At 49.3% G+C, this 70,984-nt stretch overlaps 1 protein-coding gene and 1 non-coding gene across 3 annotated transcripts; one reads left to right on the top strand and one right to left on the bottom strand.

Annotated features, from left to right (window-relative positions):
- Positions 1–3,340: 3,340 nt before the first annotated feature.
- On the bottom strand, positions 3,341–53,321 carry CD6 (CD6 molecule). 2 transcript variants are annotated; one of them, XM_063728417.1, is made up of 13 exons: positions 53,087–53,321; positions 17,017–17,085; positions 15,758–16,108; positions 14,820–15,131; positions 13,791–14,093; positions 12,533–12,598; positions 10,104–10,244; positions 9,657–9,752; positions 7,858–7,980; positions 6,166–6,237; positions 5,703–5,957; positions 5,323–5,427; positions 3,341–4,458 (listed from the first exon to the last, which is right to left on the bottom strand). In XM_063728417.1, exons 1-13 carry the CDS (start codon positions 53,133–53,135, stop codon positions 4,394–4,396), a joined length of 2,007 nt encoding a protein of 668 aa, XP_063584487.1. In that variant the 5' UTR covers positions 53,136–53,321; the 3' UTR covers positions 3,341–4,393. The 2 variants fall into 2 exon arrangements, with proteins under 2 accessions (XP_063584487.1, XP_063584488.1); XM_063728418.1 differs by having other exon boundaries at positions 5,323–5,424; positions 53,087–53,283.
- On the top strand, positions 38,878–38,984 carry LOC112135582 (U6 spliceosomal RNA). Its single transcript, XR_002916847.1, has one exon. It is a non-coding gene; the product is annotated as a U6 spliceosomal RNA (small nuclear RNA).
- Positions 53,322–70,984: the final 17,663 nt, after the last annotated feature.

The raw sequence follows: 70,984 nt of genomic DNA on the forward strand, positions 1-70,984 counted from the left end.
GTTGCCCTATTTACAAATTAGGGAGAATAATACCTTCTCAGAGTGCCCGTATGAGGATTGTATGAAACAACAATACCTGGCACATAGTAAATGCTACGCACGTCATCATCACCATGGTGATGAACGGCAGTTACTGGTCTCTCTCTGCTCCAGGTCCTGTAAACTCCCCAATGGCAAGGGCCAGGTTCCATTCCTTTCTGTGCCTCCCAGAGCTCAGCACAGAGCTGGCTCTATAAGGGTGCCTGGTAGTGAGGATTCTACATTCCCGAACCCCGTATCCCAGAATGCAGCCAGTGCCTGTGCTGTTGGTGGGCAGACAGGCCGGTGTCTCCAGATTCTAGGCTGGGGCTCTGGTAATGCCCAGCCGTGTGGATGTGGTGGCACAGGGACACTGGAAGAGCCATGATTAACACTCAGACTCTGAAGCAAGGCTGTATTTAAGTCCCAGCACTGTCATTATTTAGCTGTGTGACCTTGGCATTTTACTTAACTTCTCTGGGCCTCAATTTTCTCACCCATGAAATGGGGTTGATGTGAGACTTGACTGTCCCCAGCCTCATCTCCTCTCAAGCTGGACCTCCCTTGACCTCGCGAGCCATGAAGTTTCTTGCTGTGTCTTCGATCGTGTCATTCCCTCGGCCTGGAGTGCTCTTCCCTCTCCACATCCATGGTTCACTCCTATTCATCCGCTACAACCCAGATCAGGCATCAGCTTCCCAGGAATTCCCTGTGTGTCACTCTCTGCCTGAGCTTGCAGAGCTGTCGGTCCGATTGCTGGGTGCTTCCGTTCTGGGACACAGCCCTTCCCCCAATGTCAATGTTTCTGGAACCACTGGGTTTCGCTGCCAAGTGCATTGAGCCTCTTTGTGTTTCCTGTCCCAGATCCTTGAGGCGTATTATAACGAGGTCTCCCAGGAGTGGAGGGGAAGCCACCTGCTTATGTTTGTGACTTCCCTGCCAGGCTGGTGCTCCTTCAGGTCAGAGCCTGGCTGTCATTCATCTCAGCTTTCCCAGTCCCAGCACAGGCCTGGCCCATGTCGGCTCAATAAGGCGCAGGTCCCAGGTCTGAGTCCCTGGGAGGCACAGAGACAGGGGCCGGCTGGGATCAGCCCTCCTACTGTGTGTGACGCTGTTTCTCCAGACTGCACAGGGCTGGGGCAGAGCTTCCCAATTTCTCTGAGACTGTGGGGGACCCTGGATGGGAGTGCTGGGATGAGAGAGGCAGCTCCGGGGAGGTTGGAGAAATGGGGGTGACGCAGAAGGCATTGCCATCTCCCTGTGTGAGCTGGGGCAGGCACGGGGTGGGGAAGGATTGAATTGTGACTGTTACTAACTCTCAGTGACCTTGGACAGGTCCTTTCCCACCCTAGGTCTCAGTGTCCTTACCGGTAAAATGAGAGTGGGACAAGACGTTCTCCATGTTCCCCCAACCCTTGCCCCGCCCCACCCCCGGCACTAACACACTGAAGACCCCAGGCACTGCTGAGTGTCTCCTCGCTTCCCCTTTCTCCTTTTAAGGAGCGCTCTCACCTGCAGTGATTAATCTACCAGTGACGGGGGCATTTACTGCCAACCCTCTAACCCTCACCGCCACCTGTGAGTTACCCACTACTGCCCACACATTCTACAGACCAACTTACGGCAAACAAAGCCTCAGAGATGTTGAGTGGTTTGCCTGAGGCCACACAGCCAGGAGCGGTGGAGTGGGGAGTTGAACACAGGCTTTCACAAGCCCCCTGCCGCTGAGTCTGCCCCACCTACCCCAGAAGTGGCTCCTCCCCTAGGAATCCCCTGCCACCCTGGAGAGGGTTCAGAGGGCCCGAGGAGGGGGCCCAACACTGCCAACCACATCCTGTGACGGTTGCCCTGGGGAGCGCGGCTTTCTCTCCACCTCTGGGACAGGTGAATGGAAAGCGGGCCCCGCCCGCCCCACAGCCCCACCTCCTTCATGATCCGCCCCTCCCAGGAGGGCTCGGAGAAAACCTGAGCCCCAACCCTCACCCTGCAGGCAGAGCTGGGCACTGGCCATGGCAGCAGGGCTAAAGTCACAGCCCTGAATGGGCAGAGGACTGGAGGCAATGCCGATTCCTCTGTGCGGATCTGCTCCAATCCCCTCCAGCTCCACCAGCCTCATCCCCACCTCCTTCTGGGGTGGTGCAATCCTTTTCCAGGCAACTCTAAGCATAAAAATCCCTGGAATTATCCTACCTTTGAAGCGTTTGGGGGCTCAGGCAGGAACTCATTCAGTGCAGTAACCCCTGCTGCTGAGCCCAGGGCTGCTGTGGAGCAGCCCAGGAAGGCGGTGAGGTTGAGTTCTCATAGACCCTGCCTCTCAGTCTGTCAGGTTCTGTTTTCCTATCCCCGGTGTTAAAAAAATGTTTTTGAGATAGAGTCTCACTCTCACCCAGGCTGGAGTGCAGTGATGTGATCATTCATGGCTCACTGCAGCCTCAAATTCCTGAGCTCAAGCGACCTCCCTGCTTCAGCCTCCCAAGTAGCTGGGACTACAGGTGTGCACCACCATACCTGGATGATTTTCAATTTTTTTTGGTAGAGACGGGATCTCACTATGTTGCCCAGGCTGGTTTCGAACTTCTGGGCTAAAGTGATCCTCCTGCCTTGGCCTCCCAAAATGCTGAGATTACAGGCATGAGCCACCATGCCCGGCCTCCCCAGTGTTTTTTATGGTGCTGAGCCACAGTGGGTTTTCCAGTTCCCTAGCATTTCCTCCTAAACAGATAGAGTTGCCCCCACCATTGCCCCAACCTGACTTCTCCCTGACACACACACACACACACACACACACACACACACACACTCTGAACATGGAGCAGTTGCTGTTGGTGCTTTTCCTGGACCATTCCCATGGAAGATGGCTTCTTATAGCATGTGCCTCTGACCCTCTGCCTGTGGCTTCTCTGGATACAGTGTGTGCCCAGCTCACTCATAGGCAGCTCCGTAGTGCTGGGGCTGGGGGTTAATGCTCCTCAACCAATGACAGGCAGAGAGGGCGCGTCAATATCCCAGCTCCCTGCCCCCTTGGTGGGACAATTCTGAGGTGTGTCTCCCAGAGGTCCCCAGCACCATTCAGCCCTGGCTCCCCATAATAGCAACCTGTTCGTGAACATTGTCTTCCTTCCTTCCCCCTCTTTCTTCCTCATTTTCTTACTGCTGCTCCCTGGGATTACTTCCCAAATAAAGGATTTGAGCTCAACTCTTTGTCTCATTTGTGTCCAACATATGCCACACACACACACACACATACGTGCCACACACACGTGCACACACACATGCAGCCTGGGTTCTATGAGGTTTAAGAAATTGTCATTCCATGCCCTGGTTTCATTCAGCAATTCAGTTTAATCTCAGGATACTCAGAGCAGGACAACAAAGCCTGGTCTGAGACCGTGGGCCTCTCTCTGGGGGCTGCATGGAGACGTTTGCAGCCTTGGGTGCAACACTGCATATTCACGCATCCCTCCCGGGAGCACCCTCATCAATTCAAGGAGACAAATGGGGACTCGGGGCCTAGTGCAGCTTCTGAGCCCCTTCCTGGAAAATATCTCTATGCTCCTGCCCCCATGGAGACTGGGCCCCTATCTCTGGGGTCTGTGGTGGGGCTGGGCTGGGGCCCTCTTTGTAAACCATAGGAAGCTCAGAATAAAGACCCATTGTCCAGGGACAGTCACTGCACAACTGGTCTGTGCCCCTGGCGGACTTGAAGTGTCTCTGGGGCAGTACTGGCCTTGGGCCCCAGTTCCTTGGTTGGGGGTACACAGTCAACCTGTCATTATCAGCTAGTTGTGCCCAGGAAGGCTATATTCCCTGCCCAAGTGCAGTTACCACCCGGAGCAAAGCCTGGGACAGCTGGTGTGCTACCCCATCCCCCCAGCGCCCACCGATCAGTGACAACAGCCCAGCAGCCCCTAGCACGTGGGTCCTCCTGCAGCAGCACTGGCATGGGGGCCCAGTTCTGCCCCTCTCAGGACCTCTGGGCCCTCAAGTGTCAGAAACTCAGGGAATCAAAGCGCCGGACACTTGAGGTTTGGAAGGAGCCTCCAGAGTCATCCAGTCCAGCTCCCCAACTCCCCTCCACCAGCTGCCGAGAGGTAGCCCAGACTCTGCTTGTTCATCCCCAAGACAGAGGGCTCACACCTCTTGGAGGCAGCATCCTCCCTGGGGCTGCTATCTGGGGCCGGGGGAGGGCTGTGGCAGCAGGTTTGGCTTGATGGATGGAGACTGAGGGGTACAAGGTGTAACGTTTCCTTCCATCTCTCCAAGGGAGGCCTCTCAGCTCCATGGGGAGGTGAGCTGGGAGGGTGGGGAAGGGGAAAGGGAGTAGGTAGAGCAGGAGGCCAGAGGGTCGGAGCCAGGAGCCTTGGCTGGCCCCGGCCTAGGCTGCGCCGATGTCATCGTAGTCATCGTTGTCGGTGGAGTCAGGCTGAGGGCTGGGGGACCCTGTGGGCAGAGAGGCCCAGATTAGTGGGAGACCCAGTCATTGCCCCTGCTGCCCCACGGGAAGGAGGTGAGTGGGTCTGGCTCCATGTCACTATCCCCGTGGGATGCTGCATGAAGCCATCTGATCATCTTGCTTCCGGCCATGTCCCTGGCTAGAACATCAGCACTGAGGGAATAGCCTCGTCTGTCTGGTTCAGGGCTATGGTCTCCACAATGGCACACTGCATGACACGGTGGACGATTGAATGCTGGGAGCCCCTCTGCTACCACAGTCTCCCCCAAGGGGCCAACCAGCTGCTTCTGCTTGAATGCCTCCACTAACAGGGAGCTCACTTCTTATCAAAGCAACCTGTTTGACTATTTCTCCATCCCGTCCACATCCATTTTCCCCACCTCTTCATATTCTTGTTGTGCTTGTGTTTGTTTTCTTGTAGAAAGAGGGTCTCACTCTGACCCTGCAGGGGCATGATCCACAGTGATACGATCATAGCTCACTGCAGCCTGGATCTCCTGGGCTCACACGATCCTCCCACCTCAGCCTCCTGAGGAGCTGGGACTTTAGGCACATGCTACTACGCTCGGCTAATATTTAGTTTTTGGTTTTGTAGAGACTGGTCTTGCTATGTTCCCAGGGCTAGTCTTAAATTCCTAGCCTCAAGCAATCCTCCTGCCTTGTGCTGGGATTACAGGCTTGAGCTACCATGCCTGGCCTTGCTTTGTTTTTGAAAAAGTTACTTTCCCTCTCTTCTTTTACCTTTCCTTTCTCCTTTTCCCCTTGAGCTAATGCATCCAATAGTTCCCCACTCATTTACTCCCCAGTCCCTCTCTGTCCCCCTCCCAAATCCCTTCCCCAGATATTGGCACCTGGACAGCCAAACTGCTCCTCCGAAGGGGGCTGGGGTGGTGGCTGGAAGTTCTGGTACCACTCCCCGGATGAGGTGCTGGAGCTGTCATCAGCCGAGGGCCCTGCTGGAAACCCCCAGAACCAGTCACCCTCTGCCAGCACACAGCCACTTCTCAAGTTGCCAGAGCTGGGGGGCCCACGTGACTCACGAGAGCCAAGTCCCTAGCTTAACAAATGACAAAGTGAAGGCCCAGAGATGGGAGATGTGTCCAAGGGCACACAGCGAATGGCTGCGGAACTGGATAGAATCCTGACCTCAGCCTGGCTGAGGGCTCCCAGCTTTATGCCTCCTCCAGCCAGGCTGGCTATGGGATGGGGGTTCGGGAGAGGCACAGCTTACCTGCAAAGGCTGGCTGGGTGCCGGCCAGCTCCAAGTTTGGGGGCTGCTCCAGGAAGGAACTCCTCTCTGAAGAAAACACCTGAGGGTTCCACGGAGGCGGCTTGCTTTTGGGACTATTGCAGTAATCCTCCCCCGAAGAGGTGCTCGACTCACTGTTGCTCCTCGGGTGATACTGAGGGCCCAGGGATGGCGGGTCTGTAATGCAGTGTCCAGGGTTGGCAGCTGGAATGTGGGAGGCATGCAACTCTTCAAGTCCTAAGGCATGAAAGGGAGAATGGTGACGAAAGAAGCAGTGCAGCAAGAGAGCTTTAAGTCAGACTTCAGAAAGCACTCACTGCCTATAGGATTTGGGAAAGTCTGGAAAGACTCATTGAGGGAGGTTCCTGCTGGAAGGTCTCAAGGTGAGCTGAGCTACTCTCTGGAGGTGGGACTGCCATTCACACCCCTCCCCATCCTGACTCACCTTCCTCCAAGGGTGGCATCTGGAACCTGCTTTGCTGGACCTCCTCATCTGTGACCCGATGCCGCTGGGAATCTGCAAGCAGAGGCGGTGGTGGGGAGGGGTGAAGGCTCAACCTCATCATTTAGGAGCCTGGAGAAGGGGCTGGATTTCCTGGGGCCTGGGGAGGCTGAACAGGGTGGGAGGACAACTCCAGAGGCAGAGAGGGCTTAGCATTTCCCATCAAATTCCAGGTTCATATCCCAATCCAGCAGACCCTTTGCCTCAATCTAGCCTGGGGTCAGAAACTCTAGTGCCCTACAACCCCCCAGCCACCAGCCCCAGCTGTCCCTCCTGCTACTTAGAGAGGTATCAAGAGTCTGGTTCTGTCCTTGTGACCTGGCAGCTCTGGGCAGGAGAAGGACAGATGTTTGCTCCTTCAAGAAGCCTTCCTAGAGTGAAACCCAGATGGTCTGGAATCACTGCATCACAGGCTCTGTGGCACCTTCACGTTTCAGAATCAGATTTATAGTCTCGAGGATATGAGTGTCTGGGATCTCCGAGTCAGCTCTTTTGAACCTGGTACCACTGACTTTTAATTTCAATGTTATAGCACTGTGGACTCTTAGTCTTGCATCTTATATGCCTGGGCTCAGAATCTCAGGTTCAACAGAGACTTCATCCCTGTGGCTCCCAAACACTGGTCCACAGGCCAGAAGAAGTGGAATCATCCGTGTCCCACCCCCAGAAGCCCTGGGTTAGCAGGCTGGGTAGGGACAGCTGTCTGTTCCCCAATATCCATTCTGGCTTTTATCTGGACACAGCTGCCCAGGACAGAGCCTTCATTTCCCTGCCTCTCTTGCAGCTAGTGGGTTTTCGTTCTGGGTGCTGGGTTGTGAGCGGGAATCTGTGGCCATCTCCAGCATCCCATCATTCCCTTGCCCTTGCCTGGAACGTGGACATGGAGATGAGCCATTCTGGATCATGTAGGTGAAGGCAACATCTTAGGGACTGCGCAGTAGCAAGAAAGAAGGGGCCTGGGCCCCTGCCAGCCTCTCAGGACACTGTCATTTGGAGCTTTCTGTCACACACAGCCAAACTCTCATCCTGACTGATAACATTAGGTGTGGGGAGGGGCTCAGGAATTTTTGACAAGCTCCCAAGTGATTCCACAATAAGGTGTGGGACGCTCTGGTCTATTCCAACCTCCCAGCATTGCCCGGGAACTGCTTTTAGCATTATCTTTCCTCTTCCTATCCCCAGAAGGCAAAGAAAAGAGCTGGCTATGAGGCACAAGCTGGCATGAGCATGGAGGTAAGGAAGTGGGTGGAGCTGATGGGGTCAGACAGGGCGGGATGGGACACCAAGGGATATGGCATGCAAGAACCCCCGCCAACTGTGTCTCTCATCCGCACTCCCCAAGCTCTCACACAGAGAAGCCATCTTTAGATGAATGTCAAAGGCCTGGTCTTAAGACCCTATATGGCCAGAGACAGAGGTCAGAGTGGAGATGTCCTGAGACATCGAGATGACCCCAGGGTCACAAAGCACTGTGCAAATGTCAATGTAGGACCATTTACAGTCAATCCAGTGGGTAACCAGGGGGATTCTATCCACATCATGCAGGGGTTACTAGGCGGGACTACTGACGGTCCCCTCGGGGCCCCCTCCCAGATTCAGGCAGGTGGGCCCTTGGGAGCCCAGCCAGGCACTCACTGTAGAAGGTGGTCAGGGCCACAGGAGGCTGGGCGCTGAAGTCATAGTGCTCATAATCTGAGTCGGAGCCAGAGTCTGAGTCCTCAGGGGGCGGGGCCTGGACCTGGGTGGGCAGCATGAAAACTGGGGAGAGAACAGAGTCAAGGGCATTGCAAAGTGGTGGGCGGAAAGGCGTAGGGAGAGATGGTAGAGTATGAACGGCAGAGGTGAGAGGCAGAGTGGCAGGGGAGCACCAAGTAGCCCTTTTTTTTTCTTTCTTTTCTGGGACAGGGTCTCACTCTGTTGTCCAGGCTGGAGTACAGTGGTGCCATCACAGCTCACTGCAGCATTGACCTCCTGGGCTCAGGTGATCCTCCCACCTCAGCCTCCCAAGTAGCTGGGACCACAGGCATGCACCATCACGCCCAGCTAATTTTTGAATTTTTTGTAGAGACAGGTTTTCACCATGTTGCCCAGGCTAGTCTCAAACTCCTGGGCTCAAGCGATCCATCCCCCTCGGCCTCCCAAAGTGCCGGGACTACAGGCATCCACCAGTGCCCCCGGCCTGGGTAGCCCATCTTGTACAAGCCACCCAGTCTGAAGTTTCTAGGCTGCCTTCGTTAATTTCCAATATGGAGAACTAAACATTTATTTAGCAAATGCTTAACACAGTACTTACTATATGTGAGGCACTATTCTAACTCTTACAAGTATTACCTCATGATAACTCTGTGAAGTGGGTACATTATTATCCCCATTTTGCCTTGGAGGGAACTGAGGCACAGACAGGTTCTTACCTGGCCCAGAGCCGGCAGTCTGGCTCTAAACCTCTAGACTGTGCTATTCAGTGAGCAACTGCCCTGTGCTAAGCCTTGTGCTAGATGCTGTATTCACATTCTCTTCTCATATACATGGATTCTCTGTGCAAAGGATATTTATAATATTTGGCTGAGTTTTGTATGGGTTTTTATGTCATTGAACTCTTTCCGATAAAGGTGATTGAATATATTCACAATGCAAGGTGATTAAGCTCGAATTCCTCTGCAAGAGGTATAAATCCATATATCATAAAGGATGAATGACTGACCCCCTTTTTTTTTTTTTGAGACAGTCTTGCTCTGTCGCCCAGGCTGGAGTGCAGTGGTGTGATCTCGGCTCACTGCAACCTCTGCCTCCTGGGTTCAAGCGATTCTCCTGCTTCAGCTTCCCAAGTAGCTGGGATTACAGGTGCATGCCACCACACCCGGCTAATTTTTGCATTTTTTGTAGAGATGGGGTTTCACCATGTTGGCCAGGCTGGTCTCCAACTCCTGACCTCAAGCGATCTGCCCACCTCCGGCTCCCAAAGTGCTGAGATTACAGGCGTGAGCCACTGTACCCAGCCCCAATTTTTTTTGTTGTTTAGAAAATATGAACTATGAAATAAAACCACATTCTAGGAGAATCTTGATGGGGCTTCACAAGGCCAATTGGGCAAGACATTGACAAGGATGATGATATCACAAGCCTACTAGCCAACTAGCAGAGCAAAGCAGAACAGAGCTTTCCTCTGAGAACCAAGATCTAAAATGCGCTTAGCCTGTATTTGTCCAGAAATCAAAACTCTGGAGTCCTAGCGTGACTGAACTGGAAGGTCATCTGCCCTTCAATGTCCAGGGACGACTTGAGCCTGCTCAAGGTCCCAGGGCCATGAGTGGGCTGGCCCAGATCTCATCTCCAGCCGTGTGTACGTCTTGGACCTAAGCGGTGCTGACCTTCCAGAAAGTGCACCCTTCTTGTCCTCCCCAGCCCTCCCACACCCAGGATGGAGGACATCCTACCTTCTTTGGGGATGGTGATGGGGACCGGTTGATAGCTATTGCTCCCTGCTGGGATGGTGGTGGGTAGGTGCTGGTGGTTCACCATTACGGGGAGGGCTGAGGGAGGGGAGGCAGAAATTCTACAAGTCATTTTTTTGCCCTCTCCCAGTCTACCTGGTTCTATTCTGTTCTCATCGACACACCACCCTCCTCATTCCCCCAACACTTGCAGGCACACACGCGCGTGCACACACACACACACACAGGCGCGCACACACATGCACAGTCTGGTCCTCCCTGCTGGTGCGTCCAAGACTGCTGGGCATGCTGGGAAAATCTTTTCCACCATGGGGATCTCCCCAGGGCCAGGGCCGGGTGGCCATTGCTGGACCACGCCACTGCTGCTGGGGTTCTGCCAAGGCTCACATCCCCCTGGGATGGCTGTGGCTCCCAGAACCTTGCACTTACCGTATTTTCCTTTAATCCTCAAGAAGATGAAGGCTATGAAGAGGAGGGAGCCAAGGAAGAGAACTCCCAGAACGATGGAGAGGATGAGGAGCATTAGCTCCCGAGATTCCTTGTTCTCTATTTTCACTGTCACAGAAGATTCTGGAAACAAGAATTCCAATTCAGGAAGAAAGAGGAATGGGCACTCACCCTTCTTCTTGCCTTTCCATTCTCTGTAAAGCTGACCTGCTTCTCTTGTTATGTTATCTTCCTCCTTGCTTCCTTTTTCCAATTTTCCCATTGCTTTTAAGTGTGTGGTGTGTATTAGGCGCTCAATAAATGCATATTGAATGCATGAACAATTGATTAAATGAATTACTGCCTGAAATAGAACTCTGGCCCCCAGGCTGCAGAGATCTATCTGTCTGCTAGCTCTTCAGTATTTAGTCTTTGTGCAATAGACAACTATTGAGTACCCGCTGTGTGCCTGGCCCTAGACCGTGGGGCTACACATATGACAACAGTATCACAGGCCTTGAGGGGCTTTGTCTAGCGGAGAGATCAATAAGTAACCCAATCCAGTATGATGAGGCACCTGCTGTGATGGAGGTTTGAACAGTGACACTGGGGGCATGAGGCCCTACAAAAGGCACTTCATTCTCTGTGAGGGAAGACCAATGCTGACTTCCCAGAGACAGTGACTCTGAGCCACCTTTGGCAGTGAACAGACCATCAGGAGAGCTGTGCCTGAGTCCCCCCTCCTTCCCACCAGACATCCCCTCCATGAGGACGGGAGTGGGGTCTGGGATTCAGGGTCTCCCACCTCTGCAGCCCCACTCTGGGGTGACTTCTTGCCTTCCCCCTCCCTCAGCCTCCCCTCTGCTTAAAAGAAAGCAAAGCACAAGAATGGATACAGGGGTCAGTGAGGAGGGTTCCTGGAGTGAGCAGACCGCAGGGCTAGATGACTAGTAGTGACAGCAACGGGGAGGGAGATGAGATCATCCAGACCTCTTTGCTGGGGGCAGTATCTGCTTCCCCTGGGAGAGAACCCTCTCCCTGTCTTCATTTTCTCCTCTCCCCTCTCTGTCTGCAAATGGGGAAGTTTGGGTCAGGATGGGAGCTGGATCTGGCAGCAGGAAGCAGATGTGAGAGTGAGGCTGGGTGTTGCGGCCATGGGGAGACCCGTGAATGTGAGTCCAGACGGCTGTGGCTGAGGGAGGGGCTGATGGACAGAGGGGCTGATGGACCAAGGGCCGGGGTGTGGTCCCTGGATCTCTCTTTGTGCTTCACTCTTTGCCCTTCCAGGATGGCGTGGATCCCCACTCCAACCTCGGGAAGAGAAAGTGTGTGCAGGTTGCCTGCGGGGCCTGGCAGGAGCTTGACCCGCAGCCTGTGCAGTTGTACATTTCATTTCCTCTCTCTGCTGTCATCTACGGCTAGGGCGTCTGTGCCCTCTCCCCAAACCCCTGTTCACTGCTTCTGGGTGTCTGAGAGAAGATGACAGAGAGCTAGGAGGCAGAGCAAGGGAGTCTGGGCCAGCCCCTGTAGGTATCCCAGGACTGCAAAGGGGCTTAATGCCTGAACTAAATACTCATAGCAACAGCAGACTTTCGGACACTTCTTACTGTCTTTGAGGCTCTGTTCTAAGTGCTTTACAAAAATTAATTCACTGGAGCCTCACAGCAATGCTAGGAGAAAGTACTATATGCTTATCACTCCCATTTTATAATTGAGGCATCTGAGGCTCAGAGAGGTTACGAGTTGCCCAACAGGGCACAGCTAGCAAGAGGCACAGCTGGGAGTTGAGTCCTGGGAGTCTGCTCTGACGCCAGCCAAGCTACACACAGCTGGTGGGCAGACTAAGAATGGATCTGGAATTCAGAGCCTTTGTTGTCAGTTCTGGCCAGCAATCACTAGCTGTGACTTCAGCCTCGGAACCTCAGCTCCTTTCTTGATGTAAGGGTGATAATAGACCTCTCCCATTTGGCTACCGAGAGGATTAAAGGGTTGGGAAATAATGGCTATAAAGCACTAGGCCCAGTGTCTGGCCTGTTACGAACACAGGGCTGTGTGCCAGCATTCCCGCTACCCAGCTGGGCCAAGATCACCCTCCCTCTGCAGCCCCGACCCTGACCCCTGCTTGAGGTGGTATCAGCTCTCTCCAGCTCTTTCCTTCTGCCCACCAGGAGCTCACAGGAAAGTGGGGGAATGGACTTCTGTCCAGGAAGTATCAGGACTCAGTGATCTATGGGCTGACTTGGCAAGGAGGGGATATAGAAAGAGCAGAAAGTGCCACCCACAGAGCCCCGGGGAGGCAAGTCCATTGGCTGGAGGTGGAGGATGAGGACCAAACCATCTTCCATCCCAACACAGGTGTGCACAGGAACACACACACACACACCCAGATGTCCAAGCTTCTGAGAAACCGCGTAGTACCCAGCAACACTTACCTATAGTGACTGTCTGAACACTTGGAGGGACTTCGGGAGTGGACAGATTGTGCAAACTCCGGGAAGCTGTCAGAAAGCACCGCCCAGTCACTCAATGCATGTTACTGAGCACCTACTGCGTGCCAGGCCTTGGGTTAGAAACTGAACGGGACAGACAAGTGACTCAGAACTAGGGTTGTGCTCCCATCAGGGGCACGTGGCTAAGGAAACTTACCTCCCTCCCCTCCCCCACCCCCCACAGTAAGGAGGAACTCATGGATTAAATGCTGGGAAGGCTCTTTGGTTAGAATAAAGGGCTAATAGAATTATCCCTTCTTTCTGTGTAAGCTGCTACAGACCACAAATCCCTTTTCCATTCAGTTTCAGTTTGTTCTTAATCAGCCTAGGGAGATGAAGAGTGGACATTATCTTCGTTATCATAATCAGCATTCCCGTTGGGCAGGTATGGTCACAAAGAAATGAGCTTAAAAGTCCCTCAGCAGATACTATCAGGTTTCCCAGCTATCCTGTGAAGTGCCTAGCATCAGCATCCACACATGGAGGTTAAGGGACTGTCAGAAGCCTCCTTGCTCGTAAATGGCAGAGCTGGAATTTGTAACCTGGTGTCTGAATGCCGTAAGAACGCAAATATCATGTTTCTTCAGATCTATCTAACACATTTTTTCAAACTTTAACACGTCTGAAATTGGGATCACGGTCTCAGTCATTACGTTTGGTGGTTTATTTTGGCAGTGTTTGTTCTTCTTTATGGTACATGAAATAATAATGGTGTGACTTATAAACAATGCCATCTTAGATTTGGTAAGATATGGCAGAACCCAACTCATAGAGTGGGTATGAGGCTTAGCTGAAATAAGAGCTACTTAGTGCTCAACAATGCCTAGCATATGATCAGGGTTCCAGAAGCTGTCACTGATATTATTACTAGGGCCTGCTAATATTATTTTTACTATCATCACCAGGGCTGGGATGGCAAATTGGTTTCAACTCTTGAGTCAATCCCACTCAAGAGGAACCATTGCTTAGTATATAATGTCTTCATATATGATTCATCATTCTGGGGCTGAGTGGAGCATCTGAAAATACCTCGATGAATTAGCACTGTCTGCCTGGGCACCGTAAGGACAACGCTCCTTCTTATGCCATATGTGCCATTGCCGATTTGGTGCCTATTGTGGTCCTTGGACTGTAAGTTTTTAGGACATGGATTCAGGTAGAATTCTGGCTCAAATCTGGGGGGTGGAGTAGGATGGGGTACCTGAGCAGAGGACCCTGGCTGCCAGCGACTGGCTGCAGAGATTGGAGTTGTTGAACCTCCAGGAGCAGTTGGAGAGAGTGAGCTCCTCCCCGTTGCATGAGTAGTACATCCTGCCGGACAAGGAGTGGGGCAGTCCCTTGGGCCGCTCGACCGCGGTTCCACAGCCCAAGGACTGGCAGAGCACCTTGGCCTCCGATGAGTACCACTCACTGTCACACACTGTGTTCCAGACCCCTCGAAAGTGTACCTCCACCTGCCCCTCGCAGCGGTCAGCGCCCCCGGTCAGGCGCCAGGACTGGTGCTCTGCAGGGAAGGGGCAGGGGACTGAGTCAGGTCAGGATCCTTTGGGCAGAAATTCCCGCCAGCCCAGACCCACCAGTGCAGGCACCAATGCAGCCATTTGGTCTCCAGATCTTGTGTCTTCTCCCTCCTGTGTCTGTGTCCCCCTGTCACCTGCCCCATCTGCTCTGGCCAACCCTGCTGTGATAAGTGTGGTCTGTGAAGCAGCAGCATCGTCATTGCCTGGGATCTTGTTAGAAACGCAGACTCTGGAACTCTGCCTCAGACCTACTAAGTCAGAATCTACATTTTAACACCCCCACCTCCCCCATCTCCTGCATATCAAAGAGAGGCACTGTCTGGTCCAGAACCTTCTGGCCTCACCTGGACAGACCAACAGCCTCCTCAGAGGCCTCCCTGCCTTCAGTCTCCCCTTGCTGCTCGAATGCAGGTGACCAACTCCCACTCGGGAAGAGTCTCACTTTTAATGTCACCTCTTCCAGGAGGTGGTCAGCCTTAGCCTACAGCTCCACATTGCCTGCTGCCTCTAGACTCCACCTGACTGCCTTTCTTGGGGGCATTTACCACTTCCTCTCCTGAATTATGTTTGTCTCAGTCTCATCTCCCCTCCTGAACTGTGACCTCTCAAGGGCAGGGACCACCTCTCCGGCACTAACTCCAGGCTTGGCGCCCAGTAGGCCTATGGTGAGTGTTGGTGGTGACCGGGCTTCAGCGACTCCGCCCACTGACCTGAGCACACCACGCCCGCGTCCTCTTTGTGGCCGCAGTAGTGCTGTCCTGGCAGCCCCGGGCAGTCCCACAGGTAAGCTTCGGCCCCGGAGCAGTTCACCTGGTCCCGGTGGATAGGCCCGCGGCCGGGCATGAAGTGCAAGCCGGGCAGGGCCTGGACTGCCCAGCCGCAGCCCAGTTGCCTGCACACCACGTGGGCGTCCTCTAGGTCCCAAGTGTCATCGCACACCGATCCCCACTCGCCATGCTCCAGCATCTCCACGCGGCCGGCGCAGGCGCCGCCACCGTCCACCAGGCGCAGCGCGCGGTTCTCTAGGGGTGGGAGGGGGTTGTGGACGCTGGGGCACCCGGCCAGGAAGGGAGGGTTGGGGCGATGGTTGGATTGGCCGGAGAGTTGTGAGCGTGTTGTGGACCCAGTGAGAGGGCTGTAGCCGGGTAGGCAAGACTGGGAATCCTCCCAGGACTGCAGATGGGTTAGGTAGAGCCGCAGGCTGGTGGGAGGGACCAGAGACCTGGTGGGCGGGGCCTGGAGGGCAGGTTTGGGAGCCTGGGAGCCACAGCGCTAAGGGACCCTGTGAACCTGGGCATGTTTATATAGATGGCGAAAGGGGAGGAGATAGAGACCCAGAGCGGGAGGGGACAGGGATGCGGCGGGCCCAGTAAGTGGGGTTAGAGACCGGGTTACCTCTGGGAACCCAGGGGTGGGACTAGGGACCAAGTGTAGGGCTGGAGTCTGGAGGCCAGATCCGAGGAAACGCTCAGATCTGGAAATGACTCGAGGTCGTCCTCCGGTGTGGGAACCCGGTGCGTTTGCACTGGTAGGCGGTGGAGGTGGAGGTCTGGAGGGCGAGGCTTGGGTCCAGGGACTGGAGCCAGGAGCAGTGGCTGAAGGCCTGGGGAGTGCGGCGGGGGGACGCGTGTAGGGGGTGCGCTCGTACCTGCACAGGTGACACGGGCCCGCCTCCCGTCGCTGCGGCACGCGTGCTCCACCACCTCGCAGAGCTGCAACTCGGCGCCGCTGCACAGGAGGGCGGGCGCCCCGGCCAGAGTGGCATTAGCGGCTGCGCTGGTGTTCCCGGCTGCCGGCGGGGGCGGCAGCTTGGGAGTCGGCGGGGCGAGCTGGGAGGCGGCCTCCGCCCCGCCGCAGCCCAGTGCTCGGCACACGGCCTCTGCGGCGCGGCTGTCCCAGAGTGCCCCGCACGCGGGCTCCCAGGACGCCTCGAGCCGGACCTCCACCGTCCCGCTGCAGCTGCTGCTTCCGTTCGTCAGACGGACCGGAAGCCGCTCCCCTGGAAGTGTCAGACCAGAGAGCTGAGACCGGTGGGGCCTGGGCAGAGGGTTGCCCAGGCTCTGCCACTGACTCTGTGCGTGAACTTTGACAACGCCCTGCCTGGCTAGGGGTCTCAGCTTTCCAATCTGCAAAATGGAGCCGGGCTGGCTCATCCCTGAGCCCACCTTGAGGCCTGACTCTGTGGTTCTCCTTAGAGTCAGCCAAAGGTGGAGCTCGGCAGTGACTCTAGAGGTTAAGATGGATGACAGACAACCAGGGGTCCAGCCCCCCAGAAACCCTCCTCACTTGCTCCTGTCTCCAGGGGCACCCGTTTGTGAAAGAAAGGCAGAGTTGTGAGTTCAGGGGCCCTGGTCCAGTGGGCGCATGCTTCCCCTGAAGGCCCCTCTGCTCCTCTGAGGGTACTGTCCTAGAGGCTGTCACAGTGACTAGGGAACCTTGGAGGATTGCCAAGGGGCTGGCCATGGGGTTGATGATGGGCTGTTTCAGCTGATGGTGGTCCTCACTTCCCCAGAGCCCCTTCTTTGGGAACCACCTGCCCCTTTTAGCCCAGGATTGTACCCCCAGTGCTAGCATGCAGCTTTGCATACAGTAGGTCCTTAATAAATATCTGTTGAGTAAATCAAGGACCCTGCCTCCCCCACCAAGAACTCTAGCCTATTCTCAACAAATCCCCTTAACATGCTCCAGGCATACCTGCCCACCTGTATGTGACTTATCAGTGTCCTCTCAAAAATGGTAGTTCTACGATCTCAAAGTGAATTGATAGTGGAACTTCAGGTGATGGGTCAGTTGTCTGAAGTCAGGGAGCCTCCCTGGTATCCTAAATGTCCATTTCCCTTCATTATTACCGTGGGGGACCACCTACAGAAAGCTGATCATGGACCCTCAGGGGGAATGTTTGCTCACCTGGCTCCCAGAGCTCACTCTCGGCACTGCTGGTGTTGAGCTGGTCAGATGGGGCTGGAGACGGATGACCTGAAATGAACCAGCAGCAGCATGGTGGGTGAGTGAGCTCAGGCCTGGAGACCACAGAGGCACCCTGATGATCAGGGGGCACTTCCTGGAGCCTGTGGTGGCTACATGAGGCCTTTGGAAAAGGCATGGTCCTCAACTTTGGGTGCATTTGCATTTGCCTCCCTTCAAGGTAGGGGAAGTTCTCAAACACTGGCATTTCAGGATCCTCCGCTTTACCTAGTCATTGCACACACATCTTCAGAAATCAGAGTAGAACAGGGAGGAAAGGCAATGGGCATTGGGGCCAGACACACAAAGTGGCTTCGTGACCATGAATGGGTGACTTAATCTTTCTGTGCCAGTCCCAATTTTTCAGCACTGATTCTTAGGAAAATATCGTGAGACTGAAATGAGACAGCCTATGAAATACTTGACATATAGAAAAAGCTCAAAAATGGGAGTGATTTAGAAAAAGAAAATTTTGTTTGTAGAATTTGTTTGAGAATTTCATACCAGACTTTAGAATAATTGGCACATCCTGGACTGGGAACCACTGGATTGCAAAGAGCTTTCAGACACTAAGAAACTAGCATTCACTAAGGACAGGTATTTGCATATTTGCATATATTATTCCATTTACTTTCTTTCTTTTTTTTTTTTTTGAGACAGAGTTTCGCTCTTGTCGTGCAGGCTGGAGTGCAATGGCTTGATCTCAGCTCACCGCAACCTCCGCCTCCCGGATTCAAGCGATTCTCCTGTCTCAGCCTCCTGAGTAACTGGAATTACAGGCATGCGCCACCACGCCTGGCTAATTTTGTATTTTTAGTAGAGACGGGGTTTCTCCATGTTGGTCAGGCTGGTCTCGAACTCCTGACCTCAGGTGATCTGCCTGCCTCAGCCTCCCAAAGTGCTGGGATTACAGGCGTGGGCCACTGCATCCGGCCTATTCCATTTACTTTCAACAACGCAGTGAGGCAGGTGTTAGCATTCTTACTTTACAGACTAGGAAAAGGAGGCTCCAAAAGCAAAAATCAGTTGTCCCTGCCAGATAGGGTCCATTTATTCCACCAGAGCTACTATCCATTCTGCCCTGGGAGGCTGACCTGTTTGGATTAACCCCTGTCTTCCTGGGCCTTATGGCTTCTGTCAGATTCAGCCAATGGGGAGCCTTAGCAGAGATAGGCGGAAGTGAGGAGAGCGAAGATGTGACACTTATTCCTCTGGCCCCTCCCTGTGAGGTCCCTCAGGTAGGCTGTGTCCCTCATGTGAAGGACATTGCTTATTCAAGGTGACCTCTCCTTCACTGTCTCCTACTCTGACTCACTGACCACTCCCTGGTTGTGTCTCCTTTGGCCAGAAGTTGCTCTTCGATTCTACTTATTCCATTACCCTTTGTAAATAGTTCTTCTGTAAATGAGCCCCCTTTAAATTCCTATTCTAGGTTTCCTGGTGGGACCCCGACTGATGCGTGGCCTGAGGCCACCCAGTGAGCAAGCTGCAGAGCCTGGATTTAAACTGTCTCCAAGGACTTGCCTCCCCTCTGGGCTGGGATGTTTGGGCTTGTAAAGCACAAAGGGAGGCTCTGGGGCAGGGACTGTCGTGGTTGCCTATGAACTCCTCTTCATTTTCTGGTTTCTCTTGCACTTAGGTTGGGCTGGTTGAAGCCTAGGCAGAAGACGTCTGCCCACTTTTGAGCCAAAGCAGGGAAGAGGCAGTGAGCCTTTTCCATTTATGTCTTCCCTGTTGAGGGATATTAGAGGCCCTGGGTTGCGGAGGAACTGCAAGAGGGAAGGGGATGTTGACCCAGCTTGGATTTTGTGTAAGGAGTAAGCCCTTATCATGTTAAACCATGAAGATTTGGGGGTGTCCTTGTTGCTACAGCCTTGCGTAGCCTGGCCTGACTGATACAGAGGCTGAAGACTCGGACATGACCGCTACACATTCCTGGAGCTTCACCTGAGCAGATTCCACGGACACACCCCCTGAGCCTGAGCTTGTGCGTGTGCGCGTGCACACCCTGGCAGACAGCCCTCTCCAGGAAACCGTGTGGGCCTCTCCATCATCAGGCAGAAAGTCATCAGCCCTCTAATTGCCGTCCTGGCTAACTCCCTGGATGTCTGCCCAGCCTGAGCCCCTGGAGGGGAAATGACTCCAAATTCAGAGCCAAACTCTGTGGCTGATGTATTAGAATGTTCAGCGCAAGAATTCAGATGCCCACAAGTTAGGATTTCAGAATCCTGGTTCCCACAGCAACGGTCCCAGTGCTCCAGCGTAGTTTTCAATGTTACTACATGGGGTGGGGGAGGGGGGATTGAGCGATGGCTGCAGTGTGTATGACTGTGAGGTGTGTGCATGTGAGTGTGTGTGAGGGACTGTGTGCATATGTGATTACGACCGTGTGTGTTAATGTGATGTCTGTGGGGCGGGGGGGCTTTAGCTCTGCTCTGTATCATCTCTGTCTCTGGGTCTGGAAAACCACTTTCTCATGCATAAAGACAAAAATGTGTTCTCCTAGATCAGAAAACCCTAGAGTGCAGGGCCTACGGCTGGGTCAGCCCTGTGTCCCCCACAGTGTCCAAGGCAGTGTTTGTTGATTGACTGAATGAATGAGTGAGCAGCAGCTGCCAGCTCCAAGGCAGCTGGTTGAAAGCAGATAACGTCGAGGGCTTTTTGTGTCAAGCATTCTCCCATCCCCTATCCCAAGAAGGGAACCTGGCTTCTCTGTTCTCTGACTTCTGTGCTACAGGAACAAAAGCAGAAATTACCTGGAACCGTCTTTCCATCCAGGCCTCATTTCACAGAGGGCCGAATGCAATTATCTTGCATTTCATTTGCGTTTCTCAGACATCATTATCACCTTTTTTGTTTTGAGACAGAGTCTCACTCTGTCGCCCAGGCTGGAGTGCAGTGACACAATCTCGGCTCACTGCAACCTCCACCTCCTGGGTTCAAGCGATTCTCGTGCCTCAGTCTCCCGAGTAGCTGGGACTGCAGGCGCTCACCACGATGCTGGCTAATTTTTGTATATTTTTTGTAGAGATGGGGTTTTCCCATGTTGCCCAGGCTGGTCTCGAATTCCTGAGCTCAAGCGATCTGCCTGCCTCAGCCTCCCAAATTGCTGGGATTACAGGTGTGAGCCACCGCACCCGGCCCATTGTTACCGCTTTTGCCTGGTCCTGTGCCTCATGCTTTTCTTTAAATTGGTTCACTTTTTTGCTGCAATAAATTTATTTGAAAAGGAGCCTGCTATGGTTTGAATGAGTTCCAAAGTTCATGTGTTGGAAATTTAATCTCCCAGTGACCTGTGTTGAGAAGTTGGATGTTTAAGAATTGATTAGGGCTGGGTGTGGTGGCTCACGCCTGTAAGCCCAGCACTTTGGGAGGCCGAGGCAGGCAGATTACCTGAGGTCAGGAGTTCAAGACCAGCCTGGCCAACATGGTGAAACTCTGTCTCTACTACAAACAAAAATTAGTCGGGTGTGGTGGCGCATGCCTGTAATCCCAGCTACTCAGGAGGCTGAGGCAGGAGAATTGCTTGAGCCTGACAGGTGGAGGTTGCAGTGAGCTGAGAATGTGCCTCGCCAACAGGGCGAGACTGTCTCAAAAGAAAAGAAAAGAAAAGAATTGATTAGGTCATGAGGATTCTGCCTTCATGAATGGATTAATGCTGTTATCACAGGGGTGTGTTGGTTATTGCAGAAGTGGTTTTGTTGTAAAAGTGAGAGTTCGGCCGTCCCTCGCTCTGTCTCTCGTGCACTCTCTGGCCATGTGACGCCTTCCATTGTGTTATGATGCAGAGAGAAGGCCCTCATCAGATGTGGCCCCTAGATCTTGGGCTTCCCAGCCTGCAGAACTATGAGAAATAAATTTCTTTTTGTTTTAAATTACTGTGGTACTTTGTTATAGCAACACAATTTTGTGGTACTTTGTTATAGCAACACAAAACAGAGTAAGAGCAAACTTTTACCCTTTCCTGTGAATTTGCTTTTTCACATCATTAAAGACACCTGAACATAAAAATGTTCACTGCAGATTTTTTTTTTTTTTTTTTTTTTTTTTGAGACAGTGTCTTGCTCGTCACCCAGGCTGGAGTGCAGTGGCGTGATCTCAGCTCATTGCAACCCTCACCTCCTGGGTTCAAGCAATTCTCCTGCCTCAGCCTCCCAAGTTGCTGGGATTACAGGCGCCCACCACCACACCCTGCTAAATTTTTTTGTATTTTTGGCAGAGAGGGGGTTTCTCCATGTTGCCCACGTTGGGTCTTGAACACCCAACCTCAAGTGATCTGCCTGCCTCGGCCTCCCAAACAGTTGGGCGTACAGGTGTGAGCCACTGCACCGAGTCCACTGCAGATTTTTGAATGGCAAAAAGTTAGAAACAGAGTGAATGCCCATTCACAGGGGAAACGGCTGAATCAATTATGGTCCATTTACAGCGTGGCATCTTATGCAGCCTTTATAAAGAATGAAATAGACCCAGATGGGTTGGCAGGATTTCCAAGCTGTGTTGAGTAGGAAAAGCAAGATGCAGAGAAGAGAATATAATATGATACAATTTTTGTGAAACAAGGCCAAAAAACCCCCTCTGTGAACTGGTATGATTACAGGAACATGAAGATAAGTGTGGGAGAACACACAGCAGATGATCAAAATGGAAAAATAAAGAGTGGGCTTCAGGGGAAGGGGCCAAGCAGGGCCAGCTCCACAGGCTGGTGGACTGTGCGCAGGGCCCTGTGCTTAGAAGGACCCGGCCCTTGCTTGAATCCTCTGCTGTTGCCCTCTTGAAATTTCTCATCATTTGTTGAACCAAAGACCCTGCATCTCCATTTTGCACCGGGTCCTGCAAATTATGCAGCTGGTCATGGGACACAGTCACATGGAAGATAGGGGAAGGAAAAGCAAGCAATGAAGGTAAAAGGCTGTACTTTAAAAATCATGTATGATATGATTCTATGTACGTAAAATTAGGTATGTATGTTGATATGAAAAAAATAAGAAGATATTAAAACCTAAAGGGATGATTTATATGACTTGCCTAAAATAGAAGGTAATCGTAAAAACAAACATACTAAAAATAAAGCCACGTTAGAGATGTTAAAAGACACATCATCGGCCAGGCACGGTGGCTCACGCCTGTAATCCCAACACTTTGGGAGGCCGAGGTGGGTGGATTAGAAGGTCCGGAGTTTGAGACCAGCCTGGCCAATGTGGTGAAACCCTGTCTGTACTAAAAATACAAAAGTTAGCCAGGTGTGGTGGCAGGCACCTGTAGTTCCAGCTACTCGGGAGGCTGAGGCAGAATCGCTTGAACCCAGGAGGCAGAGGTTATAGTAAGCTGAGATCACGCCACTACTACACTCTAGCCTGGGCGACAGAGCAAGACTCCGTCTCAAAAAAAAAAAAAAAAAAAAAAAGACACGTCATCATCAGACTATCTGATAGAATCAGAAGGAATGACAGAACATTGAAAAATAATAATTATTTAAACTTTTATTGCCATGTGATTCAGTGTTATTTAATGCTAAGTTCATTTACCACCTGAAGTTATACTGTGTGCCCCTGAAAATCATCTCTAGTTGTGTCCCAAATTCTGGAAAGTGATGGAACAAGAAAGGGGGGAGCGGCTGGTTTCAGAATAGGAGAAGAAATAGGTTGGGAGTGCCGACCCCAGCCCAGGAAGGAGGCGGCTTTTTCAGGCCAGTCCCATGCAGAAGTCCCCGAGAGGGACAGAACCTCTAATGGGGTAGTGGGAAGAAGACTCCAGTGAAACGGGCTGCGGAGGAGACTGTAAGCACTGGAAGAATGAAGGCACGAAAGAGCCTTGTTGGCTAGAATTTGAGAAAACGGGACATTGATACTCCTGTTGTGACACCCAGGCCCCTGAGATGTCCCACGGGCATCTGAGAGGTGAGGGACTTGTGGAGAAAGGAGGCATAGACATCGAGAGAAAGCTGAGCCTCTCCCGCTGGACAGCCCAGTGTCAGAGCAAGCCTGGTGGGGAAACTTTTAGGAACAACAAGGGACTCCCCAGAATGCCGCCCTGGCCGTGCCCAGTGACCAGTGTCAGGTCAACGCCAGCTACACCTGAGGTTACTCTCTGTCCTCCGGCACTGTCAGAGGTGCTGAGGAAAACACGGTTGCATCCTGATTGCTAGTTGAGTGGATGGTGGATGAAGAGATGCTGTACAGAGCCAGAGGCAGAGTGGAAAGGGAGATGGAAACATGGAGGTGGAATCTACAAGTGGTGCGGTCAGGTGCATGTGTCACCTGCTAGAAGTATAGTTTTAAAAAAAACCAACAGGAAGTGTTTGCAAACACAGATGCCAACAGCCTTAACAACAACAGCAAACCAAGCTCTTTCAATCCAGTAATTCCACATTTGGGAACCTATCCTAAAGAAAACTATCTCAAGTACCATACTGCCTGGAGACTAAAGCCCATGCTTTGGAACTAGATGGTTCTAGATTCCCTTTTCCATCCATTGGAGCCCCAGAATGCTGTGATGTGCTGGTTTTTTATTTTTATTTTTATTTTTATTTTTTTGCCATAGAGTCTTACTCTCCCTCTGTTGCCCAGGCTGGAGTGCAGTGGTGCGATCTCGGTTCACTGCCACCTCCACCCTCCCGGTTCAAGTGATTCTCATGCCTCAGCTACTGAGTAGCTGGGGTTACAGGCGCCCACCACCACGCCTGGCTAATTTTTTAATTTATATTTTTAGTAGAGATGGGGTTTCACTATGTTGGCCATGCTGATCTCGAACGCCTGGCTTCAAGTGATCTGCCCACCTCAGGCTCCCAAAGTGCTGGGATTACAGGCGTGAGCCACGGAGCCCAACCCTGTGCTGTTTCTGATAGCATAATAAAAACAAACAAATAAAAACCCACCAAAAAAAAATTCAAACTGGAGACAACTGGATTGTCTAAAAGTGATTTGGGGGTTGGTTAGAAAAATATAGCACATTAAAAATATTTGCCAAAAAAAAATTTACAGGGAGTATTTAATGATGTGGGGATAAGTTTATGCCACAATGCTAAGTGGCAGAAGCAGAATACAGGGTTATGTTACAAATATGGTTGTACTCTCCCCTTCAGTCCCCATCCTCACCTCCCGCCATGTTTTAAGCTTCTGAAGGTTTTCCAGGACCCAGAGAGAGCCCGAGTTCAATCTCCCATGCTGTCCTCTCACTGCATCCTGAGATTTTTTTTTTTCAAGTGGGCCCAGCCACATTTAATTACATAGCTATCCTGGTCATGAACTGATTGACAACCATTGGCTCACTAGATTCTAAGCATCACCCCCAGATATCCAGCACCTTGCACAGTGCCTTGCCCAGGAGAGATGCTAAAGGAATACAATAAATTAAATTTAATCTCTACTATAGGAAAAGAAAATTCATGCCCACATGGTATTAATAAGTTTTCCCTCCCTTCCTTCCTTTCTTCCTTCCTTCCTTCTTGCTCTTTCTTTCTTTCCTTTCTATCTACCTTGCTCTGTCACCCAGGATGGAGTGCAGTGGTGCCATCTCAACTCACTGCAACCTCTGCCTCCCAAGTTCAAGCAATTCTCCTGCCTCAGCCTCCCGAATAGCTGGGACTACAGGCATGTGCCACCATGCCCGCCTAATTTATATATATTAGTAGAGACTGGGTTTCATCATGTTGGCCAGGCTGGTCTCTAACTCCTGACCTCAGGTGATCCGCCTGCCTTGGCCTCCCAAAGTGCTGGGATTACAGGTGTAAGCCACTGTGCCTGGCCTGTTTTCCTGTGTGTGTGTGTTTTTTTTTTCTGCCTTGTGTTGTTCTAATTTTTTCAAATGTTCTATATCAAATAAAAATTAAAGGTCCCCAAATAAATACACATGGCTTTTTTCCCTGGGGGGACATGTGGGCTAGCTTGAAGTACTAATACAATGAGCTTTAATACTGACTACCCAGTCACCCTGCTCCACTGAGCCTGCAGAGAGCACCTGGGCAGACAGTGTGGCCACGTCAGCTAAAGCCATACTCATTCCCAGGGAAGAACTGAAGAGCTCATGTGGCTGGCAGGTCAGGGTGTTTCTTCTCCAGAAAATGTCGGCACTGTTGGGGGCACAGAGGAGGGGGTCACTGGGTTGTGCGTCAGGAGATGACGGTTGATTTCTATCATTAAGTTGCTACATGACCTTGGATGAGTTCTTTCACTTTCTGGCCCCATTTTCTCACTTGCATAATGACAGATTGATGAGATTTTGATCTCGTCCAGTCCTTACATTCTTTGATTATAATTAGATAAAATATGTAATGAAAGGCAACATCTCTTGAGCACTTACTGTATGCCCCATAGACGATAGCTGTTATCTGTGTGCATTGCATGTACTAGCAAATCCTTACAACTACCCTGTGAGGTGCATACTATTAATATCATCATCCCAGTGTCATCACTGAGAAAACTGGGACATAGAGAGCTTAAGTAAATCACCCAAGGTCACCCAACTGGTCAGTAATCAAAGCAAAATTTGAACGTGGACAGTCTGGCTCTAGAAATCACCCTTTTAACTACTACAGTGTACTGTTTTCAGTATGCTGTCAATATAGATGGGAAATCTGTCCTACACAGTCCATTTAGCATCACAGAAGTGGGCTCATGGTACACAAGGCACTCATCTGTATAAACGCAGGGGAGGAGCATACATTTGAAGGGCTTAGAGATCACTCAGTCCCGCTCAGAGGGAAAATCGTATGGTACTGTGTTGTCCAGTACAATAGCCACCAGCCACGTGTGGCTACTGAGCACTTGAAATAGGGTTCGTGCCAATGAGAAACTCAAAATTTCATTTTATTTAATTCAACTCATTTCTATTTAATTTACAAAATGTTTTCCATTTAATTTTAAAGGCATAATCAATTCAATCATTGGAAAACCTTTTCAAATGGCTGGAGTAAGTTAGATATGTGATTCTCCTTTTTCAATTGTAACTAGTATGAAATCTAAATACAGATTGAATGTTTCTGGTGAAACTTGAGTGTCCAAATTGAGACGTGCTTTAAGTGTGAAGTACAGATTGTGTTTCAAAGACTTGGTAAGAATAAAGAATGTAAAGTATCTTATTAAGAATTTTTTTATTGATGTCATGTAGAAATGATATTTTGGATATATTCAGTTGAATCATATACATTATTAAAGTAATTTTTTTATTTTTTATTTTATTTTATTTATTTATTTATTTATTTTTGAGACAGAGTCTTGCTTTGTCGCCCAGGCTGGAGTGCAGTGGCGTGACCTCGGCTCACTGCAAGCTCCGCCTCCCGGGTTCACGCCATTCTCCTGTCTCAGCCTCCCAAGTAGCTGGGACTATGGGCACTCACTACCACGCCCAGCTAATTTTTTTGTATTTTTGGTAGAGACGAGGTTTCACCATGTAAGCCAGGATGGTCTCGATCTCCTGACCTTGTGATCCGCCCATCTCGGCCTCCCAAAGTGCTGGGATTATAGGCGTGAGCCACCGCGCCCGGCCTATTAAAGTAATTTCACCTGTTTCTTTTTACTTTTTTGAAAAAATGCAGCTGCTAAAAATTTATTTATTTATTATTTTTATTTTATTTTATTTTATTTTTATTTTTATTTTTGAGATGGAGTCTCGCTCTATCGCCCAGGCTGGAGGGCAGTGGTATGATCTTGGCTCACCGCAACCTCCATCTCCCGGGTTCAAGCGATTCTCCTGCCTCAGCCCCCTGAGTAGCTGGGACTACAGGCACGCACCACCATGCCTGGCTACTTTTTAAATATTTTTAGTAGAGATGGGGTTTCACCATGTTGGCCAGGCTGGTCTTGAACTTCTGACCTCAGGTGATCCACCTGCTTTGGCCTCCCAAAGTGCTGGGATTACAGGCATGAGCCACCATGCCCAGCCAAAAATTTAAAATTATAAATGTGGCTCACATATTGACATCAGACAGTGCTGTATGCGGGGAAGGTAGCTATGTACCTCACAAGGCCTTGCGTTCAAAGGCTTGGGCTGGAGTCCAGCTCTGTTCCTTATTAGTGGAGTGACTTTTGGCCAGTCACTTTGCCAGTCTGAGCCTTAGACTGTCATCCATGAACTGGAGTTAATAATGCTTCTCTCAGAAGTCTTTTTGTCAGCAAGTATTTTGTCAGAAATATTGCAAAATCTGAGGCCCAAGGGAAGAGTATCCCCAAGGCCCACGGGGAGGTCAGCCTCCCAGTGCAGTGCAGTGATCTCCCGGATAGTCCAGCTGCTGCTCTGGAGCACTGCCAGGACAGGGCAGGGTGTGCCCCTCTGCAAGACTGGCACCAGGCCCTTGTGACTAGTGTCCCCGAACCTTGGGAGAGGCGTGCTCCCTGCTGACTTGCAGAGCACCGTGCATCTTGTGTATGAAGACTGGCCTTTTGTCTCGAGCAGTGATGACAAATGCTACGTGAACCCTGGTTGGCCCGCCTCCCGAGGCCCTGGCTCAGGCTCCAGGTATTCAAGTGGAGCAGGACTGGTTCAGGGGGCTGTCCAGAAACAGTCACCTGCCCCTTGCCCAGTGGCCGGGCAGCTGGACTGGGATTCCTGGTTTGCAGGTTTGAGAAGCAGCCAGGTGGACTCCTAGTTTTCTACTCCCAACCCACACTGATGGGAGCAGCTACCTATCTCGGGCATCCGGTGTCCAGAGTGCAGGGGGATAAGGGAAGGATGTTGTGATGCTTCCCACTGCTCTGATAGGGAAAGGGGAGGACCCAAGGCACGTTGAGCACCCGCCACAAATCTGGCACAGCTCAGCAGTAATGGCTGACATTTATTCAGTATGATTTAATTGTCAATGCAAGACCACGAGATGGGGAAACTGAGGCACAGAGAGGTTTAGTAACTTGCCTAAGATTACACAGCTAGAAAATGGCCAAGCTGGGAATTGAACCCAGGCTGTCTGCTTGCAGAGACCACATTCGTAACCATGCCACTCCCCGGGGTTGGAATCCAACATCCTGATTTCTGCTTTGGTGATCATGTCAAGGGCAAGAGGCAGGAAGTTTTGACAACCCCGGAGGCTTTCCAAACTCCTTTCTCCTCTGCAAGGGTCAACCAGCACTGAGTTTAGAAATGATAACCCATCCCTCCCCCGCAATGGTGATACAACTCAGAACCCAAGATCCAGGGACTCATTTCCCAAAAGACCCCAGACTCCAAAGATAAGCAACAACTAGGAAACTTTCCTTCTCCAGGGCAGGGGGTCCTGGGTGGCATGTGTCATCCCACAGCCCTCATAGCAGGGAAAAGATGAGACTTAATAGTCTCACCTCGCACTGCCCCCACCCCTTCCCCACTTGCTCTCAAATGTGGGGCTCACTCCAGCACTGTCTAGGGCCTGAGGATGCATCGGCCAATTGGAAGAGGAGGGCCAATGAATTTAGAGGAGGAAGCTCTGAGTGAGAGGGTGCTGGAACTGTCCTAACTATTTTCTTTTTAGAAATGCCCTTGGTATTGCTAATGGTGAGCAATTAATAAAACAACTAGAAATAAGGGAATGCCTGTAATTCCATTAAAATTAGAAAGATGTCGGCTGGGCCTGGTGGCTCACGTCTGTAATCCCAGCACTTTGGGAGGCTGAGGTGGGTGGACTAGCTGAGGTCGGGAGTTCGAGATCAGCCTGGCCAACATGGCGAAATCCAGTCTCTACTAAAAATACAAAAATTAGCTGGGTGTGGTGGTGTATGCTTGTAGTCCCAGCTACTCGGGAGGCTGAAGTAGGAGAATCGCTTGAACCCGGGAGGGGGAGGTTGCAGTGTGCCGAGATTGCAGCACTGCATTCTAGCCTGGGTGACAAGAGCAAGACTCCATTTCAAAAAAAAAAAAAAAAAAAAAAAGAAAAGAAAGAAGGAAAAGAAAAGAAAAAGATGCAATCACTGGCTCATACAAGTAATATAATTCAATTGGGAGGGGATAAATGTGTTCAACCTTTGAGGGGACTTGGACTTGGAGATGCTGTGACACCCGGTTAGGCTGAGTTTACTTTGTCAAGAAACTGAAGCTGTCATGGGCTCAGTCACACAGTGCTGTCCTAGCCTGCAGAGGTGACTGACTGCAGTGACTAGAGCAGCTTATACTCACTTGGCTCTCCAAGGCCAGGAAGGCTAGAGTGACTTCTCTCCCCTGGCGCCCAAAGAAAAGTCAGCAGTTTGGTGCTTTGGTATTATTTTACACGTACACTTATCTCCCGAATACCTGTCCCAGTTCCTAGCACGTGGAACAAGTTCAGCAAGTGTTAATGAAACGGAACATAGATCGGTAATAAACTCATTTCTCAGCTTTCAGGAGAACATGGCTCATGTGCTTTCATTTTCTTGAGAGAGAAAGAGAAAGAGAGTGAGTATTATTTGGTATTATGTTACAGGATTTTGGTTTGTTTTCACACTCCCCAGTTATACCACAGCAGGGCTTGGGGACACAAATAAAACAATTCGCTCAATTGACAGAGATAGATGGAAGTTAAGGCTCAAAGAGTCCCAGCCCCAGAGGACTGCAGTCACTCAGGTCAAAGAAATTCAGCCTTTTTTTTTTTTTGGCAGGGGTGTTGGGGAGGGAACGAGTCTCACTCTGTTGCCCAGGCTGGACTGCAGTGGCACGATCTCGGCTCACTGCAACCTCCGCCTCCCAGGTTCAAGCAATTCTCCTGCCTCAGCCTCCTGAGCAGCTGGGACTACAGGTGCGTATCACCACGCCTGGCTAATTTTTTGTATTTTACTAGAGACGGGGTTTCACCGTGTTGCCCAGGCTGGTCGAAAACTCCTGAGCTCAAGCAATCCGCCTGCCTCAGCCTCCCAAAGTGCTGGGATTACAGGCGTGAGCCACCGCGCCCAGCCAGAAATTCAGCCTTTTTACCTTTCTTTTGCCCCCATGTCACAGGACAGATGATGTTCACCTGCGTGACACCTTCCACGCCTGTCCAGGTTTCATCTCCCCTCTTCTCTGTCACCAAATCCAAGGGGAAGTAAAAGACAACGTTTCCTACTCTCCTCTGTAAAAAACTTAAAAGATAAGATCAACATGACTTAACAGGCTTTGAGGTACATTCAATTGCTGGGACTCCCCCTTCTCTCCCAAGAAAGTGAGAGGACGTGAACCACGTTCTCCCGAAAGCTGAGAAATGAGTCTGTTGCCAGCCTGCATTCAGTTCCATGAACATCTGCTGAACTTGTTGCATACGCTGCGAACTGGGGCAGGTATGATATGAGGGAGATGAGTGTGAGCGGGATGATCGAGGGAGCAGGAGATCCCAGGCACCAAGTCATCTGGGTAACAGCCTCCATTCTCGGGAAATTTTGTCCTTCATGACTTAGACAGGGACCCTGGGGACAGATAGAACTGTGATCTAAACCCATCTCTGCTGATCACTGGCTGTGTGACCTAGGGAAAGTCACTGGGCCCAGCTAGGTTTCATCTTTAACCTGGCACTGGGCAAGATAAATGAGCCAAACAGAAGAAGAGTACACGGGTGGGTGATCTATGTAAAACGCGTAGGACACGGTATATGGCAGCTGTTGTTGTTATTATCCTCCAACCTGAGGCTTTCATCCCTTTTCTCTCGTTTGGCCCTTGGTAGCTATGGGACGGCAGCTGGCTATTGATTCTACCTTCCATCCCAGGCAGAAAGATGACTCTGACAGCTCCTTAGCCTTCTTTTCTGCAAGGGGGTGATTCTGGCTCTCTGAAGGCTGCATTCTCTCCTCCTCACTCCTCGCCTTTCTTGTGAACCTTATCTGAGCTGCTGCAGACTCACAACTTGGCTGCATCCTTCCCCGGCTCTGCAAACATCCAATGTTCCTAGAGAGATGTGGGCTGTAGTTGCTGTGGTAACAGGAGTTCCTCTAAAAGAAAAGGCTCCTGGGGTCCTGGCTCCAAGGCTGGCTCAGGCTCCCGTGCCAAACTGTGCCTTCTTTCCAGCTACCAGGCGGTAAAATGAGAAGGTCTCATGGAGGGTTGCAAGCAGTTCAATAAAATCCTAAGTGATAAGAGTAGGGATTTGGCTCCAAGAGAACACAGCAGGCCAGAAACACTGGCATGTCACCAGCCCCATCTTCTTGATCCCCAGCCAGACTTTAGACCACTGAGAGGAGGAGAATAATGTTCAGGTGCTTCTTTTATTTATTTATTTATTTTTATTTTAATTAATTAATTTGTTTTTTTATTTTTGGAGATGGAGTCTTACTCTGTCACCAAGGCTGGAGTGTAGTGGCGCGATCCTGGTTCACTGCAACCTCTGCCTCCCAAGTTCTAGTGATCCTCCTGCCTCAGTCCCCCTAATAGCTGGGATTACAGGTGCATGCCACCATGCCCGGCTAATTTTTGTATTTTTAGTAGAGACGGGGTTTCACCACGTTGGCCAGGCTGGTCTTGAACTCCTGACCTCAGGTGGTCTGCTCGCCTTGGCCTCCCAAAGTGCTGGGATTGCAGGTGTGAGCCACGGTGCCCAGCCCTCAGGTCCCTCTTTTAGAATTCCCATTCAGTAGGTCTTGGTTGGGAAAAAACCATCTACCACGTCATAGGCATCAGAAACAACACTGGATTGAAATTAAACATGCCTGGGTTAGAAACCCAGCTTCCTCCTTACTATAGCGTGACCTTGGGCGAATCTCTAAGTATGCCCCGCTTGCCTCCCTCACCTCATAGTTATATATTAAAAAAAAGCCTCACAAGCTGGGCACAGTGGTTCACACTTGTAATCCCAGCACTTTCAGTGGCTGAGGCAAGAGGATTGCTTGAGGCCAGGAGTTTGAGAACAGCCTGGGCAACACAGTGAGACCCTATCTCTACAAAATAAATTTAAAAATAAAAAAATGAGGCTGGGTGCTGGGGCTCACGCTGTAATCCCAGCACTTTGGGAGGCCAAGGTGGGTGGATTGCTTGAGCACAGGAATTCGAGACCAGCTTAGGCAACAAGGCAAACCTTGTCTCTACCAAAATTCAAAAAATTAGCTGGGCATGGTGGTGCACACCTGTGGTCCCAGCTAGTCGAGAGGCTGAGGTTGGATCACTTGGGCCGAGGAGTTTGAGGCTGCAGTGAGCCAAGATGGTGCCACTGCACTCCAGCCTGGGGAACAGAGTGAGACCCTTTCTCTCTCTCTCTCTCTCTACATATATATATATATATATGAATAAATAAATAAATAAATTAGCCGGACACATGCTTGTAATTCTAGCTACTGAGGAGGCTGAGGCAGGAGGATCACTTGAGCCCAGGAGTTCGAGGTTGCAGTGAGCTATGATCATCACTGCACTCCAGCCTGGGCAACAGGATGAGATTCCACCTCTAAAATGAAAACAAAACGAAACAAAAGCCTCACAGGGCTAAGGAAAGATTACCAAAAAAACCCCCAATACCTGGCCCACGGCAAATGCCCAAGATCTTGTGGAATCAATGACTACACCTGCAAATACGTGAAAGATGAATATGTGTGCATATATGTATTGTAGATGGAAAAAACAGATGAAAAACAACATATTCAGGATGATCATAGCCTTACGGATACAGTGCATAGAAAAATGGCTGATGAGGCCAAACGTGGGGCTCACGCCTGTAATCCCAGCACTTTGGGAGGCCAAGGCGGGCGCATCACCTGAGGTTGGGAGTTCAAGACCAGCCTGACCAACATGGAGAAGCCCTGTCTCTACTAAAAATACAAAACAATTAGCCAGGCATGGTGGTGCATGCCTGCAATCCCAGCTACTCAAGAGGCTGAGGCAGGAGAATCGCTTGAACCCAGGAGGTAGAGGTTGCGGAGAGCTGAGATTTAGCCATTGCACTCCAGCCTGGACAACAAGAACGAAACTGCGTCTCAAAAAAAAAAGAAAAGAAAGAAAGAAAGAAAGAAAAGGAAGTGGCTGATGATACCTCATAGATTTCAGGAGGCTCATACCTTGATCTGAAATCTATACCCTTTTGTATAAATTATAGAAAAAATTGTTCACATGCAGATGTGTGCAGGGATATTTTCTGCAGAACTGTTTGTAACAGAAGAAAATTAGAAGTAATCTAACCGTCCATCAGTTGGAAATAAACAGACTGTATTGTATCATAGGCTGGATTATTCCACTGAAGGAATGAACTAGATGCATATCTATCCACTTGGTTAGATTTTGAAAACAAGGAGAAAAGTATAATAAGTTTCAGAACAATATGCCCAGTAGGGTACAATTTATATAAAATATAGTACATGTCTCAACACCATCCATTGTGTATGGAGACATTTTTTGTGTAATAGGAGTATAAAAATGTGGGAGAAAAGGGTACACACACCACACTTTGGAGTGTGTGTTCTAGGGAGGAAAGGATAAGAATTATTTCAACAGTATCTGTATGGTTTTCTTTCTTATTAATATAGATCTGAGCAAATACGGCAAAAGTGTAAACATTTTCTAAGTCTGGGTGGTGAGGACGCATTGGGTTCATTAAAACATTCTCAGGCCAGGCGCGGTGGCTCACGGCTGTAATTCCAGCACTTTGGAAGGCCGAGGCAAGTGGATCACTTGAGAGCAGGAGTTCAAGACCAGCGTGATCAACATGGTGAAACCCCATCTCTACTGAAAATACAAAAATTAGCCGGGTGTGGTGGTGTGTGCCTGTAGTCCCAGCTACTCGGGAGGCTGAGACAGGAGAATCACTTGAACCCAGGAGGCAAAGGTTGCGGTGAGCCGAGATTGCACCACTGCACTCCAGCCTGGGTGACAGAGCGAGACTCCATCTCAAAAACAAATAAACAAGTAAACAAACCTCATTCTCAATGCACTTCTGTGTGTTTGCAATATTCCTCTCTAACAAAATGTCTGGAAGATTCTACAAGAGGCTAATAACAACAGTTATCTTTGAAGGTAGCTATTGGTAAATTTTTAAATTTTTCTTTTTTTTGTATTTTCTAAATTCTGTACTATTTTTACTAAATACAATTTTAGTAAAATAAAATAAAACAAAATAAAAACAAAAAAAAATTTAAAATAAAAGCATATATGAAAAACTTTTGTAAATTGTCTGAGTCATATCAATGCACCCTGCCAACGATTCTTGTGCCCTTCTCTGGGTAAGAAAGCCATGGGTTTCTATAGTTTTAAATTCTTGAATCTCCTTAACAATGCTCAGAAGTAAGCACTGTTATTATCACTACTGTGCAGGTGGGGAAATGTAGGATTCAAGAGACAAGGAACTTTCTGGGATAATAGAGCCCCTAAGAGGCAGAGCAGGGATTTGAACCCAGAAAGAGGGTCTCCTAGGCTCTGATAAACACCTCAGGGTGTGCTGTGAATGCTCAGCAAATTCTAGTTACTCTTATTATTAATGGAAGTCCCTAGAACTCACTTCACCTCCCCCAGCATTTCTTGAGCCATGCTGTGCTCTGCCGTGGAAAGTAAAGGTAATAGAGCCCATGGTCCAGCCTGGAGGCCAGGTGTTAAGAGCTGACTCCAGTCTTGTCTCTCTGAGGTAGGTGCAGAGGCAGGAGACATGCTCGAGGAACCTGGAGGAGGGACAGGGCTGCTCTGCAAGTGGTGAGGCTGGTGAGTGAGTTTAGGAAGGTATTGATGGGGAGGTGCCCTTTGGGCCAGGACTTGAAGGTCAAGCAGCATTTTGCTGAGGCAAGGGGAGCAGATCCACATTTCCCGAGGACTTCCTCTGTGCCGAGTGCTTCCTCTGTGCTGAGTGCTTTACAGACGTTGCCTCATGGCTACCTTGTGAGGAGATGCTATTATGAAACCCATTTTACAGACAACGAGGCTCAGAGAAATTAAGTTCCTAGCCCACGGTCACATAGCCTGGCATTGATAGAGCCAGAATTCAAATCCAAATTTGAATTTGTTCCCTAGATTCACTCTTTCTACTCTTCAGGCGCCCTTAACAAGTAGCAAGAGTTAAGAAGGCATTCTATGGAGAGGGTACAGCTCGAGCAAACACCTGGAGGTGGGACAGAAGCTGGTGGACCAGGCTAGATGCTCAAGGTATGAAATTCAAGAATAGAATTCCCCAGAGCATGGCCCTCTGTGCAAAGGCTGGGCTAGGTTTCTGCAGGCTGGAGGAGGGGAGTGAAGGCTGAAACTGCTGAGCTCTCAGCGATTTTCCAGGGGGCCTGCCCCCACCCACTGGCTCTCAGGAGGGGCCCTGGTTCTAGGTCTCCCAGAGCTGCAGCAGAAGCAGTTTTAGGGTGAATAAAGCTTGTGTGTGGGCAAGGGGTGAAAATCCTCCCCGCTCCAAGGGGTGACGCTGAGACCTTTCCAGGGTGGCCTAAAGCCCCCTAAGAGAAGGCCCCCTTGAGATCAGACATCCAGAAGCCATCAGACATCATCAGCATCCATTCTTGGAAGGAAACACAGCCTCTCCCGAGCAGGTGGGAGTGTAGGCTGGGCTGGGACCAGAAAGTCTCCTTGGAGCGTCAGGGACCGGCCCTGGCAGCTACGTTCACCAGACACATGTCCTGTGCCCATCCATGTCCTAACAACAGCCCCCTCCTCACCTACCACTCACCTCCTCTCTTTAAATATATCCAGGTTCAAAGAGAAGCTGGGGGAGGCACCAGGGATGTTAGACTAATGCTTTGTGACCACCTTGTGTCCTTAACAGCTGGGGGCTGACAGCGGCCAATGGCCACATGGATCTATGTGGCTCAGAGTCCCATTGGCTTCAGGAATTCAAATTCAGGAAAAAAATATGGGTTCCCTGGAAGGAAGACAACATCTGAATGCCCACCATGTGCCCCAGCTTTATGTACACAGCATGCACTCTCTTATTCATCTCCATGAGGAGCCTGTGAAGGCTCAATTTTCCAGATGAGAAAACTGAGGCTCCGCAGCATGAAATGACTTGCCCAAGGCCACAGTTACTAAGAGGTGGAGCCAGACTTCCGGTCTCTCTACATCTGATCTCATACTCTCAGCTATCAGCCCATACGATTGTCCCCTACTCCTCTCCACAAGTCACTTATAGGATGCTTCTGAGGTGGCTCAAAGTCCTTTTGAGTTCCCATCTATTTTAACCCTTAGTCAGGGAGATGCCACTCATTCATTCCATTCTCTCAGCTAGGCTCTGGGCCAGGCCCCGTGCCCTGGTGGAGGATACAGATGCACTCGTAGTTGATTATGATCAGTTATAAATGCTATCCTCGGGCTTGGAACAAAGTACTCTGGATAAAAAACAGAGTTAGGAGGGAATAACTGACTCCAAGGAACAGGGGACAATTGGGAAGGGTTTTAGAGGATGAGTAGGAGTTCTCAGGGGTAAGAAATTGATGGAAAGATACCTCTTTCCAGGCCTTTGCCAAATAACCTGAGAGATCTAACTTGCATCTCTCCAGAGGATGAATGGGCTAGGAGGAGAGATTAAGTAGGGCAGTGACCCACCTCTTTCTCCATACCCCCCCACCATACACACACACCACACACACATACATACATGTACACACACACACCCTACACACACTACATACATGGCTATGAGTTGTTGAATTGTTCCCCTCCTCTTAAAACAGTCCTAATTTCCAGGACCCCAGGATGTGACCTTATTTGGAAATAGGGTCTTTACAGAGGCAATCAAGTTAGCATGAGGCCATCAGGGCAGGTCCCCAATTCAATATGACTGTTGTCCTCACAGAAGGGGGAAATTTGGACACAGGCACATGCACGTAAGGAGAACGCCATTTGAAGATAAGGCGGAGATTGGGGCAATGTTTCTATAAGTCAAGAAATGCCCAAGATTGCCAGCAAGCCACCAGAAGCTCAGAAGAGAACAGCTTCTCAGAAGGAAACAGTCCCACTGACTCTTTAAATCTTGGACTTTGAGCCTCCAGAACTGTGAGCCAATACATTTCTGGGTTTTTTGTTTGTTTGTTTTTTTGTTTTTTTGTTTTTTTGAGATGGAGTCCCACACTGTTGCCCAGGCTGGAGTGGAGTGGTGCCATCTTGGCTCACTGCAACCTCTGCCTCCCAGGTTCAAGCGATTCTCTTGCTTGAGCCTCCTGAGTAGCTGGGATTACAGGCGCGTGGCACCCCACCCGACTAATTTTTGTATTTTTAGTAGAGACGGGGTTTCACCATATTGGCCAGGCTGGTCTTGAACTCCTGACCTCAGGTGATCTGCCCGCCTCAGCCTCCTAAAGTGCAGGGATTACAGGTGTGTGCCACGGCGCCAGGGAAAGACAATACATTTCTGTTGCCCTGGCCACTCAGTTTGTTGCAGCAATTCTAGTAAACTAAACCACAGGTGTACCTGCAACAAAAGCTGCCTCTGGGGCAGAAGGTGGGAGTTGAGAAGAGCTTCTAGGGCATTCTGGATTAGGGGCGTTGAGAGCGGGGGAAGGAACCCGTAAGAGGGAGAGATGTGTCCCTCCTTCACTTCCAGATGCCGTAGAGTCTACAAACCCACAAGTGTTTCTCGGAACTGAATTTCAACGCTATGTTGACACGGTTAGGGCTGAGGCAGCCCCCACAGACGCAGGTGACTAAAAGTTCCATAGAGATCTTCAGGGAAGACTTTAGCATCTATCTAGAGCACAAAAGCTGAAGAGTGACATGGCCACACCCATTTCACCTCAGAGAGCTTTGGGAACTTGCCCAAGGTCATGGCGGAAGTGGTGGAGCCTGGAGTTGAGGCTGGTCTCAGAGCCACCTGACAAGTGTGGATCAACACCAGCCCGGCGCCCATCAGCCACCCACCTTCCTGCTGGTGAGACTGAAGGCCCGTGATGCTCCACAGACTCAAAAACTTCCTCCTTCAAGAACGAACAGCCGTGTTGTGAGAAGGCGCTGGTTGAGACTTCTTTTCTTTCTTTGCATTCGTTCTAATGTGGTTGTTATAACGTTTTTACAATAGGATGACTAATGTTTACATCACATCTGAATTTTCAGCTAGCATTGGGTGGGAGTGATACTGAGGGTGAGTAGAATGGAGAGCAGCTATTATCAGGACCTTGGGTAAGTCCTTGCCCCGTTCCAAGACCTCAGTTTCTCCATGGTTAAATGGGTGGGCTGGGCCTATCAAATCCTTCCACCAGTTAGCAAGATGCTTCTCAAATCAGGTCTGAGTCAGAAAGACAATTTAACATATAAGATTAAATGGAATTGAATCATGAAGTAAACAAATTATTCCTTCTCCAATTTTTCTGTCCTGCCTGCATTAAGGAGAAAGTCTCATTTTGCTGCTACTCAGTCTTTAACACCTAACACTTTTTTTTAAATTTTATTTTTGCAGAGATGGGGACTTGCAGTGTTGCCCAGGATGCTCTTGAACTCCTGGGCTCAAACAACCTGCCTGTCTTGGCCTCCTAAAGTGCTGGCATGACAGGCATCAGCCACTGTGCCTGGCCACCTAACACTTTTTAATGAATGGAGAGACAGCTCATGCTTCGACGGCAGGTTATTTAATGACACTTTTAGTTTCAGTGTTTTCTTTGTTTATATAGATACATTCTATTTACTTAAGTAGTATTGGTTTGAGATACGTGATAGTGATAGAATATTTCTAAGTTCAAATAAACTTAAGTTTAGAAAAGGAGAGGGTGGCCGGGGGTGGTGGCTCATACCTGTAATCCCAGCACTCTGGGAGGCCGAGACGGGCGGATCACCTGAGGCCAGGAGTTTGAGACCAGCCTGGCTAACATGGCGAAACCCCGTCTCTACTAAAAATACAAAAATTAGCCAGGCAATGGTGGTGCATGCCTGTAATCCCAGCTACTTGGGAGGCTGAGGCAGGAGAATCACTTGAACCCGGGAGGCAGAGGTTGCAGTGAGCCAAGATGGCACCGTTGCACTCCAGCCCGAGCGACAAGAGCGAAACTCAGTCTCAAAAAAAAAAAGGAGTGGGTGCAAGCTTTGGCAGTACACATACTAAAACTGGAATCATACAGAGAAGATTAGAATGACCCTTGTACGGGTATGACACGTGAATTCGTGAAGCGTTCCGTATCTTTGTTTAAAAAAAGAAGAAAAAAAGGAGTTGATGTAAAGAATTCTTAAGTAGTTGTATATGCACAAAGGGCAAATGAAATCACATCCTTCTACACCTAAAACTCTCTGATGAGCTCCCATTTCCCTTGGATTAATTCCAAACCCTATGATCTATGCCCTCAAGCCCTGCCGGCCTCTCCAGCTCCAACTCCTTCACTCCTCCATTCCATCTGAAATCAATCTCATTCCTGCCTCAGGGCCTCTGTCCCTGCTCCTCCCCCTACTGGGAATGTCCTCTCCCTGATCTCAGCATTCCCAGCTCATCTCATCACTCAGGTCTATATCCCCTCCGAGGTTCTGCCTGTGTCTCTCCATTGCAACCGCTCTCAGTCCCCTTACTTTGCCTGATTTCCCTTGGTGCACATATCCCTCTCTGAAATGATACTATTTTTAAAATGTGTTTACGCTTTTGGTCTACTTTCCCTATTAGATTAGAAGCTTCTTGAAGACCGGGACTTTGTCCCGTATCCTCAGTGCCTGAAAAAAAGTGCCTAACACATAATAGTAGCTCAACAAATGAATGGCAAAATTGTAAAGATGGAGGGAGAACTAGCCCTAAGGTGGAGAGGTGCTGACCCAGACTCCAATATCCGAGGCGGGGCAAGAGAGCAGCCACCAGAGGCACAGTGGAAAGGGAGCTCAAACCTTGGCCTCATTAGTACCAGCCTGCCATGCACTGAGCCACCTGCCTCCCTCCCACTGAGGCAGCAAAGAGAGCCGAGTCAGCAACTATTAATGAAGAAGCAATGGTGGAATTATAACATCACCACCAGGTAACCATCTTTATAATAACTGATTCCAGCAAGAATGAACAATAATGTTACAACTAGTGGGCAAAGTTTTGAGGAAGAGTAAGATATTTACATATTCTCAAAGAATCTACCCACAACATACATGTTAATTACAAAGGAGGAAATTATCTTTACAGCAGAGAAATCTAGCAGACAACACCTTAGCCAAGCAAGTTAGATCACTGGAGAGGGGACATGGAGAGCCCACATGCCTCCTGATATGATTCACTGGGAAGGACAAAACGTGCTTCTGTGATATTCCTGCCAAAGAGGCATGACTTAAATCGAAACATGAAGAACCATCAGACAACCCAGATAAGGGCCATTTTACAGAATAACTGCTTCTATACTTCAAAAAGATCAATGTCATGAAAGAGAGAGAAAATCTGAGAAATCATTCCAGATTCAAGGAGAATAGAGAGACGAGAATTAAACGCAGCATATTGAACAAAATTTTCTTTTGTCTTAGAAGATATTATTGGAACCATTGGCAAAATCTGAATAAATTCTGTCAATTATCCAATAGAACTGTATCAGCATTAATTATCTGGTTTTGATAAGTGTACTGCGGTTATGTAAGAAAATGTCCGTATGTAAAAAAAAAAAAAAAAAAAAAAAAAAACCACACACATTGGGGTATTTAGGAGAAAGGGACATTACAACCTTCTCTCAAACAGTTTGGGGGGAAAGCAATAGAAAAACAGACACATTGAAAGGAAATAATAAAGCAAATGTGGAAAATTGTTAGCATTTGGAGAGTCTGGGGGAAGAGCATGTGGAAATTCTTTGTATTGTTCTTGCAACTTCTCAGTAAGTCTGAAATTAGCCTGAAATTAAAAGTTAAGTGAAAAACCAGGCCAGGTGCAGTGGCTCGCGTCTGTAATCCCAGCACTTTGGGAGGCCGAGGCAGGAGGATCGCTTGAGGTCAGGAGTTAAAGACCAGCCTGACCAACATGGTGAAACCCCGTCTCTACTAAAAATACTAAAACTAGCGTGGTGGTGCGGGACTGTAGTCCCAGCTACTCGGGAGGCTGAGGCACGAGAATCGCTTGAACGCGGGAGGTGGAGGTTGCAGTGAGCCGAGATCACACCACTGCACTCCAACCTGGGCAACAAGAGTGAGACTCCGTCAAAAAAAAAAAAAAAAAAAAGTTAAGTAAAAAAACAAAGAGGAGGCAGAGCCTGAGGACTGGAGGAGCCGTTGGAGGGACTGGGCAGACTAGCTGCATGAAGCCAGCATGTCACTGCCCAGGGTCACCTGTGTTCATGTCAGACCATGTCAGGCCACACTGGGCCATAGCAGTCCCCCTCATTCTCTCTAGGGGTGGGGGTGGGGAGTTAAGCCTATACCTGGTTCACACAGGCCCCGCCATGCCCTGCTGGGCAGCGTGGGAAGAGGCCCTGGAAAGAGTCCCTGCAGACTGGGCTTCTCAGGCCCTGCTCCAAGATCCTGGGGCATGTGGTTCCCCACTTCGCACCTCGCTTTCCTCCTCTGACAAACAGGAGATGGCTGGCAGCTCGCTGGGGTTTCTTCCAGCTCAGACACTGTCATATTTCTAGAATCCCATCCCGGCAAAGCAACATATTTCTCCAAGGAGATGAATCCATTTGGCAACTGTGCATCCTTTAGTTGGGTTGAAGGAGGGAGGGAGGGAAAACGAGAGCACATCAAGTGGACTGGGGAACGGGCCTCCTGCAGGCCTGGGGGGCTTCCTCAGCTCTGTCTCCCCCAGCCCGCCTGCTCCCAGGCACCCCTCCTGAAAGAAGTGAACACCCTAGCAAAAAGGGTACTGAAGTGCAGATAAAAATCCTCCCTCCAAACCCCAGTGACCAGAAGTGACTCTGCTCCCAGCTCTGTCAGCCACTGGCAGCGTTACTTAAGCTCTCTGGGCGTCAGTCTGTCCTTCTGTAAAATGAACAGAGTCATGCTTGGCTTTGCATCTGACTCGGAGGACACAGTGACTTCATCTCTGCCTTCTCCCTGCCACAGGGCTCAGTACATGACTCCAAGTCAGAAGTGGGGTCCTCAGATGGGACCCCCAAGACACCCCAAGAAGCCCCTAGCCCCGAGGCCCCTCATCACTCTTACAGCCTGTGTCCCCACATGACCCTGGTCCCCAACCCCACGCACAGACCCCCGCCCCCCACCCGGGCATCTGCTGTCCCCAACCCCATGCACAGACCCCGGCCCCCCACCCGGGCATCTGCTGTCCCCAGCCCCATGCACAGACCCCCGCCCCCGAACCCGGGCATCTGCTGTCCCCAACCCCACGCACAGACCCCCGCCCCCGAACCCGGGCATCTGCTGTCCCCAACCCCACGCACAGACCCCCGCCCCCGAACCCGGGCATCTGCTGTCCCCAGCCCCACGCACAGACCCCCGCCCCCGAACCCGGGCATCTGCTGTCCCCAGCCCCACGCACAGACGCCCGCCCCCGAACCCGGGCATCTGCTGTCCCCAGCCCCACGCACAGACCCCCGCCCCCCACCCGGGCATCTGCTGTCCCCAGCCCCACGCACAGACCCCCGCCCCCACCCGGGCATCTGCTGTCCCCAACCCCATGCACAGACCCCGCCCCCGAACCCAGGCATCTGCTGTCCCCAGCCCCATGCACAGACCGCCCCCCACCCGGGCATCTGCTGTCCCCAACCCCATGCGCAGACCCCCGCCCCCGAACCCGGGCATCTGCTGTCCCCAGCCCCACGCACAGACCCCCGCCCCCGAACCCGGGCATCTGCTGTCCCCAGCCCCACGCACAGACCCCCGCCCCCCACCCGGGCATCTGCTGTCCCCAGCCCCACGCACAGACCCCCGCCCCCACCCGGGCATCTGCTGTCCCCAACCCCATGCACAGACCCCCGCCCCCGAACCCAGGCATCTGCTGTCCCCAGCCCCATGCACAGACCGCCCCCCACCCGGGCATCTGCTGTCCCCAACCCCATGCACAGACCCCCACCCCCGAACCCGGGCATCTGCTGTCCCTAGCCCCACGCACAGACCCCCGCCCCCGAACCCAGGCATCTGCTGTCCCCAGCCCCACGCACAGACTGCCCCCCACCCGGACATCTGCTGTCCCCAACCCCATGCACAGAGCCCCCCCCTCCGCCACCCTGGCATCTGCTGGCACCTGCTGGAGACCTCAGCCCGGCTCAGGGTCCTGATGGAGATTGGGGGTGGCCTGGACACTTATTGGCCGGACTTTTGAGTGTGCCCCCACCCCCAGCACACGGTGAAGACCCAGGGGCACCCTCCCACACAAGGGAAAACGGGACCACATTCCTATGACAGGGCCGTCTCCCTATCTCTCAGCATCTCCCAGGGACCAGAGACCCAGCCCCGGAGCTTCCTCCTCAGCCCTGCCTCCTGCCTCCTGGCCTCTCTCAGCCGCCATTTTCAGGCAGAAGGCGTTCGGGCTGCAGGAGCCTACAAAATGGAGGGTGAGAACCTGGGCTTCCCTCTGCCTCCCTCTGTTGTCCCTGGGAGCGCCTGCCCGGCCCCAGTCGGAGTAGCAGCTGTGGCCACAGGTCTCTCCTAACACCCTAAGGAGCCTGGCATTTCTCCAAGCATGTCACCGCCAACATCTGGGGAGCCCCACACAGCTCTGAGCTGCCGTTGGCCCTGCTTTACAGCCGGGGAAACGAAGGCTGGGCATGGCCACTGAGCCTGAAGGAGGAGAGCTCAGGCTCCATAAAATTCCATGACAGCCCAGCTGATGGTGGGTGAGGTGAAAAGTCCCTGGGGGAAGGGCGGACCTTTCCTACAGGAGTCTTGAGGTGGGGAGGGGTCCCCGGCCCAAACCCTACCCAATTCCCGGGCTGGGAAAAAGCACCGGATTTGGGGTCATGAGGTCAAACCAAGTATCTGTCATCTATTAGTGGTGCGATCTAGGAAAAGTCACTTTATGTCTCTGAGCCTGTCACTTACTCAGTAAAATGGAAGTCTTAAATAGTAGCGCATACCTCCTTAGGGCTGTGACGAGGAGAAGGCAGGTTTACGTATTTGCAGAGTGCTGCACTGGAGGACGTGATCCTTGTACTGCCTGCCTAACACTTGTAAATGTACATTTTGTGGCGCACCTTCCGTGGGCCAGTCCCTGTGCTTGGCGCTCATCGAATTCTCATGGCACACCAGTCCGGGTCAGGTGGCAGAAAAGAGCCTGGACCTCAGCTCCTTTGGGAATTTCAGTCCTGCCCACCCAACATGACCAACAGGACCAGCAGGACTGGCTGGTCAGCACCTCCCGTCGGCCAGACCCTCGTAGGCTGTCCCACCTCCAGGTTTCTGCTCAAATGGGTCTTTCTTTCTTTTAATTTAATTAATTAATTAATTAGTTATTTTGAAACAGAGTCTCACTCTGTTGCACAGGCTGAAGTGCAGTGGTGCGATCTTGGCTCACTGTAACCTCCGCCTCCCGGGTTCGATCGATTCTCTTCCCTCAGCCTTCCGAGTAGCTGGGATTACAGGTGCCCCCAATCCCCTGAACCACACCTGGCTAATTTTTGTATTTCTTTACTAGAGACGGGGTTTTGCCATGTTGGCTAGGCTGTTCTCGGACTCCTGACCTCAAGTGATCCGCCCTCCTTGACCTCCCAAAGTGTTGGGATTACAGGCGTGAGCCACTGCACGCGGCCTTCAAATGGGTCCTTCTTTCTGAAATACTTTTTTTTTTTGAGACAAGGTCTTGCTCTTTTGTCCAGGCTGGAATGCAGTGGTGACATCATGGCCCACTGCAGCCTCAACCTCCTGGGCTCAAGTGATTCTCTGCCTCAGTCTCCTGAGTAGCTGGGACTACAGGTGTAAATCTCACACCTGGCTAACTTTTTAATTTTTTGTAAACATGGGGGTCACACTATGTTGCCTAGGCTGGTCTGGAACTCTTGGACTCAAGCGATCCTCCCACTTTGGCCTCCCGACGTGCTGGGATTACAGGTGTGAGACACCAGAAAGGGCTGAAATCTTTTTTCCCCCTTAACTTCTTATTTTCAAAGTATGGACTCGTAAGAAGTTGCCAAAATAGCGAAGAGAAATCCTGTGTACCCATCAGCCAGCTTCCCCCAGTGGTGACATATGATGACATGGATTTAAATTCGGCATTAGCCACCAACCTGGGACAAAATACCTAATTTTCTGAGCCTCAGTTTCTCCACCCATAAAAAAAGGGGTGATTGTCCTGATGTTGTCAGGGTGGAACAGCATATGCATAGCTGGTGCTTGGAGAACTTTAAGTCCCCGGTAATGGGTGGTGGTTGCAGCTGTCACTGGATTGCATCTGTTGCCACACCTATCCCAAGGTGGTGCTGGTGTGTCTTACCACAACACTATAAACTGTTCAAGGGCAAACCTTCATGTCCTATGGTAGTGACAGCACAGGGCCTGGTACTCAGCAGGTACTGGATGAATATGAAAATAGGGAGCCTAGGCCGGGCACAGTGGCTCACGCCTGTAATCCCAGCACTTTGGGAGGCTGAGGCAGGCGGGTGGATCACCCGAGGTCAGGAATTCGAGACCAGCCTTGCCAAAATGGTGAAACCCCGTCTCTACTAAAAATACAAAAAAAATTAGCTGGGCACGGTGGTGGGTGCCTGTGGTCCCCTTACTCGGGAGGCTGAGGCAGGAGAATCGCTTGAACCTGGGAGGCGGAGGTTGCAGTGAGCTGAGATCGCACCGTTGCACTCCAGCTTGGGTAACAGACCGAGACTCCGTCTCAAAAAGAAACAAAACAAAACAAAACAAAACAAAACAAAATATGGAGCCTCCTGCCCAGCAAGCTCTCCCCTGGCTCATGGTGCCTCTTTAATTTTGCCTTCCTCCTGGCCCCAAGGTGCAGGGCAACCCCCAGGCAAACCCCATAAGGGCATGCCATGATGAGGGAGGCAGCCACACTTGATCCCATCTGTTGCTAAGAAGACTTCTAGGGTCCCTAGGACTTCAGAGGTCCCTCAGGGCTGTTCCTAGATTCAGTGGTGAGGCTGTAAGGCAAGGAGTTGGCATCTAGGGGAGAAACCCTATGCTAGAATAGAGCCCACAGGACAGCCGGCTAGAAACAAGCCAGGCAACTCCCACACAATGGAAAAAGCACTGGCCTGCTGGCTGGGAGACCCAAGCTCAAGTCCTGACAAGTCTCTCAGCCTCGCTAAACCTCAGTTTCGTCATCTATAAAATGAGGTCGCCATGTGGGTGACGGAGCTCATTGTGCAAACAGCACTATGTTAACCACCAAGTCCTGTATTCACATAGGCAAGGGATTATCTTTGGTCTTGCTGTAGAGCATTTATAAGCTAACATTTCTGAGCACTGCATTTTGTTCGGCTATTTTCAGATGCATCATCTACATTAACTTGTACACTTTGGTGAGTTGAGGATTTTTATCTCTAGCATGCGGGCAAAGAAACCACCCTGGGGCCATGCAGAGATGCAATTCAGAACCCGCGTCTGCCTGACTCCGGGGTCCATGATTCTATACGACAGGATGCCGGCTGGGGTTGATACAGTGCCCTTCCTAGGGCTAAGTGTCTAGTGGCTGGATCTCTGCTCCATACAGCCAGATGCCCTGCTCCATAACCTGTAAAGCCTCAAGGAACATACATAAAGTACAAGCATGTTTAGGCTGGGCCTTTAGTGTTCAATTTACCCAGTTTTCCAGGAAGGAAACTAAGGCCAGAGAAAGGAAGGAACTTGACCAAGATTCCCCAGCAAGTTAGGACCAGAGCTAGTTCTCAAAGTCCACACCCAGCTCACCCCTCCTCAAGGTTCCTTCTCCTCCCCAGGCTGCAGGGGCCCAGTTTCCCAGAGCGGAATCAAGGGACGTGAGCTCGGGTGTCCCCCAACCTCAGGGCTCACTGGGAAAATCCAGGGACTTCCCAGGGTACTGGGGAGCCCCTGAAATGGGGGTCTCATGTCTAGGACGTAACCCCAGGCTGCTGAGCAGTCAGCGTCCCCAGGCTCGGTCTTGTCAGGGGACATAGTGCCCAACCCCTTTGTCCTTCCTCTGGATCAGTGTTTCCAAAGTCTAGGGCACATACACGAAACTGTGCAAAATTGATTTAGGTGGTCATTGACTTGGCATTATATACCACTATATTACATGATGAGGAAGTTATGCATACTCTTTATTTCCCTTTCAGCCTTTCTAATTACAGACTTGGAGGAGGAAATCTCCCATGGGGCTAGTCTTTAAAGTCTCTCTGACATCTACAACCCTCCCTTTTGAAGAAAGGGAAAGCAGCAAATGAATCTGGCTAGAATTTAATGACATTGTTTTATTTCCATTATGTTTATTTTCACCATTATAATCATGATGGTGATTTATAATGAATGGCTTTCCATTTAAGGGAGTGATATATAAAGTTTCTTCTCAAAATAAATGTATTTACATTTTAAAACATCAACTAAGAAAGAGTAGCCAGGCATGGTGTCAGGCGCCTGTAATCCCAGCTATTTGGGAGGCTGAGGTGGGAGGATCCCTTGAGCCCAGGAGTTTGAAGCTGCAGTGAGCTGCACCACTGCACTCTAGCCTGGGTGACAGAGCGAGACTCCATCTAAAAAAAGAAAGAAAGAAAAAGGAGGAAAATTACGTTAAGTAAATTGCCAGGTGGATGACACTTTGGCCAACACTGGAAAGGTGGGCTGGAATAAAGTGCTCTGGGAAGAGCTACTCTGGATAACTTACCATGCCCTGAGTCTGGAGAGGGGCCAGGGCTGAGGACAGGATGGAGGGCCTGGAGGCCTTTGTAGCTGAGGAAGTAGATGCAGCCTGGGGATCCCAGCCCCACCAGGGGCTGCTCAGGGCAGTCCTGAGCACATGGCATGGATGTTAAAGCTCATGGTGTCCCATCTGTGGTCCAGGCAGCGAGAGGATGGCCACGCACCTGGGAGGTCTACCGTCCAAGCTCCTGTCCCAAAGGACAGTTGGGGCCACCTGTTTATTCCTCCTTGCCCCAGGGAGAAGTCTGATTCCTTAGCTCAGAATCTAACAGCTAGGTGCCGAATTTAATTCTTGAGTGTTCTATAAATGTAATAAATAAAGCCTTAATAAATGTGATCTGAATGAGAAGGGCCATGGGCAGCGTTTCTCACTCATTCTAGATCCCTCTGTAAAGTTTGAGCTCCAGCACCCTAGGAGCTACGTCATTCCTTGGCCCCAATACAGTGAAGGGCACGCTAACTGTCATCAGTCATTGACCTATGGCCAGAGAGCCAAGCTAAGCCGGGAGAAAGATGCAGAAGCTTGTCATAAATTATTTATGTATCTATGAGATGAAGTCTTGCCAGGCAGGAAGAATGTGAAAAGAGGTCAGAATAGAAAAGTAAACGTGTGTTTAATTCAGTCCATCAAACGATGAGGCCAGATGCAGGGCAGATGTAGGGGATTAGGTTTGTATAAGTTGGATTCAGAGGTCATAGGTCAAGGAGCCAGCCCAGTTGGAGGGCACGGACTATCAAAAAGGGCAGAAGCGCATCCATCAGCAACACAGGGGAACCGTATCTTATGTTTTGGCAAAACAACAAAAACGCCGACCTCAACTCAGTCCACTGAGATGGAAAAACTTCAACCTGCTTAGCATAACCCAAGTTACCTGCAATGGCACCATTGTTTTCTCCTTAGTAAGTGGCTTTTAAACCCAGGAAGATTAGAATTTAGAAAACAGAGATGATTACATAAACACTCATAGTATATATCCATTGGTGTTAAATGTAAGTTGGGTCAAGTTATGTGAGTTGTTATGTAAAGTCCTATATTTGTGATATTTAAAAACATTTGGCCGTTGAGTTCCTCATGAATGTGAGCAAGTAATGGACTTCAGTTCAATTTTGAAGTTGAAAATTTAAGAGAATTTGACAATGTCTGTAAACATGAGAATATTTAAGAGAACTTGATATTTGCTTTAATAACTCAGAAACAGAAAGTCAAACACCACGTTCTCACTTATAAATAGGAGCCAAACAACGTGTACACACGGACATACAGAATGGATTAACAGACATCGGAGACTCCAAAAGGTGGGAAGATGGGAGGGGAATGAGGAATGAAAATTACTTATTGGGTACAATGTACAATATTCCAGTGCTGGGTACACTACAATCCCAGACTTCACCACTATGTAATATATACATGTAACAAAACTGCACTTCTACCCTCATATCTATAAAAATTTTAAAAAATAACTTAATATTCACTTCGCTTATGCTAGTTTTTTAGTTCTGAAAGCGTTTTCTAAAATTCTTGGGAACATTTTGTTTCTTGCTCTATAAAATATGGAATTCATTATATTTGTAAATGTGCTTTAGAATATCAAAGGCAGTGCTATCCAATATAAATATAATGCAAGTTACGTATATAATTTTAAATATTCCAAGACAACCCTCCCCCTACTTTTTTGTTGAGACAGGGTCTCCTTCATCGCCCAGACTGGAGTGCAGTGGCACAATAATGGCTCATTCATTGCAACTTCAAACTCCCGGGCTCAAACCATCCTCCTACCTCAGCCTCCCGAGTAGCTGGGACAACAGGCTTGCACCACCACTCCAGGCTAATTTTTGTATTTTTTGGAGATACGGGGTTTTGCCGTGTTTCCCCGGCTGGTCTTGAACTCCTGGGTTCAAGCAATCTTCCTGCCTTGGCCTCCCAAAGTGCTGGGATTACAGGTATGAACTACCACACCAGACCAGAAACCCCATTTTTAAAAAGTAAAAAGGAATATGTAAACTTAATTGTGATAATAGAATTCATTTAGCCCATCATATCAAAAATATTATAAGTTCGACATATAAATCACATAAAATTTGTTGAAATATTTTACATTCTTTCTTGAAACTCATCTTCAAAACCTGTTGTATATTTTACACTTTACACATCTCAATTTGGACTGTCACATTTTAAGTGCACGATTGTAGGGGCTACCCTATGGAACAGCACAGAACCAAGGGAGTTTGATTAGCTACATTTGTAAGGGTAGTTATTATTTAAGGATGCTAGGTCCGTTCAACTTCATTTGCTCAAATATTAAAGGCCCATCGAAAATCATTAATCAAAATTACAGGGCTTATAAAATAAAATATGATTAGTATGTTGAACTCACAAGAAAAACCAAATTCTTAAAAAATTGTTAATTAAAGAATTACTATTTTTTTAAAGTAGCCACAAACAGCCTTTTCCTACACAAAGGCAGCCCTCGAGGACCTCGCCAGCCAGAGCACAGATGGCATTAGAGTCACGGAGCTCAGCACTGCCCTGGCGGGAAAGGCCTGGGTCTTTGTTACTGCGTCACAGTGTCAGATCTGGACAAAAGCTTTCTTACAGATTGTCTGAACAGAGTACCTCCCTTCCACTGATGAGAAAACACGGCTAGAGAAGAAAAGAAGCACAGTCAATGGTGAATTAGAGGCAGGACCAGGGCAGAACCTGGGGTCTCATGATGCCACCCCAACCTCCCCTGTCAAGGGCTCCTAATTCATTCTCTCTGTTCCTTCATCCTTAGTTGGCTGATCAGGAAACTGAAGTAGAGAACTGGAAGCTTGAATCTCTAAGCAACAGAAACCAGCAACACAAACGAAGCCAGGCTCAGAACCCGGGCCACCTGGGCAGAGACCCAGGAGATAGGGCCTCGTGCTAGGGTTAGAAAGGGAAGAAGGAGGCTGGGCAAGGTGGCTCACTCCTGTAATCCCAGCAGTTTGGGAGGCTGACGTGGGTGGATCACGAGGTCAGGAGATTGAGACCATCCTGTCCAACATGGCGAAACCCCATATCTACTAAAAATACAAAAATTAGCTGGGTGTGGTGGCATGTGCCTGTTATCCCAGCTACTCAAGCCTGGCAACAGAGCGAGAGTCCGTCTTAAAAAAAAAAAAAAGGAGAAGAAGGAGAGAGGAGATCTGCCCGAGCACAGCAAGGTTTCAGCCAGGTCTGCCAGGGCAAAGGAGGGCAGAATTCCACCTGCCTGTGGTCCCAGGGCAGAGCCAGGCAGCCCCACCCTGAAATAGTTCTTGGGGTAAAGGCCTGAAACTTCCACATGCACTTCATTCTCCCAGCTCCCTTTCCTCCCTCTTTGCCATCATTTTTCTTTCTCCTTCTTTTTCTCCTTGGAGGTCCTAGTCTCCTTTCCCCAATATGGTCAGCCCAACACAAACTCCCCACAAGCAGATGTGGGTCAACCTTGCCCTCTGAGGTCAGGTTCTGCTAGCGTTTGGGCCTGCTGAGCCGGACACAGAGGAAGAAAAGCTCAGGGAGGCCTGGGGTGTAGCAGCTCAGTGTCCTTTGCATCAGCCCCAGAGAGGGGCAAGGGGCTGCTTGAAGGTGCAGTCTTCCTCCTGCCTGGAGAGGCCATATTTTTCAGCAGTAGGACATACACCCCTGGCAACCCTCAGGAGAGTTTACAGAAGCCGCGTTTAATGCTCTGAAATCGCAGAGTGAGGAAATTATTCCCTGCCCACGGTGTTTTCAGTCCTTCTGCAAAGTCAAGAAGAAAATAGCTACTAGAGCTAGGAGGCCATCTCCTCTCCCCTTCTCCTCACCCCTTTCACAGAGAGGATGAGCTCTGGGTCTTCACGATCTTTTCACTTTTTGCTAAAGCGTAATAGAAATTGGGTTTTGCCACCATTTGTTTTTATGTTTCCCTTTACATTTCACTTATGGCAAATGATATTGATTTTCCACTTATAATGGTGATGTAAAGTTTCCTTTCAAAACTGAGCTTGCATTGATGACAACAAGTGAGTCAAATAAATATCAACACAGTTTCAAAACCATAAAGTGGATGACAGTACTGGGAAGGAGCAGGTCGAGCAAGAGCTGCCAGGGTGGGACAGACTGAATCGAAGGAGCTTGGAGGCTCCAGGACTACTTTGTTTGACCTCCCTGAGCTCTGCCCAGGTCTCTGGGTTCCCACCTCTCCTGTGGGCACCATTCAAAGCCAGTTCTCCTGGCTGGCTGCTGGGCCAGCTGCCACGGCTTAGATGCCAAGGGCACCAATGCCTAGTTCAGCCCCTGGCCCTTATTCCCGCTGGGAAGCTGAGAAGGAGCTGGTCTGAAGCCCTGGGTCAGGGAAGATGTTTTGGACCCGACTTTACTCCTGAGCCTGTGGCTGGGCTTCATGGGGAAGAGGAAAGGGGTCCGCTCTAGGACAGTCTCAGCTCAGGGGCAGAAGGCAGCCGAAATTCCAGAGCTGCTGCTCCAGAAACTCCTGGTAGAGTTAGCAGGGCAAAGCTACATGCATAGAGCTGAAGGCACACAAACTCCAGCTCCCAGAGCCGAATGGCTTTCCCTGAACCAGTATGAGGCCACGGGCTCGGAACACATGCCTGGAGATCAAGGCAGAGAGGAGAGCACCCCCTGCCCAAGAGTCTCCCGACATGTACCCAGTCTTCCAAGCCAGCTTGATGCCCCCTCCTGACTGGGTCTTCCTGGGTCTTCCTGGGTCTCCTCCATCACAAAATGAAAGCACTTGGCTCCCTGGCTGCAGGGTGGACCCAGACTCCCCTGGCCCAGAATTCTGTTTCCACACCAGTCTCCCCAAACCCCAAAATGTGAGAACTCAATGGGGTCAGGATCTCTTGCATCTCCAGGCCCCTGCCCAGCTCTGGCCAGCTTGGACCCTGCACTCAACAGGGGCCAGCAAGTATCTGGAGAGCACAGTGTAATGCCCCAAACCTTCTGGCCATCTGATTCCCTGGCCCAGGTGGCCAGATGCCTTGCCACTTGGGGGCAGCTTGAGACGTGGGGGTGGCCTTCATGCTCGCTCATGCCCTAGACTACCCCAGCTGGTTGTGCTGAAGCCATCAGCACCTGGCTGTCCAGAACTCTCCCTGGCTTCCCTGAGTCCTGTTTCAGGCGGTGCCCTCCTGTGATTGGCCTAAGCCTGCTGGACCCCAAGCCTCAGCTTCGGCGTTGAAAGTACCACCGTCAGTGGTCCCGCCTCTCTGGAAGGTGAACGGTTCCTTCTTAAGAGTTGGCAAGCAATAGGAAATGGGGGAGTTCCTGAGCTTAAGGATGGGAGGGGCACCTCCCTCCTCACATCCTGGGGACCCGTTGGTAAGGTACAAAGCATGCTTCCCACGTTCTATCACTCCAGGAGGCTTCCAGGCACAGCCCCGGCCCCTCGAGGGGCTCCTGTGTCCTCTTCTAGCCCCAGATGCTGGAGTTCCCTGGTCCCTGAGTATAGTCTTGGCTAAAAGATCCTAGAAAAGTGACCACAAGGAAACAACCAGAAAGGGGACTGAGAGGGCCAGACCCGGCTCCTCCAGCACCAGTGGCAGGAGATGAGGGAAGGAGGCCTACCTGAGAGGGCTGCCATCAGCAATCCCGCGATCCCGAAGAAAAGCCACATGTCTGGAGCTGTCTCTGGCTGCTACGCGTGGCTGCCTGTGGGAAGCACCATCTTGGGGCCGGGAGGTGGACACGGCCGTTGTGCGCCCCTGGCTCAGGTCTGCTCTGCCCTTTGCTGTTCCTGTTCCTGTGTCTCTCTCTGCTCTCTCATCTCCGACACGCATGCGATCAAACCCAACCTGTGAGTGTCCCACGCCTGCTTGTTCTGCTTGTGGTTTTGGTCTGCAGGAAGCTGGGCTGCTGTTACAGGGGCTGGTGGGGAGAGTCCCAGCTGCCTGTGCTGGGACCCCACCCATCCAGGCTGCACCCCAAGAGTCATGGAGCCAGACACACGCATGCACACGCATCCCTGCAGACACACTTCCCCGAGGGTCTTCTAAGAAGAAGGGAAGTGGAGGAGCCATGCCTCATTTCTGGTGGCCCAGAAGAAAAAATTGATAACGTAGTAGCTGCTCAATCAGTACATATTGGAAGAGGGAGTGAATGACCCATTGCCTGTCCCAGTCCATGTAATTTGGCTCTCATGGATTAAATCCTGAGTTTTATCTTAACCTTAGGTGCAATGGTGGTTGGGAAGGAGGGTGTGGTCTTGATGCGCTTTTGGAGATAAGAGCCTAAGTCTCCCCTCAGAGAAATATAAATTGGGAAGGGCCTGAGAGATGGCCATCCCACAAGTCCTTCTATAGGGAAGGGTGCCAAGGCCTTGTGGGAGCCACCCCCTCAGATGGCACAGTGGGGCCAGCTATCCCATCTCCAGGTACCAGACTGGGCATTCTTCTGTGGGAGTCAGGCATGGGAGCTGGGTCTACAAGGCTGAGCAGGATTTTGACAAGCAGCAATCATGGGAGGCCTCTGGGCCAGAAGGAACAGTAGGAGCGAAGGGCTGAAGGAAGGAAGCCCAGGGCCGCCTGAGAAACCCCGAGTTGCCCCATTGCACTGCAGCAGACTGACGCTATAGGAAGAAGGCAGGGGCCAAGCGTGTTTAATTCCCACAGTACTCCCTGTGGAGCATATGGTAGGAGGTGAATAAATGTTTCTTGAATGAAAAAAGGAATAGATAATTTGGTTGTCCAAGCAGGACCCTGGAAGTGGTCAAATCCAGAAGGGGTTTGGTTCCAAATCCTGGCCCTGCCCCAGTTGGTCCCATCCCAGGTCCACCTCTTCTGGGCCTCCACTTCCTGCATCCTTGCTTGTCTTCATTTCCCCAACATGTGGAATGGGGAGGGGTCCTCCTTCATTGGGTTCGGTCCTAAAGGTGGGTGTATGCATTTGATGCGGCAAGTATTAGAGCCACGGGGAGCCAGGCGCCCCCAGAGTGAGACCCCTCCCAGTCCTGCCCCAGCGCTGGCACCTGCTGCCGCTGCCCTCTGGTGGAAGTCACTGGCAGCACAGGTTTGCATGGGTGCCTCGAGCTCCCAGATGCAATTCCATTCGTTTACAGAGACTTGGTATGCAGAATTCTGGACAGGACTCTGTGGAAGCGAAAGAGAGGAAACAATATTCCTGCCCTCAAGGAGGATGGAGTTCACACACACACAAGTGACCAAACCACAGGCCAAGGTAGGACACACATAATGTGAGATCTCCTGGTCCTAAGAGGAACCCGTTTGAAATGGGCCGGGAAGGATGGCTAGACTCCATTTCTGACAATATGGTAGACAGCAGATGCTGAAGAATTCTCCTAATACAAAACACCACAAAAATATTGTAAACCATCTTTTAAAATGTGTAGCTGAGGTGGTGAGAAATGAAGAAAATCATCAGAGATCAAAAACGACAATAAGCCTGGGCAACATGGTGAAACCCTCTCTCTGCAAAAGGTGCAAAAAATTAGCACACACCTGCGGTCTCAGCTACTCAGGAGGCTGAGGTGGGAGGATCGCTTGAGCCCAGGAGGTCAAGGCTGCAATGAGCCAAGATTGCACAGCTGTACTCCAGCCTGGGCAACAGAGTGAGACCCTGTATATGTTAATATATAAAGACAACAAAAATCCAAAGAGATCACAGCCAGCAGAGAAGTATCTGTTGATCCAGTTGACCAAGAGCTTCAGTCTTATGAACATGGACAAAAGTTAAAGCTGAGAAACAAAATCGAAGTGAAAAACAAAATCCAAAATTTCTGCCTTAAAGAGCACTGAAATACAACATCCACAGTGGAGAACTCGGAGAGAAAAAGTCCTTGAAGTGAGCTGACACAGAGCTTGCCCAACTCAGCATGGACTCTGAATGGGAGAAAAATAAATGTCAACCCTGAATGCCCCTCACCACAAGTCTACCTACTAATAGGCCTGGAGGTGAAACTCGTGGTGACTTTGTGGCAAAAACAACCACACAAAAAACAAATAAACAAAAAGATAACGTAAGAATTTAAAGTAAGGTAAATAATAGCTCCTTAGGCACTTGGCAGAAACAAATGATAAAAATTGTCTCTGGAGTAACTCATCCTATATTCATGATTCAAAGAAATCCCACAGAAAAACTCCCATGGAACATGAGTTCACATGTTTGTAAAACAGAAAAATCATAAAACACAGGACACAAGGTGCTTAGGTGAGAGGAGCACCAAGCAATATACTAAAAATGCAGACCTTCGAACACATCTTAGATGTTGGAATTGCAGTATATATAATATAAGGATGTTTCATATGCTTCAAGAATTAAAAGTTGGTAATTGAAAGTATAGATAAGGAACAAGAGACTATTTAAAGTGACCAGGAAGATTGAGGAAAAAAAGCAAGCAGTTATGTAAAAACATAATTTTTGCCCAGTGTACAGATTAAACAGTAGACTAAGGCTCAGTAGTTTGGGAGGCTAAGGCAGGCTGATGGCTTGAGGCCAGGAGTTCAAGACTAGCCTGGCTAACACAGTGAAACCCTGTCTCTACTAAAAATACAAAAATTAGCCAGGCCGGGTGGCACACGCCTGTAATCCCAGCTACTCAGGAGGCTGTAGCACGAGAATTGCTTGAACCCAGGAGGCAGAGATTGCAGTGAGCCGAGATTGTGCCACTGCACTCCAGCCTGGGTGAGAGAGTGAGACTGTGTCTCAAAAATAAATACATACATACATATATAAAAATAAACAGCAGATTAATATGGCTGAAGAGACAACTACTGGGGTGAACAATAGATTTGAAGAATTTACACAGGATGGAGCACAGGAGGACAAGGTGATGGAAAATATGAAAGAGGCTAAGAGACATAGACAAGGAACAAGGATTTAAATATGTCTAATTAGAGTTCTAGAAGAAAATGGAAAATTTCTAGACTTGATGAAAGACACAATCCTCAGATTTTGGAAGCTCCCCCAACCCAAGCATGATAAATAAAAAGAAATCTACACCAAACATTTTTGATAGCAAAACTGCTGATCACTAGACAGAAGATGGATGAACGATGAAGTAGATGGGCAGTTAATATCCCAATACCAACAACTAAAGCCAGAAGGCGATGGAACAACATCTCAAAGTACTAATTAAAAAATAACTGTCAACCTTGACTATCTTTCAAGTATAAGGTTTAAAAGACACATTTTCAGATGAAAATTGAGAGCATTTATAGCTAACGGACTCTCACCTAAGGGAATTCTAAAGGATGTTCTTCAAAAACAAGAAAAATAATCTCAGAAGAAAAAGTCTAAGACTCAAGTAAGAATGGTGAGCAAAGAAATATGTAAACACAGAAGTGGATTAAATAAGCACTGATTGCATAAAATAATTACAAAAATGTCCAATTTGTGGAGTTAGAAAAAAATGAAATAGGCTGGACATGGTGGCTCATGCCTGTAATCCCAGCATTTTGGGAGGCTGAGGTGGTTGGATCACTTGAGGTCATGAGTTTGAGAATAGCTTGGCCAACATGGCTAAACCCCATCTCTAAAAAATACAAAAATTAGCCAGGCATGGTGGCCTGCACCTGTAGTCCCAGCTATGCAGGAGGCTGAGGCAGGAGAATCACTTGAAACTGGGAGGTGGAGGTTGCAGTGAGCTGAGACTGCACCATTGCACTCCAGCCTGGGCGACAGAGCAAGACTCTGTCTCAAAAAAAAAAAAAAAATTAAGAAAAGAAAAAAAATGAGATAAAACTAAAGAACCGTAAAACAATAACAAATTGGTGAGGAGTGATCAGAGTGGGAAAGGTCTATTATTTGGTGGGAGGGCAAAATATTGACTAGCGTTTGACCTTGTTCAATTAAACATGCATGTTAAACTAGTTGAACAATAAAATGGAACTTGCTGGGGAGAGAAGCCTGCTATAAAGCCAAAGAGGGCAGGAAAGGAAAAGAAAGAAATGAAAGGGAGAATAGGACAAACCGAAGGGTTGGTAGGTTTCAGCAGGTATCTCAGGTGTAGGGTGGCAGGAAGGGTGCTCTTGACAGGGCACAGGGTAAGTAGAGGCAAGACAGCATGATGTGAGTGTTGCTGGGGCTGGTTTGACATGATACACCCCAAGCAGCCTATGTTTCACAGACTCAAAGCTTCAAAAATGAAGCTGAAAGGTGCACCCAGCTGGGTGTCCAAATCAGTGAGCTCATTTTTATTTAGAACTCTTGGAGCAGGACCTTGTGAACTCAATTTGCAAGGGACACCCAGTGGCTCTGCACCCTGTGGAGAACTCAGGAGTTTTTCATCCAGACTGTATCTCTCTCCTGACCTTGACCCAGCAAATTGGAATAAGCAACATTATTGAGGGAAGCCCGACTCTCCCACCAGAAGGAAGAGAGGACCTAGAACTGAAAGGCCGCCACCCTCACCATGTGGCACATGCGAAAGTTTAATGCTGACGGGTACTTAGTGAGCACTTCCTATTGTGCCAGACACTTTACATGGAACCTTAACCCTCAGTTCTCACTACAACTCAACCAAGTAGATTGTGTCCTTAGCACAGCCTTGCAGATAATGACACTGAAGTTAGAGAGGTAGTTTGCTCAAGATCCCACAACTAAGAAATAGTAGGGGTAGGCTCTGAACTCAGGTCTGTTTGGATGAAGACCCTGGGCTCTTAACCACAGGGGTGGGTTGTGGCACAAGCATAAAGGCTTTGGCTGAAACATGGCACCACAGGCAGGAAAGGCTCTGGTTCTATCAGACTCTAAATTTTGGAGCAGCCCTGCTCCTGGGCCAAGCCGAACCCACTCCTTAGTCTCTTGAATCCTGAAATTTCTCAGTCCTGACCACAGTCTCCAAACCAGCTACAGCCAAACCTTGTGTTTCCTGAGGCCCAGAATTTTCTACCATGTTCTAAATATTTAGCATCTAAATGTACATACATTAGCTCTAATCCCTTAGTCACTCATTTAACACAACTTTATCATGTGTTCTAGGTGCCGGGGACACTACACGGACCAAAACAGACAAATATCCCTGTTTTTACAGAGCTTATATTTTAGTGGGAGAGAAACATAATCAACAATAGACATAATAAATAGGTTATATGGATAAAAAGAAACAGAGCTGTGTAAGAAAGGCTAGGAGTGCTGAACAGAGGTTACAATTGTAAATGGGTAGTAGCTTAGCTTAGCCTCTTCCCCCTCAAATGGAGCCTGGAACAAGGGCTTGTTTGCAACAGGTTATTTGGGAATGCGATCTGAGGGAACAGGTTGAGAAACAAAGAGAAGAGAAATAGGAAAAGAAGGAAAGTCAATAAAAGGATGCCTCATTGAGTTGGCCCACACTATGGACAACTAGTACTTGATCTCACACTTCTGAAATGGTTCTCGTAACTATCTGCCCATGTGTGGTCTCCATTCCTACGACCCACTGCATGAGCACTGATGTGGCCAATGGAGAGAAGCTGGCTAATGTCCTCTTGATAGTCGTCGGCCAGCCTTCCTGTGGTAGAGCTTCTCTACTGGGCATTAGCTTACATCATGTCCATCCACATGCCTCTACCCCAGATATCCTTGCCTCTGATTTTCCAGTCTTGTTCCTTCCAGCCTCTTTCCAGGAGTCCATGTATATCCATACCTCCACTTGTTTCCATATACAGTCCACGAATAACCAAAGGTACTATCCCATCTCTGCCCACTGCCACTACTTCCCTTTACCATTGTCCTTCACAGCCACCTCTGAGTGAGGCTATAGTATAGCTTCTGTCCATTTCTGGCTAGTAACAACCTATTGTGCTGCCCCATTTGTGAACCAGGTCTGAAGTTTTCCACTTCTATCAGAAGGAGCTTTCTCAAGGCCATAGGTGTGAGTTAAAAGAGAAATATGGGGCCGGGAGTGGGGGCTCACACCTGTTATCCCAGCATTTTGGGAGGCCGAGGTGGGTGGATCATGAGGTCAGGAGTTCGAGACCAGCCTGAGCAAGATGGTGAAACCCCGTCTCTACTAAAAATACAAAAAAAAAAAATTAGCCAGGTGTGGTGGCAGTCACCTGTAATCCCAGCTACTTGGGAGGCTGAGGCAGAGAATTTCTTGAACCTGGGAGGCAGAGGTTGCAGTGAGCCGAGATCATGCTACTGCACTCCAACCTGGGTGACAGAACGAGACTGAGTCTCAGAAAAAAAAAAAAAGAGAGAGAGAGAGAGAGAAATATGGATGCAAAAGAGGCAGGTGCCATCTGTCCCTGTAACTTACTTGTACCTTCTGGTTCTGTTTGGGTTTGAAGCGATTGTACAGCTGCTGCCCCTCTCCCCAGATCTTATAGCCTGGTGTGTGATGGGGTCTTGTGGTCCCCTAGTTGTTTGTTAACCATCATCAGGCACAAGTCTCTATCAGGGCCCAGTAGCACCCTAGGATATGATTTTTAAGTGACAAGCATTTCTCTGCTGCAGGAGCCATGGCTTTGGTTTGGCACCCTAGAGGTTTTTGCTGCAAAATTCTGTTTTTTGGAGCCTTCCGGAGACTCCATATGGCATCCTTATCCATGTGGTATCTCAGATATGACTGAACACGATTGTCGTAGGGCGGCACAGCAGCTTGCACCATTGCCTGGACCTGCCACAGAGCCTTCTCTTGTGCTGGGCCGCCCTCGGCACTAGCAGCCCCCCAAGTCACATGATAAATGGTCCGACAGAATTCCCCAGGGATGCTTTAAAATCCAGAAGGACCTACCCTGTGCTGTGCCTTGTTCTTACTGATGGGAGATGCAAGTTACAAAGGCTTGTTCTTTACCCTAGAGATAATGTCCCCACATGCCCCAGGCCTTGGGACCCTTAAAATCTTTCCCAATGTGGCAGCCACCAAAATCTTTTTGGAGCTTATTTCTCACCTTTTAGCATACAGAGGGCAGCAGTTCTCAAATTTTTTGATCAGAAGACCCCTTTATATTCTTAAAAGTTATGGAGGACCCCATAGAACTTTTGTTCATGTGGGTCATATCTACTGATATTTATCGTATTAAAAGTTAAAACTGAGAACTCCAGAAGATGGAGAGTACAATCATGGGTACCAGAGACTGAGAAGGGTAGTGGGGGTGGGGGAGTGGGGATGGTTAATGGGTACAAAAATATATAGAATGAATAAGATCTAGTATTTGATAGCACAACAGAATAACTACAGTCTACAATAATTTATTGTACATTTTAAAATAGCTAAAAGCGTATAATTGGATAGTTTCTAACACAAAGAAAGGATAAATGCTTGAGGTGATGGACACCCCATTTACCCTGATGTGATTATTACACATTATATACTTGTATCAAAATATCTCATGTAGGCCAGGGGCAGCGGCTCATGCCTGTAATCCCAGCACTTTGGGAGGCCGAGGCGGGTGGATTGCCCAAGCTCAGGGGTTCAAGACAAGCCTGACCAACATGGCGAAACCCCATCTCTACTAAAAATACAAAAAAAAAAACTAGCCAGGCGTGATAGTGCGCACCTGTAATTCCAGCTACTCGGGAGGCTGAGGCAGAAGAATCACTTGAACCTGGGAGGTGGAGGTTGCAGTGAGCCGAAATAGTGCTACTGCACTCCAGCCTGGGTGACAGTGAGACTCTGTCTCAAACAAAAACAAAAACAAAAACAAAAACAAACTCACGTACTCCATAAACGTATATATACGTACACACACCTACTATGTACCCATAAAAATTAAAAATTAAAAAAGTTTAAACAAAAAACTGAGACATTTAAAATATTTATTTAATACATTTTAAAATATAAACAACAAACTCATTACATGTCAATATAAATAACACTTTCTGTGAAAAATTACTATATATCCCAAACCCCACAAAATTATTGGGGGCCGGGCATGGTGGCTCACTCCTGTAATCCCAACAATTTGAGAGGTCGAGGGGAGTCGATCACCTGAGGTCAGGAGTTCAAGACCAGCCTGGCCAATATGGTGAAACCCCGTCCCTACTGAAAATACAAAAATTAGCCAGGTGTGGTGGTGGGTGCCTGTAATCCCACCTACTTGGGAGGCTGAGGCAGGAGAATGGCTTGAACCCAGGCTGCAGAGGTTGAGGTGAGCCGAGATGGCGCCAGTGCACTCTAGCCTGGGTGACAGAGCGAGACTCCGTCTAAAAAAAAATAAAATTATTGGGATAATATTGTTTTATATTTTTGCAAATGTCTTGAACATCCAGCTTTGTAGAAACCACCTGGATTTTCATATCTGCTTCTTCATTTAATTTGTGGAGATATGTTATTTAGATTGAAGTATATGGGAAAAAATCTGGTCTTACCATATGGAGTAGATAAAAGGAGTAGTATTTTAATAGGCTTTTACAAATAATTGTAGATATTCTTCTCTGATATTGAAAAGTTGGCAAGTGATAATTTCCAAAGGTTAGCTCCAATGTGAAATCTGAAATCATATCAATGACCTTTTATATATTTTTAAAATCCATTGTTCTATCTTGTACTTTGAGTGGATCTCTTATCCATGCATGATTTTGTAATAACATGTCTCAGTCATTGTGGAACATACTGTTCTACAGTCCATTTTTAAAGTCCATTGTTCTATCTTGTACTTTGAATGGATCTCTTATCCAGGCATGATTTTGTAATGACATGCCTCAGTTATTGTAGAACATACTGGTTCACAGATGCAGAAGTTATTCAGATCTTCCAAATGTTGACATATTTCGTTACACAGTACCGAAAATCACATTCATTGATATCATCTCTGATCCCATCAGAAAACTTTGAGTATTGGGAAGATGTCAAGATCATGACATGGGTTTTCTAACATTTGAATTTTTACTTAAAAGCTCTGATTTCATCAATGGCAACAAATACTGTCTTTTTCTTTCAAGTGACAGGCTCACTTTGTTCATTTTCAAACAATTGTCTGCCAAATTTTTAAGTCTGAATAACCATAGTTTCAAGTAAAAATGGTGTTCCATGGGGGAAAACGTCTAGTTCAGCTGGCAAATCCAAAAATAGCACAAGTGCTTTTTTTCCCAGAGCAACCTTCATACTGTAGTATTCAGCAGGAGTGCTTTTTGCTTACTTCTTATTTGTCACATAGAATAAAGATTGTACTTTAATAATATTAATAATTTTAACTGCTTCATTGAGGACATTCTTAAATAAAAGAACGCATCCTCTGAATGCAACAAGATGAAAAACTCCAACAGCTACTACTGCAGCTTGATGCCACTGCTTTTTTTTTTTTTTTTTTTTTTTTGGCAAGGTGTCACTCTAGCCCAGTCTGGAGTGCAGTGGCATGATCTTGGCTCACCGAAACCTCCACCTCCCAGATTTTAATGATTCTCCTGCCTCAGCTTTCTGAGAAGCTGGGACTACAGGCACATGCCACCATGCCTGGCTAATTTTTGTATATTTAGTAGAGACAGGGTTTAGCCATGTTGGCCAGACTGATCTCGAACTCCTGGCCTCAAGTGATCCGCCCGCCACAGCCTCCCAAAGTGCTGGGATTACAGGCGTGAGCCACCGCACCCAGCCTGGCGCCAAGGCTTTGATTCATGTGAAGGCACAAGTGGTTTTACTCATCATTGCTTTTGCTACAGGCAAATTATGTCAGTGAAAAAGGCAAATTGTATCTTTATGTTTATATGCAAATAATTTTGAACTCGTGGACCACTGAAAGGGTTTCAGGGATCCTTAGGGGTTCATGAACCTCACTTTGAGAAGGGAGAGAAGAACCATGGTGCTCAGAGCTGAAACTTAGCATCTTGAATATCCGACCTAGTTCTTCTCCTAAGCATTACTTGAGACATGTAAGCTCTCTTCAAGGGGCAGGCCAGCTGTCTGTTCCCCCTTATGTATAGGATTCCAAGGTGCCTGATCAGTTTCCATTGAAGTGTGGTGTCCACTGAACCCAACACTCTATGAAGGAACTAATCAGCCTGGGGTCTAGCAGAGTGAGATCCCTGATACCAAATTTAACCTTTATTATAACAATCAAAGCCTCCGAACCATGTTAGAGGAACTCTGGAAAATTAGGAAAAGAAAAAAAGTCACCTATAGTCACACTACATTGACAACCACTGTCATGCTGTAGCCTAGAGTGGCCTAAAGGTTGACTCATCCTGAACTTACTGTTGTTGAAAAAATCCCAGGGCTATTTTTTTTGTCTTGATGCTGCTAAGCCACATCATTCTGGCCCTTTCCAGTTGGGTCTTAGGTTCCCAAGGGGGGACCTGATATTCAGATCTGTCCACTTCATTCATATAGAGCTCCCCTGTCAGTGGTCTAGAATCCATTGTCCAATTGGACTAACCCTTCTAGCTTCATGTGATCTGCACATAGAATGTATCCATGTCAATGGCTCTTTCCTAAATTCCCTGTTGGGGCTTAGAAAATGATACCCCAAATAAAGTCCTCCACAGTAGCCTCAGAAGCAACCGTTTTTCTCTAACCTACTGCCCCCCTGTCTCTCAGTCCCATTCTCCCCCAAGATTAGCCATAGAAACTGGAATCCCTCTTCCCCAAGGCAGGTCATAGAAACAGAACCCTTTTCCCCCAAAGTCAGCCATAAAACCTAATTACATTACTCTACTCTAAGTTTCCCTCCACCTTTCTGTATAAAAACTGGCCATAAAGAAATTATCTTGGTTTGTCTTTTTTTGACTGTATGTAGGTTGTAAGACTCCCATTCCAGAGAGAGCCCAGTCCTACCCCCAGAAGGAAGGAATGCAGCACAGAGAGGCCAAGAAGAATCTAGACAGACAGGTCTTGCTGGGTTTCCCCACTCAGTCCGTTAGCATTAGATCATACCCTTAGGGAGCCTGGATAACTCAGTTGGTAGAGCATTAGATCATACCCTTTTTGTTCAATTCTGTATCTACACGGCTGTCCATACTTTGCTGAACCTAAGCATCAAAGTGGACAAGTTCCCTCGTCTCTTTGGGTCTTCACTCTGTAGCCTCCTGTGTACACACATTAAATACATCTGTATGTTTTTTCTCCTATTTATCTGCCTCTTCGAGATTTTTCAGTGAACCTTCAAAAGGCAAAAGTGAAGTTTCCCCTTGGTGCCCCCACACCCCATGGGAATCTTGGATTACAGTTCTTGATGGTGAAACCACCCGCACTGATGATGCATCCCTTCTGTATTAGTTTTCTAGGCTGCTGTAACAAATTACTACAGACACGGTGGTTTAAAACATCAGAAATGTCTTCTCTCACAGTTCTGGAGGCTGGAAGTCGGAAATGAAGGTGCTGACAGGGCTGCTTTCCCTCAAGAGTCACTAGGGGAGAATCTGTTCCTGGCCTCTTTTATCTCTTGGTAGCAGTGGGAGTTCCTTGGCATCCGTTGGCTTGTGTCCTCTCTTCTGTGAGGGTCTATCCAATCTCACTCTGCCTTTCTCTTGTTTGGGCACTTGATATTTTAATTTTTTTCCCAAAGCTCTTGTGTCACTTCATAGGGCATTTCTGACAGCTGTTAGGGTCCATCCCAATAGTCAAGAATAAGCTCTCTTCGTCAAGATCTTTAATTTAAGCAAATATTTCACCATACGAGGTAACAGTCACGTTTCAGGGATCAGGATATGGACCTATACTTTTGTGGGGGAGGCACCATTCAGCAGACATTTATTTGTAGCTGCAGTTTTCAGCCAGGAATAATTTTGCCCCCAGGGGATGTTTGGTAATGTCTAAGACATTTTTTCGGTTGTCACAACTGTGGGGGATGGAGTGCAGCAAGCATCTGTGAATAGAGGCCAGGAACGCTGTGGAACACGCTGCAGTTCACAGGACAGCTCCCCACAGCAAAGAAGTATCTAGTCCAGAGTGCCAGTGGTGTCGATGTTGAGAAATCCTGACTTACAGTAAATTAGTATTATAGTATTCTCTATCTGAAAAGCAACTGCTGTCATCCCTGTCTCTAACTCTTTTTCATTATCGCCTTTATTACGTGTGACATTAAATCTATTCTATCCTATATTTATTTGCTTGTTGTCTCTTTCCCATAACCACAAGGGCAGAGATGTTTGTCTGTTTCATTCACTGTTGTGTCCTCAGCACCTTGAACAGCATTCAGCACATCGTGAGCATTCTCAATATTTACTCAATTTATTAGTTAATAACGGTGCAGATGTTTCCTCTCTCTCTCTCTCTCCCTCTCTCTCTCTGTCTCCAAGTTCTTCCTGTGTCACCCAGGCTGAAATGCAAAGACACAGTCATGGCTCAATGCAGCCTTGACTACCTAGGCTCAAGAGATGCTCCCACCTCAGCCTCCTGCCTGGCTAATTTTTAAATTTTTTATAGAGATGGAGTTTTCATTTCATCTTATTTTTTGAGATGGAGTCTTGTTCTGTCACCCAGGCTGGAGTGCAGTGGTACAATCTCAGCTCACTGCAACCTCTACCTCCTGGGTTCAAGCGATTCTCCTGTCTCAGCCTCCCCAGTAGCTGGGATTACAGATACACACCACCAAACCCAGCTAATTTTTGTATTTTTAGTAGAGGAAGGGTTTCACCATATTTGTCAGACTGGTCTCGAACTCCTGACCTCAGGTGATCCACCCTCCTCGGCCTCCCAGAGTGCTGGGATTACAGGCGTGAGCCACCACACCAGGCCTGAGATGGAGTTTTGCCATGTTACCCAGGCCGATCTCGATCTCCTGGGCTCAAGCGATCCTCCCGCCTTGATCTCCCAAAGCTCTGGGGTTATAGGCATGAGCCACCACGCCTGGCAGGTACAGACATTTCTTGAGCCCTTACTCTATGCCAGCCACCATGCTGGGTTATTATCTCTTTTTGATACTCACCAAAACCCCTCTAAGTTAAGTATCATTTTTCTCCTCCATTTCTCAGATAAAGAAACTGAAGAGGTTAAGTTATTGCTGAAGATCACACAGCTCTTAAGAGGTCAAACCAGGGCCCTTTCTCTGGTTACCCAACTCCAGAGTATTCCCTTGGAGAGGATGTGACTTCTAGGTACCAGGCAAGGTGCCAGGCACTGAAACAGAGAGGAAGAAACCACGGGCCCTGTCCTCAAAAAGTCACTAGTTCAGTGGGAGAAACAGGCAAGTAAGCAGGCTCGTGTGACATGAGTTGCCGCGAGGGATGATGAGGGAGAACTGATATAGGCTGGATGTTTGTCCCCCCAATCTCGTGCTGAAATGTAATCCCTAGTTTTGGAGGTGGGGTCTGACAGGAGGTGATTGGATCATTGTGGCAGATCCTTATGAATGGCTTATCACCATCCCCATCCCTTATGGTAATAGGGAGTTCTTGCTCTGTTAGTTTATGGGAGATCTGGTTGTTTAAAAGACTCTGGGGTCTCCCCCTTCTCTCTCTTGTTCTCTTTCTCGCCATGTGACATGCTCGCTCCCCTTTGCCTTCCATCATGATTGCAAGCTTCCTGAGGCCTTACCAGAAGCAGATGCTGGCACTATGCTTCTTGCGCAGCCTGCAGAACCATGACCCAATTAAACCTCTTTTCTTCTTCTTCTTTTTTTTTTGACAGAGTCTTGCTCTGTCTCCCAAGCTGGAGTGCAGTAGCACAATCTTGGCTCACTCTAACCTCCACCTCCTAGGTTCAAGCAGTTCTCCTGCCTCAGTCTCCTGAGTAGCTGGGATTACAGGTGCCTGCCACCACACCCGGCTACTTTTTGTATTTTTAGTAGAGATGTGGTTTCACCATGTTGGCCAGGCTGGTTGTGAACTCCTGACCTCGTGATCTACCTGCTTCGGCCTCCCAAAGTGCTGAGATCACAGGCATGAGCCACCACGCCCGGTACCTCTTTTCTTTATAATTACTCAGCCTCAAGTATTTCTTTATAGCCACTCAAGAACAGACTAACACAGGATCCCAGCCTTGAAAAATCAGGGGAGACTACTCAGAAGAGGTGACATCTGGGTCAAGTCCTGAGGGATCAGTACTCATGAGTCATGGAAAGTTCTAGGCTAGAGGAGCAGCATGTGCCAAGTTCCAGATGAAAGGCAGCTGGAAGCTGACCATGGCTGAAGGCAGGGTGGGAGCAGGAGACATGGAGAGAAAGCGGTCAGAGATGAACTTGGGAGTTGGTCTGGAAGGGGTTAATCCTGGAGGGCCTGCAAAGTTGGACAAAGAAGTTAAGACTTTGTCCCGGAGAATCCAGAACCAGGAGGGTGCCTTTTCAGGGTTTCAAGCATGCTGGCTTCAGTGCTGAACGTGAACCGAAAGGTCCTACTGCAGTGGCCCAGGAAGGGAATGCTGGCTGCCCAAACAGGGGCAGTGTTGTTGTCGGGGTGAGAGAGAGATGGGTGGACACAAAAAAGTGTTGCCAGGCAACATCAATGGAACTTAGGGGCAGGATCCTTGGGGATATCTGCAACAGGGGGCAAGCATGGCTGCAATCTGTTTTTTAAAAGGTTGGTGAGAACGAACACTTAATAAAATGATGTAAGAAGAAAAACTATCTTTGGCAAAATGTTACCTCCCCCTCCAGATCCCAGTCTGTGGATGGCCTCACTCCTCCTGGGTGCTAAGGGACAGGAAAGACAATATGAGGATGTATCCTCTACTGTCATCCTCCCCACTGGGGACCATGGCCTTCCACAAGCCAGTCCACAGTCTATGTCTCATCCTCAGCTGTGGCCCTGGGAATGTCCTGCTGATTCATTCTGGCCCCATCGGCTTGGAAAGGTGTCTGCTCTGTCCTATTCCTTTCAAGGCACCTGGCTGTCCTTGTAGTCATGGGGATGGGGCCAAACAGCAGTTCTCAACCTTGTCCTGCCGTGCCACAAGTAAATGATATTCCACGGGCAGCCACGTGTCTCCATTGGGAATGGGAATGATGTGTGGACAATTCAGCGGTAGGTTACCTGCAATTCCTGGTGCACCTGCTACACACCGGGGCATGCTGGGACTGACCACCCTGGAGTGAGCAGGATGTTGGGATTGGCCACTGCAGCATAAGAAGCCGCTGTGGATGAATGCCTGCATAGCAGTCCAAAAATTCCCCAGACTGCCACTGTCCTTCCCTCTGCTTTGCCTCTCCTCATTATGTGGCTATTATAGTTTTATCCAGGTGGCTCAATTTTTTAATTTCCACCTATTATCAAGCCCAGGATCCCCCTATAGGTGTAGAGAGTAGGTTGGCCAGGTATAAGAGAAATACAAATTGTTCTGCAGGTGTGAGGCAGACCTTGGCTAGATCTGGGGGATAACCTTGCCTCAACTGCAGGGGCCACCTCTCGGTCCTCCTTGCAGAGTCTTGATGAGGTTGTGTGTATTTGATGCTCACCTGTGAACTATAAAACCTGTGGGCAACGTAGCAGGATGGTGCCAGTGCATTACTAAGAAATTGTACCTGGAAAGTGAAAGTTGGATCAAGGTTTCATTGCTTCATTTTTTTCAACCACATAAAGTAATTGTGCTGGGTTTTAAAAGGTAGAGCTGGGGGCCTAAGTGGTTAGTCAAGTCCTACTTTTGAACTTCCTAAAATCTGATGTCTCTCACCCTGCCCTGGCAGAGTGCCATCAGGAGAATCTAGGAGACTCGAGAAGCCACTTCACCTAACATCCTCATTGTGATCTCTCTAAGAACGCTCGCTGACGACGCAGCCCGTGCTTCTCACACTCAACAGTAGCTGTGTTAGATGCACACGTAAAAAGGCTCATTTTCACCAGCCTCCAACCAAGGCATCTGCAGGGACACTTCAGCATGCCACCACACCAGACAGCGTTGCTGCCCTTGGCTCTCTGTGAGCATGCAGGCCCACAGATGCCAGATCCTCTGCAATTTCAGGAGTAGCCAAAAGTCCGGATCTTCATGCTAATACTTCTGATTTTTTTTTTTTTTGAGATAGAGTTTCGCTCTTGTCGTCCAGGCTGGAGTGCAATGGTGCAATCTCAGCTCACTGCAACCTCCGCCTCCTGGGTTCAAGCGATTCTCTTGCCTTAGCCTCCCGAGTAGCTGGGATTACAGGCATGTGCCACCATGCCCAGCTAATTTTGTATTTTTAGTAGAGATGGGGTTTCTCCATGTTGGTCAGGCTGGTCTCGAACTCCCGACCTCAGGTGATCCGCCCGCCTCGGCCTCCCAAAGTGCTGGGATTACAGGCATGAGCCACCGCGCCCGGCCAATACTGCTGAATTCTTAAGGAGATAACTAAAACTTCAAAAATGTTTTAAAATTAAAAAACAATATGGCCGGGCACAGTGGCTCATGCCTGTAACCCCAGCAGTCTGGGAGGCCGAGGTAGGTGGATCACTTGAGGTCAGGAGTTTGAGACCAGCCTGGCCACCATGGCGAAACCCCGTCTCTACTAAAAATACACAAATTAGCTGGGCGTGGTGGCGGGCACCTGTAGTCCCAGCTACTCGGGAGGCTGAGGCGCGAGAATCTCTTGAACCCAGGATGTGGAGGTTGCAGTGAGCCAAGGTCACCCCACTGCACTCCAGCCTCCAGCCTGGGTGACACAGTGAGACTCCATCTCAAAAAAAAAAAAAAAAAGAGAGAGAGAGAGAGAGAGAAACAATAGCAAAAGCTACAACAAAAACTCAATACCATGTGACTAAACACTATCAGAGCCAAACCACATAGGCCTGTGGGTCATGGCTATGGCCCACCAGCTCTGGGGCTCCTCAGTTCTAAGATTCTGCTCTCCAGCTCCCTCCCACTGGTCATCAGTGTTGTGACTCCTGCCGTGGGTGACAGTCATGTCCGCTTTTGGAACATTACTTCCTCTATCTGCAAGAGGCAAGTCACCCCTACCTTCTCCCCAGCTAAATGTGTCCCCAGGACTTTCCCCAGTGAACCAGCCCAGGACCTGGTCCCCTGGTACCTTGGAGATGGAGGCTGGGCAGTAAGAAAGATGCTGGGCTGGGTGCGGTAGCTCATGCCTGTAATCCCAGCACTTTGGAAGGCCAAGGCGGGCGGATTACCTGAGGTCAGGCATTCGAGACCAGCCTGGCCAACACAGTGAAACCCCATCTCCACTAAAAAATACAAAAATTAGCCGGGCGTGGTGGCACATGCTTGTAATCCCAGCTACTCAGGAGGCTGAGGCAGGAGAATTTCTGGAGCCTGGGAGGCAGAGGTTGCAGTGAGCCGAGATTGTGCCACTGCACTCCAGGCTGGCCGACAGAGTGTGACTCTGTAAAAAAAAAAAAAAAAAAGATGCTGCACTCCTCTTTTCTCTGCTACTTTCCTCTCCTGGGTTTTTCTCTGCAGGCCACACTGCTTTTAGAAGCCTTTCCCTTCATCTACCACCCGCTGAACATCACTGACGGCAGGCCAGCACTCTCTCAGTTCTCTGGGTAAGACTCAGCTCTCTGAGCTGAGTCTGAGCTCATCTGCCAGCCTAGTGATCTTGCCAAGAGAGGAAGGAGCTGCATCTGATGTGATCTGAACTTCGTCACCATACCGTCACAGCTGATGACCTAAGCTTCCTCCAAGTCGAGGGGTGGTGCAGCTCCATCCAAGCCTCCTCTTCTCTCCTCCAGGCTCTGCCCACCTCACGAGAGCACATGGTCCTGACTACAGTGACTGAAGGAAGACCT

Source organism: Pongo abelii, chromosome 9 (assembly GCF_028885655.2).
Source record: "Pongo abelii isolate AG06213 chromosome 9, NHGRI_mPonAbe1-v2.0_pri, whole genome shotgun sequence".
Classification (NCBI taxonomy): domain Eukaryota; kingdom Metazoa; phylum Chordata; class Mammalia; order Primates; family Hominidae; genus Pongo; species Pongo abelii.

Bases quoted from the DNA above. Each gene is read 5' to 3' on its own strand.
- CD6 (XM_063728417.1), bottom strand. From the start codon at position 53,135: ATGTGGCTTTTCTTCGGGATCGCGGGATTGCTGATGGCAGCCCTCTCA. The intron at 17,086-53,086 runs GTAGGCCTCCTT...GGTTCATTTCAG, and splicing joins GCTGATGGCAGCCCTCTCAG to GTCATCCGTCTCCAGCCCCA. The intron at 6,238-7,857 runs GTGAGTGCCTGG...CTCTGCTTGCAG, and splicing joins GGCCCTGACCACCTTCTACA to ATTCCCAGCGGCATCGGGTC.